General features: G+C 31.8%; 5 protein-coding genes and 3 long non-coding RNA genes across 10 annotated transcripts; 6 read left to right on the top strand and 2 right to left on the bottom strand.

Moving 5' to 3' along the window:
- The first annotated feature begins 920 nt into the window (after positions 1–920).
- On the top strand, positions 921–4,103 carry LOC11434575 (WAT1-related protein At5g07050). The gene is made up of 7 exons (XM_003627963.4): positions 921–1,242; positions 1,324–1,386; positions 1,634–1,750; positions 2,382–2,634; positions 2,777–2,938; positions 3,366–3,517; positions 3,660–4,103. The coding sequence occupies exons 1-7, from the start codon at positions 1,046–1,048 to the stop codon at positions 3,901–3,903; spliced, it is 1,188 nt and encodes a 395-aa protein (XP_003628011.1). The 5' UTR covers positions 921–1,045; the 3' UTR covers positions 3,904–4,103.
- Positions 4,104–4,782: 679 nt separating this feature from the next.
- LOC11429535 (65-kDa microtubule-associated protein 5) lies at positions 4,783–13,121 on the bottom strand. Of its 2 annotated transcripts, XM_039829693.1 has the most exons (12): positions 12,870–13,121; positions 11,796–12,002; positions 10,924–11,169; positions 10,609–10,824; positions 10,185–10,340; positions 9,940–10,099; positions 9,032–9,183; positions 7,794–7,881; positions 6,410–6,483; positions 6,259–6,333; positions 5,180–5,467; positions 4,783–5,021 (listed from the first exon to the last, which is right to left on the bottom strand). In XM_039829693.1, the coding sequence occupies exons 1-11, from the start codon at positions 12,936–12,938 to the stop codon at positions 5,204–5,206; spliced, it is 1,707 nt and encodes a 568-aa protein (XP_039685627.1). In that variant the 5' UTR covers positions 12,939–13,121; the 3' UTR covers positions 4,783–5,021; positions 5,180–5,203. The 2 variants fall into 2 exon arrangements, with proteins under 2 accessions (XP_039685627.1, XP_003628012.1); XM_003627964.4 differs by lacking the exon at positions 4,783–5,021 and having other exon boundaries at positions 5,120–5,467.
- Positions 13,122–14,110: 989 nt separating this feature from the next.
- On the top strand, positions 14,111–17,399 carry LOC11431251 (cysteine proteinase inhibitor 6). The gene is made up of 4 exons (XM_003627965.4): positions 14,111–14,378; positions 14,741–14,966; positions 15,730–15,875; positions 17,086–17,399. Exons 1-4 carry the CDS (start codon positions 14,163–14,165, stop codon positions 17,221–17,223), a joined length of 726 nt encoding a protein of 241 aa, XP_003628013.1. The 5' UTR covers positions 14,111–14,162; the 3' UTR covers positions 17,224–17,399.
- Positions 17,400–21,047: 3,648 nt separating this feature from the next.
- LOC11430503 (dr1-associated corepressor homolog) lies at positions 21,048–24,963 on the bottom strand. The gene is made up of 6 exons (XM_003627966.4): positions 24,638–24,963; positions 23,461–23,533; positions 23,278–23,371; positions 22,432–22,563; positions 22,288–22,345; positions 21,048–21,863 (listed from the first exon to the last, which is right to left on the bottom strand). The coding sequence occupies exons 1-6, from the start codon at positions 24,668–24,670 to the stop codon at positions 21,336–21,338; spliced, it is 918 nt and encodes a 305-aa protein (XP_003628014.1). The 5' UTR covers positions 24,671–24,963; the 3' UTR covers positions 21,048–21,335.
- An 11,138-nt stretch (positions 24,964–36,101) lies between these two features.
- On the top strand, positions 36,102–39,650 carry LOC112417045 (uncharacterized). Of its 2 annotated transcripts, none has more exons than XR_003007502.2 (6): positions 36,102–36,295; positions 36,408–36,534; positions 37,244–37,494; positions 37,830–38,059; positions 38,149–38,420; positions 39,327–39,650. XR_003007502.2 is itself a non-coding variant. In XM_024771755.2 (6 exons), the coding sequence occupies exons 2-5, from the start codon at positions 36,503–36,505 to the stop codon at positions 38,218–38,220; spliced, it is 420 nt and encodes a 139-aa protein (XP_024627523.1). In that variant the 5' UTR covers positions 36,102–36,295; positions 36,408–36,502; the 3' UTR covers positions 38,221–38,420; positions 39,327–39,650. The 2 variants fall into 2 exon arrangements, 1 of the variants encoding a protein (XP_024627523.1); XM_024771755.2 differs by having other exon boundaries at positions 37,244–37,329.
- A 5,119-nt stretch (positions 39,651–44,769) lies between these two features.
- On the top strand, positions 44,770–47,985 carry LOC112417086 (uncharacterized). The gene is made up of 5 exons (XR_003007566.2): positions 44,770–44,889; positions 45,589–45,839; positions 46,178–46,359; positions 46,670–46,934; positions 47,712–47,985. It is a non-coding gene; the product is annotated as an uncharacterized lncRNA (long non-coding RNA).
- Positions 47,986–57,484: 9,499 nt separating this feature from the next.
- Positions 57,485–59,546, top strand: LOC120577279 (uncharacterized). Its single transcript, XR_005643347.1, has 3 exons — positions 57,485–57,852; positions 58,190–58,413; positions 59,345–59,546. It is a non-coding gene; the product is annotated as an uncharacterized lncRNA (long non-coding RNA).
- An 8,570-nt stretch (positions 59,547–68,116) lies between these two features.
- LOC11424052 (uncharacterized) lies at positions 68,117–71,157 on the top strand. The gene is made up of 6 exons (XR_003007541.2): positions 68,117–68,237; positions 68,759–68,844; positions 68,917–69,008; positions 69,343–69,562; positions 69,857–70,121; positions 70,884–71,157. It is a non-coding gene; the product is annotated as an uncharacterized lncRNA (long non-coding RNA).
- The last annotated feature ends 483 nt before the right edge of the window (positions 71,158–71,640 follow it).

The following is a 71,640-nucleotide window of genomic DNA, read 5'->3' on the forward strand; positions in this document are numbered from 1 at the left end:
AAATTTCAAAGTTTATAAGTGTTTCAAATCACAAACAATTTGTACACTATGCTAAAAAAAGATTGAATTAGCAAAAAAAAAAAATAAGAAACCAAAAAATAAATCAATTTATCTATAACTCTCACTATATATGTGTTAGGAATGTGAATGAGCAGAACCATTTTTTTTTTTTTACGAAGTTTTCACCACAGTTTTAGAGTGATTAATCTCCATTGAAAAATATATGGACACAAAGTCGGTTCTCCTTTTTCAACCAGATTATTTCAGACACAAGAGCGTGAGAGATTGAAGTCATGACCATTTACTTAAAGGCTTGAATCCCTTAACAATTTCTTTTTTACAAGAATCCCTTAACAATTTAACAATCCATTGTTGGTATTTCTTCTTGGTTACATATTTGAATTTTACTTTAAAGTAGTTTAACTTTTTTCTAATAATTGATACATGTGTCATTATTTACTGCTATAATTGGGTTCCTGCTAGACTGTGAGATTTAGTTGAAGAAGTGGGATGCCTTAAAAAATGGATTAATTAATTCAAAGTTAGAACACAGCAATAAAATAATTTTTTGGATTCCATTGGAAATTATGAAAGGTAACAGTTCTCATAAAGAAGCTACATTCATGCAAATGAAGCATATTATTGTGCGTTCTTTTTAAAAAAATATTATTCTATAAAAAAAATCACTTTATGTCATAAATAAAAAACTAACTTTTTTTATGCAAAACAATCATTTTGCATTCCATTGTTGTTTCAATATTTTTACCTAAAGCATTAAAATATATGCATTGTCGAGTTGCCCCCTATTACAATAAATCCACCAATGCCAACCCCACTATATTAAATGCAAATTATACGTGTACAATTATATGACGTAACCAATTAAATTCCATGTTGGTATAAATAATAGAACCCTACCCATGCTACTCCTTAGGAAGAAACACAAACCTTCTTGCAAGTGTTCTTCCTCTTTTCTCTATACTACAATATTACTCTAATTTGCTCAACTCTCCTATCTAGTTTCTTCACAAATAAATAAAGAAAAATGGCTATGGAAAAATCAAATTCCTTTGAGAACATGAAACATTACACTGCTATGATATGTTTACAATTTGGCTATGCTGGTATGAACATTATCACTAAGGTTTCCCTCAACCAAGGAATGAGCCACTATGTCCTCGTCGTTTATCGCCACGCTTTTGCTACTGCTTCTATAGCTCCATTTGCATTCATGTTTGAGAGGTTTGTATAAACATGTTTTAACATAAAGTCACATTTTTATTGCAAATTAATATGCTAACTCTTAATGTTTCATTTTTGTAGGAAAGGTCAACCTAAGATAACATTCCGAATTTTCTTGCAAATTTTCGTCCTAGCTCTTCTTGGGTTAGTCTCCTCTAGCTACTTTAATTCGCGTTAAAAAAGTCGTATAAATTTTACATTTTATCTATTTTGTCTCTATATACAATTTTTAGTTCTTCCAAATCTAAAACCTACATGTTTTTTTATCTTTGAAGAGGGACTGAAAAGTTAATACATGGACCACAAATATAGCATGAATAATAAAAGTGTAAAGTTAAATTAAACTTGCATATACTAAATGTGATTATTGTATTTGATCAATAAATTACAGGCCAGTGATTGATCAAAATTTCTATTATGCTGGGTTGAAGCTCACATCCCCAACCTTCTCTTGTGCAATGAGCAACGTGCTTCCAGCCATGACTTTTGTGATGGCAGTTTTATGCAGGTAATAACCAAAATTTAGATTATTTTAAGGGTATGAATGTTTGGTGACAAGATTATGTAGAAAATGGAAGAAGGAATACATATCTTATTTTTATTGTAAATCAAGATTATATAATTTAATTAAGAAGTTTTAAGCATGAAACCAATTAATTAATAATCTCTTGTTTTATATACTATGTAAATCATAACTTAAAAATAGAAAACATAACCTCTCATATTTCCTTTAAGACCTCGTCGCTAGAAAAAACAATTAGTGGCATAAACTAATGAAAGAAAATATTAATTCACTGCTAAAAAAATTAGAATAGGGAAGAAAATGTAAAAAGGGAGAACGTGGTCATTGTGAGCTTAGCTCAGTTGGTAGGGATAAAACATAATATATGCAAGATCCGGCATTCAAACCCCGGCTACCATAAAAAAAAAAAAAGGAGAGCGTGAAATTCATTCTTAACCCGTAACTAAATTTAGCGACGAGACAATTTAAAAAGAATTATATTTTTTTCTCAACATCATTAATTTATTATTTTTAGTGTATTAAATTGTAACCATAAGTTCTTTTTACTAGTCAATTTACACTAAAGTTTATTTCTTCTATTTAAGAATTGCTCATTTTTGTTTTTAAATATGAAAAGGATGGAGAAGATAAACATAAAGCAAGTGAGATGCCAAGCAAAGATATTGGGAACAATTTTGACAGTGGCTGGTGCAATGCTAATGACATTATATAAAGGTCCTATTGTGGAAATGGTATGGGCCAAAAATAGACATCCTCAAAATGAAACACATGAAACATCAACCACAGGATCTTCTGAAAGAGATTGGATTTTAGGGTGCACTTTTCTTATCATTGCCACCTTTGCTTGGGCTTCACTCTTTGTCTTGCAAGTAAGACATTAGGTCAAAGATTTAAAGTATATAGTAAAAAAATATGCACTAACTTTAATTATCATACTTTTTTTTTATTGAAAAAGAGTGTGTTTGATTAATTATAACATATTTTTTTTGTGCAAATTATTAATTGGGTTAGGCAAAAGTTATAGAGACGTACAAGCATCATCAACTAAGTCTTACTTCACTTGTGGTATTCATTGGTACTCTTCAAGCTATTGCTGTTACTTTTGTGGCTGAGCATGATCCTTCTGTATGGAGGATTGGTTGGGATATGAGTTTACTTGCTTCTGCCTATGCTGTAAGAATCTTCCATGTTTTTAACTTACCTCTCAAAAAATGTTTTTATCTTTTACTATTACAATATTTTAATTTTTGATTCGCAATGTCAAAAGTTTTACATTGTCAACAAATCATAATCGTTCACATGCATGCATGAAGTTAAAAGTAATTATAATAAAAGTTAAACTATTTTTACAATTCGACAGTTAAAATTTATTGAATATGTAAAACAATGTTCCGTATGATTTAAGAGAAATAATATTTGTACCATTTTTTAACAATTTTTGGAACAACTCACGCATGCGCTTATTGTATACTTACTCTCTCTATTATTTTGATTTTCGTGTCAGTACTTATATTTGAAGGACTCAAAAGATATTTAATTAATTACTATTGTAATTCTTAGAAATTATTATTTTTCTAATAATTTAATTTATTTTTGTTAGGGAATTGTGACCTCAAGCTTGGCATACTATGTACAAGGGCTAGTGATTAGGAAGAAAGGACCTGTCTTTGCAACTGCCTTTAGCCCACTTATGATGATCATTGTTGCAATCATGGGATCCTTTATCCTTGCAGAACAAATTTACTCTGGAGGGTAAATTTTGCATTATATTATAAAATTGATTATGAATTTTTTCTTGAATATTATTCCAACTTGTAATAGATTTTGTCATCATTCAAATGAATAAAGCTATGTGACTAACTAAAGAATTTGATTTTGGACTATGTGGGTGCAGTGTGATGGGTGCCATCTTGATTGTTATAGGCTTATATTCTGTTCTATGGGGAAAGCACAAGGAAGAAATAGAGAGAAAAGTAGATGATATTCCTTTGCCAATAAAGGGTCCTCAAATGAGTGGAAATTCAGGTCTAGTGATTGATGACACAGATCAAGTAAAACATGGTCAAGTTGAAGATACTAACAACATGCTTTCTTCAGTTGCAATAAGCATTCCTACTAATAATGTTAACCAGCAATAAAAAGTTTTAAGAGAAATGGAATGTGATTAGGAATGTATGTCATTTACTTCATCTTCCATCATCCCCATTTTGTCCCTTTTTATTTTTAGCAAGTTTTCCTCACCCCATCACCCCTTGTGTTTGAGCAAATATATTATATATAATTTTGTAACAAAATTCCAACTAATCCATGTAGAAAAGGGAATCATAAAGTTTTTCCATCTTATCTCTTTTCTCTCTCTCTATCTTTTTATTGGTATAGATGTTGTGGTCAAAAAAATATGTGGGATTTCATTCATTCTATTTTATATTTTTAATGAAGCCTGATTCAGATTCCACTAGGTTGGTAGTGATTTGTGTTTTCTCATATAATTGTGTCACACACATCAGTATAGGAAAACAGTGTGTTAAACCATTTTACTTTGTTTGGGAATCTTGCACCAAGTGTGCTTCATCCTATTATTGATCATATTTTTAACAATTATAAAGTCAAGTGGAGGCATTGTTCTAAATTATAATTGCATTCTTTGTATTTGCAGTCACAGTCGTGCTTTATTACAATTGCATATCTTCAAATAATGCAACAAAAAATGTATAATCCTATGTTTTTTATTGATATCTTTTCATCATAAATTGGTGTGGAATATATTCTGCAATATGTTAAGAATTGTCTACAAATTAATTTGTGAAAAGATAACATCTTCAAAATGTATCTAACCATTTGTGTATACTTTTTCAAGATCAAAAGTTGTTTCAAAATAAAAGAAGCCCGACATAATATAATAACAAATATCTAATAAGATAGCACTAAAACAATATGCACCCCAATAGCTCATCAAATTACAATGATACATCATCCAAATAACCTGATAAAAAACTTATTAAATGGAAAATGTTTTACTAAAATAAGATTTATCAAATGAGTATCGTGGTTGTCAAGAACAAATCCTACTTTGAATTACTGAACAACTTTTCTGTTGTAGAAGATGCAAGTGATAGATACTTCTTTCATATGTTCCAACTCTAGTAAAGTTGAAACAACATGCCTTATTCCAACTACTGCCATGAATGAGTATGAATCACTTTTCTGTAATTTATTTTTATTAGCTCACAACTTATACAGTCTTTCTGTATTGATCCTACAAAAAAATTTGTCATCTGACATGTAAGAATTCACAATCAACACCCCAAGTTAACATCAATCTCTACTTTTAGAGAGCAAAGCTTTCGTATAAAGTTGCAAAAAGAAATACGATAACTAGAATAAGCATATTTACAGATAAAACTGATGATTTACATGAGTCAAATTTGAGGGGCAGCTTTAACTGCCCCTTGAAACAGAATCATCTTTCGCAAGAGCAACATAGTTCACTGGAATTATGTTATTCACTCTGCCACTTTCCCTACGATCCTTTGCACCCGATGTTCCATAACGGCCTGAAGGAGTATGCATCCGGCGCCCGTTTGGTGTCCCAGCTAAAGTGTTAACATGACTGCTCTGGTTCAGAGGCTTCTTTGTTGCAGATTTTGAACCAAACATTGCTTCTTGCTCTACAGCAAGTTGTTCATTAAGCCGCTTCTGCTCCTGTTAAAAAGACCAGAATGAATAGTTGCGCAATCAAAAGTTTGAAGCTGACAAAAACAATCAATTACCATCCAAATTAAATTATGTGACAAAAATAATGTAAAACTTGATTATTTGTGAAGTGGTATAGGACATTTTTCAATTTTTTCCATCATGTAAGAAGTTACAAAATATATTTTAAAATTTCATTTCATCCCTCCTAGTTTCTATTTCCATTTTAAAATAACAATCATTTATATATATATATATATCCTCTGTCAACTAAATTTAATTGACCGCATTGGCACTAATGACTTGTCTTTCTGTGAGATACATCATTATTTAACTGAGCGGTGTCAGGGTGAGGGACTATAAGTGGTGTACTTCAAAAACTAAGGATCAAAATTGTACTTTTTAAAAAGGGAGAATTAAAAGCAAATAATCATATTTATAAGGACTAAAACCAAATTCAACCTTCAAAACTTATTTGCTGTGTTTGTCATTTTTGTTCATTTCATAGTTTCAGCAACGCATAGCCATAACATAAAATGGCTGTAATAATCATTTACTCAACATTATTTTGTCCAATATTTGCATAAAATTAGTAATTAAAAAAATTCACATGATTATCGACAATGTTCAAATAAATTTTTGAATAAGTCAAAAATAAGATCACCAGGAATACAGATGTGCTTGATGGAAAATGCATATTAATTTTCATTCCGCACAGATTTTAATTTCAATGATATAGAAGTAAGATGTAAGAGAAGGACGATAGAGGAAGAAAAAAATATTATCACTATAAGTCATACCCGAGATTTCCGCTTCTCTTCTTCTCTCAGTTGTCGTTGTACGTTGTATTCATCCAAGCTATTCAACAACAGAACCTGAAATAATTTTGAGTCAGAACCTGACTAATCATTCTGCATATTATAGTCAATAACATAGTATAGTCATCATCACCTTTTCATATAAGAAAGGTATTCCTTTTTCCGTCTCCCATGCTTTCACTTTTGCAGTCAAATTCTCAACCACAGCTGCTCAGTAAAAAATTGGAAGGAAAGTTACTTTTAAACAAATGAGGAAACTAGCATCATGATAATACTACAAGTTACAACCTAGGACTAAGCACTTATATAGGTTTTTTTTTCTCAAAACATAACTATTTTAAGTTTGCCAGCTATTGAACGTAAAATAAAGGTTTTCACTTATTAACTTGACCAATTTCTATTCCAAATCCAATAATGGAAATTTGAAAAATAATTAAATTGTAACTTTGGCGCTGCTTCTTACTAAAATTCTACAAAGAAATCCATAGCCTAGTTGACCTTAATTTACTATTTTAATCCGGTGAGTGTAAACACTTTCTATCATCAAACAGAAAATCTTCAGATAAAATGAAATATCAAACTTCAAGCAGACACGAGCTTCAGAAAATCTTTTGAACAACATACATATATAAAATGATGATCATCTTGTATCGGATAAAGCTAATCTCATTCTCCCCACCTTTATTGAATTCACTTCTTTCAAAATTAGATAGTACTATATAATGCCATTAAAATTATATAGATTTTGATTGCCAACACACCCCATATGAAAAGCTCTTTGTCAGTCAAGCAAGGTTAGAAGTTTCTAATTGGCAAAGCAAGGTTAGAAGTTTCTAATTGACAGTTTGCAGATCGCATATTCAGTAGCTATAGCAAACGGAAAACCTTTGTGGCCTCACTAGTAAGATTTCTTAGATAAAGATAACAGCAGCTAAATCGTATATTTTGACAGTTGTCTAGCTTCCCAATTTTGACCTCTGACTATGTTTTGCTAGTTAACTACTTAACGTATGGTTTGCACTCAAAGAGCTTTCCATTTATATCTCACCATCTCAAATTAGTACAGGTCAGATATGAGTGGATATTCCAGTGGCTTCTTTCACTTAAAAATTAAGGTAGATAGTTACCAACTGCTTGAACTAGGAACCAGCCAGCTTGCCAGTTGGTTAAATCTCGTACTTTAATGCTATTTACTTTTTTATTTATTTATTAGTCATCCAGTTAAGCCATGGATGAACTAATTAAACCATGATCTGCAGGTCTCGCCAGTTTGATCACTGGTCAGATTTTTAAAATATTGATTATCAGTATCGCATAATCAAACTATATATGGCCATACTTGGAATCACTCGGTATGTTTCAAATAACACTAACATCTTAACAGCATTATGATTCAAGCATAAACAGCAACTAGTTCACAGGTTTCCCTTAACATGAAGACAAAAATATCTATCATAATAATCAAGATTCTCTAGATCAAATATAAATGTAAAAATTAAAATAAAATAATGACTCACATGGAATCTTGCTGACAAGAATCCGTGCTTTCTCCGCACGCTTCAAATTTTTGTGTGCTCCTTTTACTGCACTATATCGATTTTGATCCTGGTATAAGGGTGAAAACAGATTATATTTTGTTATTTTTCTCAAAATAGATCTACTAAGTAAAGAAAACAAGAGAAAGCTTATCAAAAAAAATTAATTCATCAATGGAATATAGTAATTTGGTTTTGCTTACAAAATTCATCAACCTGAGACTTAGCGAAAATCTTTCAAGCGTAACATGTTATGAGACTAAATCATATAGAACGAAACAACAAGAAATTTCATTGCATCCTACACAACAAGGTATTTTTGTGCCAACAAGAAATTCTCACAATGCATTTATCATGGTTTATATTTTTATATGTTCCCAAAATAAATTTCATTTTACTAGATAGAATTGATGAATTAACTTCGGATATCAAAGTCAAAGTTCACAAATGCCACGAATAACCATCACCGATAGCTTAGTATTGCTTTCAGTAACTTTTATGATTTCATTTTCAAGATGATGCAAAATAAACAAAGCAGAGAATGTTTATGACTTAAATCTAATATTTTTTTATGCACCATAGACATGGTGAGATAACATTACCACATTTACAAGGAACACAATCAAGATATTGAAGCAAATTCAACAACCAAATGTTCAGAATCATCAAATTCCTTATATAAAGAACCTATAAGATATTATACTATCTACAAACTGTCAACGATCAATTCTCCTGATAACTAAATTTACGAGTGAATGCTTGTAGATAAATGATTTTATATCACATGTAACGATAATTGAGGTTTTAAGTGAGGAATGCACAGGACCACCCTGCCTGGTGCTAAAAATAAACTTTATTTAGAAGAGGGACCCACAGCTTGTGAGTATCAAAGTTTAGATGTTGTAAAGGCTCAAAAATAGTAAATAGTTAAATATTAGAAAGGAATTTATTCAAAAAATATATATATTAAAGGGAAACCAAATAAACTCAAATTGAATTACCAATAAACGACAATAAACTATGGTAAATTATGTGCATATGACAATCATCAGTTTCCCTTTTGACAACAATAAGCTAAATATGTGGGTTGAAAACAATCATAAAAACATTTGCATATACAAATGATATAAAATAGCATTTGTTGTAATCTGATGATAAATTTCAACTGCATCAATTTATGGCTTATTTAAGAATGAAATAAACTGAAGAAAGTTATCTACCCTTTCATATTCATCTAACCACTTTTCCTCCTCAGCAGCAAATTTCCATTTCTCCACCCTGTCTAAGATATCTCTTCTGCTTAGAGCTTGCTCTTTGGCCTTCCTGATTTGCTCATCCATGCTTTGAAGCAATTCAGACATATCAACATTACCTGCAAAGCCGAAATGCTTATGTAATTAAAGGAAAATAGTAACTAAGAACGGACATTATGGATGCACACATAAATATGTAACCATGGTTGTCAGATTGAGATCTTGCATCAGATCAAAAGGAGATAGCAAGATCGTAAAACATAAGATTGCAACCAAGATCGAAGGATTATGTTTGTCGGATCAAAAGGGGATAGCAAGATCGTAAAACATAAAATCGCAACCAAGATTGAAGGTTCCTACCAAAACAAAAAAAAAATACTAAATATATATTCTATAGTGCATAAACTGCTCAAAATTTCAAATCTTAAACAAACATAATAGTAAAATAACCAAGTCTCAAATCTTAAACATATAAGACTCGAAGACACAAATCTTAAACATAAATGACTCGGTCTCAAATCTTAAACATAAAACAACCTAGTCAAAAAGCTTAAACATAGACGACTCAAAGCCAGGATTGTTAGAATCATATGGCATTGCACGATTTCATGCCAGTTTCATGTGTTCATGCAATTTTGCAGGAATTTTACTCAAATCAGGATTCTATTTACGATTCGGATTGGTAGGGGTGAGTTAAATCGCAAAATCGTTGGTTTTCACGATTCTGAATAGGATTCTGACAACAATATCTGTAACATCAGGTCCAGAGAGTATTTCAGAGGGAAGAAAATGGAATCTAAAGGTAAATTTATAAGTAGCCACATTGAAATTTCAAGAAAAAAATTCAATGACACTTTAGGCATAATTTTATGTACCAGATTCTGTGAGGCTGGTCAGAGTCTGTCTAGCAGCTTCACTATCCATATCCATGTGAACTCCTCTGTATATTTCTTCAAGTTCATTCTGTCTTTTAAACACTAATTCCTTCATCTTACTGGCTTTCAAAACATTTAACTGCTGAACTTCAACCTCAACCTACACAAATATAAATAACCAAGCAATGAAAATTCAGACTATACAAATAAATTGCAATGAGAGTACAAGTCGTTGAAGGTTTCACCTGCTCAATGACATCAGCAGAAAGGCCACCTTGGGTTGACACTTCATCAACTGATGCTGAAATTAATCTAGTAACATGGCTAAAGGCCTTTTGCTCATCAATGGGTATCTCCATAAGATCCCATAACTCTACCAAAAACTTAACAAGTTCTTGTACCTGCAAGAAAGTAAAATTATATTCATAAATCTTCAAGAACCTATTGGAAACAAGTGCTCCGTCAATAACAAAATTAGAAAAAATAAGCAAACTCATCTGATACACAATAAAGAAAAGAAAAAATATGACTTCTGTTTCATTCATTGCATCGAATGAGATGATCCAGATGTGTTACTTGTAATAGCAACAGTGAGACACATACATATACATGCAGCAAGACACATACATATTCATTTGCAGTAGTTCAATCCAGATCAGAAAAAGTCACCTTTTGTAGCCTTTGTTGCTTTTCCTGCTTTAATGAAAGAACAACCCCAGTTAATCTAGCAAGAGTGTCATTACTAATGCATTGTGGTGCACCATTTGATGAACCGCTCAGGCTTGGGTGGATGTCGTTTAAAGTCTTCCAAATATCAATTGACATTACAGCTGAAATCTCACTGATAGTACTGATGTGACTTTTCACTTTCTGCTGGCGTAAGATCTGAGAGAAAAAAGGAAGCAATATTGAGCTAACACTTAATAGGAACTAAAAAAATATGGATACTAATATTATGTGACTATATTTCGAATTTGGTAGCACCTTTTCATTTTGAAGTTCATGAAGATGCGATTTAAGTTCCCCCAATTTCTCCATGGTCAGATCACATTGATCAACATCTTGATCCGTGACACCTTTGGACTGTCCACAGCCTGCTATTTCAGCACATATCTGTGATATTTGGGACTTTATTTCTAAAATTTCCTCAACTCTCTCAGCCTTCCTTGACTTCAAGTCCTCTAATACAGGTCTAATGTTAGCTAATTGCTGCTTCAGAGTACCCTTTCCCTGTTAAAAACAGAACTGAATTGAATGAATATTTATCTAGAAGATTCAATTAGCCAAATTATAATTGTGAAGATGAGCAAACATGAGATTTGGGAATCATCAAGTGTAAAGAATACAGTCTTCTATCTAACTAAACAACGAGGAAAATAAAAGTAACTAATAAATGCTAAAATTATGTTTTGATTTGCATAAAAGATTCAAGAGAGCGCAAACAAAATCCAACTATGGAAAGTTTTAGGTTCCATTCCTAATGTTTTATTTTAAGGGAATCACCAACTTAGTTATTGAAATTGTAAGATAGGGTAATTTGGTTTCTGACATTAACCCAATTTCAGAATGATCACAATTTAAAATCGTCAAACACAGTATTAGTCTTATAAAGTTAGCCAAGTTAACTCTAGAAATGGTCACAAATGCCGAATATGATTGAAGATATTCAATTAATCTTTTCAAGTTTGTCAATTTGATCCTTGAAATTGTCACAGAATGACTTAATGATTGAAGATATACACCTAGATTAGGGGATTTACTCTTTCTGCAGAAATCTAATGCAAAATGGTACTTAAGGGTGTCGTGTTAATGGCAACAATAGCGGTAGTACAAAACAGGATGTCAATGGAACATACCCGTGAGATCGACACACAATCATCCCCAAGTGAAGAAACAATATCTGCGAGTTCAGATTCAGCATCATCCAACCACTTATTTAAGTCAGCTTTGTGCTTTCTGGTTTGCTCAACCTTTCTGTAATAAATGTCAAGGCACTCTTGCTCCAGTTGAAGAAGCATATTGTCTCTATCAGTGTCACTCTCCCCAATCTCATCCCATATCACCTAAAAATCCAAAACATTAGATCATTAATGCATTCACCAAAGGTTGCATTCATATATCCATCAAAACTTGAGCATATCACCCCATCAAGGCTGATTCTAATGTGTTCTTTTGTTGGATGGTTACACCAAATTATAATAAAAAATTAAAGTCGATTTAGATCAAAAACACTAGTAAGCTTAATCGCTACTACGATTCATTCTATTTCTATTTATGATAACAAATTAACCACCAATAAAAAGGAATTACCAGCATACCCTTTTTCAATTGTTCACACCACTTTTTTTTTTTTGGTAAACCAAGATTTTTCTAAGCGCACAATTAAAGAGACTAGTGGGATACACATACGATAAGATATTGACCGATGTTTCTTCATACGTAAAATGCTGAACATTACAAAAACCATTTTCGCCAAGAACGAATCAGTATTTAATTGGCTACCACACCCATGATTTTCGCCAAACACACGCTGAACCGTTTCAAGATTTACTGAAAAACTTCGACGTACTTATTCAAGATTAACTCTATTTCATACACACCAGCCAGAAATCACACAACCAAACATTTCATTAAGAAACCCTTAGATTAAGTAATCACAAAAACAACAAAATTTGACAATTTTTTATAATTATTAGCCAAAAAAAAAGAACTGAAAATGAAAACAAAACACAAGAAAAGAATTGTGATAAACCTTACACGAGGCAGCATCAAAATCTCTACTTTATTGGTTCAATTGAAACTGAAAATGACTAATTCGCATTTCTATCATTTCCGCCACTCAAAATTCATAATATCAAAAATTAAAAAAAAACAAAAACAAAAATTGAAAGAAAAAAAAACTTTGAAGTGGATGTGAATGAGTGAAGAACCTGCAATTGACGGAGGAGAGAAGCGCAGGTGGTGCGAGAAGGAGAGAAGGAAGGAGGTGTGGAAGCCATTGATGCGGAAGAAAGAGTGAGAAACGAAACCCTAGAAAGAGAGAAATTGGGAATCGAAAAGACGAAAACGGAAAGCGTTTGAAGCGTTGTTGAAATTGATTGTAATTGTAATAATAATGATGAGCGAAAGAAAATCCCTTGATTTGAGTTTTTCTTTCAAAACTGAGAACTTGTACTACTTCACTTGTGTTTTGCTTTTGGATTTTGGCGCCAAATTCACACTTTAATAAATAAATTAACCATAATTTATTTTGATTAATTAAGTAATAAGTTAATTTATTTGACCCATTCAAAAAAAAAAAAAAAGTTGACTAAATCTAATAATAATTCATTTATTTAATTTTTACTCATTTAAACATGGGTCTGATAACCGATATCCTGAAACATTGATTAAGAAACCCATAAATAAAAGTTTTGTTTCGGAAATATAAATCTTGGAAATATAATGTGTTGCTTTTGACCAAATAATAATTATATCACTTTTTTATCTTCAAAAATAATTATATCATTTTTTGTAAAAGCTTTATTGTTTTCGATGTTTAATCAATATTTTTGAGGACACTCTTTAACATTCCCTTTTAAACATTTTGTACTTATAATTTACGGTTTAACTATTTTAAATTGTTTTGGATAAAACGACAGTGTTGATGACTCCTCAAATAATCAAATTGTAGATAACCTATGTTCCTTTATGCTTCTAATTGATAATGTAATATAGAAGTTATTGATGTTAATTTTAAAAATTATACTCTCTTCATTTCATAATAAGTGTCTTCTTTCTCAAAAAAAATCTCAAATTATTTGTTCCTTTTACAATTCCATTATAATATTTACTTATTTTCATTATTAATCATTATCTTAATAACTATGTTAAACTCAAATAAGATACATATCGTGAGTCGTGAGTCGAAAGAAGCCAAAATTATCAATTTTTTAATATGGACAAAATCGCCTAAAAATATACTACTTCCCGCATATTTCGAGAAACCAAAATGGAATCCGTATCCCAAAAACGATCCAAAGGATTAAGCTGCTAAGCAACCAAAATGGGAATCTCCATGCTTTGAGAAGTGGACATAACGTGTAGAATACGTGGCTTCGAAATTAAGCAACACGTAAGCAAACCAATACATACGGCACTTACACACAAGCACTTTCCTTATACACACTGCTGCGTTAAACTAAAGCACATTTCCTTAGTGAGTAAAGTAAGAAACAAACCGAATGAGAGCAACCATTTATATTCTTCCCTTCTTAGTCTTCTTCTTCTTCTTCTTCGCTCTCTTCATTGTTCTAGAATCTTCCGGTGACTGCTCCGATTTCGATCACGCGCAAATGGCCACTCCACTCGGAGGTATTCAGGATTCCCCCAGCTCTGAAAATTCTCTCGAAATTGAATCTCTTGCTCGATTCGCTGTTGATCAACACAACGCCAAACAGGTTCCTTTCTTTTCTTTAATTTCGTTTTATCATAAGAATTGTGATTATAATAAGGTACTGTTTGGATGAACAACTAAAGGAAGGACTTATCATATAAGTGCTTATGAATAAGCTCTTTTTTTAAAAAAAAAAAAAACCGTATACGCTATTTCTATACAAAATTGATATTGCAACAAAACTATGATTTCTTACACCTGTGCATTAAATATCAACAAGTTAAGATTACACACTTTCAGTGTCTAAAGTGAATTGATGAATGAAGTGATCATTTCATCGAAGCTAAATGAAGTGGTATGTGGTTTGATTCTCTAAAGACCGTTTTTATGTGAGCTAAAACTGTTGACTTTTTTTGAATCATGAAGAATTCACTTCTGGAGTTCGCAAGGGTGGTGAAAGCACGGGAACAGGTTGTTGCTGGTACACTGCATCATCTTACTCTTGAGGCTATTGATGCGGGTGAGAAGAAGATCTATGAAGCCAAAGTCTGGGTAAAACCCTGGATGAACTTTAAAGAACTTACAGAGTTCAAGCATGCTGGTGATGGTCATGCACCATCATTTACCACTTCAGATCTTGGTGTGATAAAGGGTATGCCATTTTGTGTAAACCACTTATTTCTTGATATGATTAACATGCTAGCCATTAATAGGGGTGTTTGAAGGGGTGTAGTCAAGTACTCCCTTTGTCCCTTTCTAATTGTCAAATTTTATTTTTTAGCAAATATTTCTTTCTATTTATCATTTCTTTTCAAATTTCAAGGTTATATTACTATTTTTATTGTTTAATTATACTCTTACTTTATCAATTATTTTACAATTAAATTAATGAAAAGAGATTAAATTAGTGACTGGACCAATGAAAGGTAATATTATCTTTTAAATTTGTTTTTATCAAACATATTTCTTTATTTGTCACGTCAACCTTAAAATCCGTGCTTTTGAGTGATCAGAAGAAGGCCTGCATATTGCCAAAATTGCTGCGCATCATCATAAATCCTGCTTTAAAGTGAACTTGGAGATAAGCAGGGTAGTGAATTTATGATATCATATTTAGTGCAACATCAGGATGCGAGCATTGGTATTTATCCATGCGCCATTTCCATTGGAAATGTAGAAAAAGGCTTGTAGGAGTGAGGCCTAAATTTTATCTGGAATTTACCGTATGGTTCCTGTTATTTTATAAGTAAAAAAGACAATCTAACCATTATAATCATAGTTATTAACTGATAAGTGATGCATTGAGTTCCTGGACATAGGTTATGATTGCTTAATTTGTCTTGTATTTCTTGTTGAACATTTGAACTTCAGGTGTTTGCTAATACCATCTTCTGCTGTTCTGTTTTTGTTATTAGATGGCCACAAGCCAGGGTGGCAGTCTGTTCCAGCACATGATCCTCAAGTTCAGGATGCAGCAAATCATGCTATTAAGACCATCCAGCAGAGGTCCAATTCACTAGTGCCCTATGAGCTCCATGAGGTTACTGATGCAAAGGCTGAGGTCAGTGCCTTATTTCTAGTTTTGAAATGCCACATTGTTGAGTTTTTGGTTGTAATTTGATGTTTATATTTTCAGCTCTAGGAAAATGTCATATAGAAGGTCTCATTTTTTCCAAGTTTTGTAAAATGTTAATAATAAAAGTGAAAATTCGGAAAAACGAGAAACAATAAAGAGTTGTTTTCAACCATGTCATGATTTTGTCTTTAGTATTATTCTTCTATGTTTTTGCTCTTTCTGTAGGAGTTCTACTAGCCGTTTTTACTACGTGTTAGCACGTTGTCCCCTTTATTTTGTATATTATCATTGTTATTTGCATAGAGATAATGCAAGCGGATGAGGTTTTTTTGAACAAAGAAATGGCAAAATAGGGTAAGGAGAAACAGACTCGTGCATAGCTGGTTTTCTTAATCTAAGTTTATCGGTTAAAATTGTTTGGTTTGACAATGGAACTTAAAATAATAATCTATTGAAATGCTCATTTGTTACACTATACCTGTGCGTAAGTAATCAAGTAAAGAGTTATATATGATTCTTTTATGAAGTATGGGGAAACTGTAAAAGTGTCTACAGTCTAGACTCACAAAGATTGACAGACGGACAGGCATACATATACATTTCAAATCTGTAGAGAGTTATATTTGTGGTGTTTCATCTACTGCACACTGAATGAATAGATAGAAAAGGTGTAATGAAACAACAAATTAAAGAACAAGTTGCTTAAAATAAAATCATGGATTAAAGTAGTTAAAGCTAAAAAGCTCACATGTGAAAATTATGTGCATCTCTATCTGTGACCTCTTTCTTTGTTTATTATTACTTTTTATATACAGGGTTCCGTTCTGTTAAGGAAGAAAATATGTTACAACTTGCCAGATTCCGTTAAATGTGTCATTTCTCATCAAAATCCTCTATTTTAAACATTTGAGGTTAACGTAGATGATTTTGTCCAATATGTGGAAGAGGCCTATTGAATATTTAAATAGAGAAATTTTAACAACAGGCCTCTCCCATTATCATGTCTCCTTAGTATAGCATGAGACAACTGAATATATCAGTTAGTGTAGCTATATGTTCTTGCTGTTAGGACATTGTCCCCAACGATATAGTTTATTTAGTGAATAAAACCAAACATAAGAGAATCTGCATTTGGGCTGCTAGTTACAAGCTTCTCGGTTTTTCATCACTGATGGATGTCTAAATTGTTGTGCAGGTCATTGATGATACTGCCAAGTTTAACTTGCTTCTCAAGGTCAAGCGGGGACAGAAAGAAGAGAAGTTCAAGGTAGAGGTGCACAAGAATAGCGAAGGTAACTTCCATCTTAATCAGATGGAAGCAGATAATTCCTAGTCCTACTATTAAGCTTGGTCACAGTAGCATTATAGGCCTGCTTGGACCCTAAATTTGCACTTTTTATACATGGGATGTATCATATATGACTCATACATAACTAGTACGTTACGAATATTGCCCTTGTTATATATGTCTAAACAATTATATCAGTGCTTTCTTTATGCCTTGGCCTAGTTATTGTTTTGCAACTTTTGATGGTTTCATTTATAACAAAGAAACCCCTGATCTTAATTACATTAGTGTGTCTATGAAAATGTGTGTGTTGACTTGGGATTACAATGTATATAGCCTGTGTTAGGGAAAAATATTGGGAGGCTTGTACCGACCAAGTTCAAGTTCATGGGTGTAAAGGACACTTGCAAACAAGAGCATATATAGAATTCAGAGTTTTTTGAAGGAATATAGAATTCAGAGTTAAATATAATTTTAGGCCCAATAAGGGTGCGTTTGGCCCTACTTTTTTTAGGTCTAAAAGTCACTTTTAGAATAAAGTTGAAAATTAAAACTTTGAAGTTGAAGTTAAAGTTGTTTGGTATTTGTTGTTTTTTTTAACTTAATTAGTACTTTTAAGTTAAAATTTGTTTGGCAAAATACTTTTAAAAGAACTTTGAGATTTTATTACAATTATCATATATAAAATAAAAGACGTTTTTTTTTTATAAAAATTTAAATTTTGTAAAGACCTGGTTATTTTTTTACCAAATGAAAATTTATAAATTATTATGTAAAATATTATCATAAATTAAATTGAAAGAGTTTGGAAATAATCCAATATTAGAATATAAAGATGGTAAACAATGACATTACCAAATAAAATATGGTTTCTGCGGGAATCGATGCTGGGGCGTGTGAACAGTAGTTCCGAAAAGTTGTCTAGAAGTTTAATTTTACATCTTATTTTAAAAGTCATTTCTATTTGATTTCTTTCCTTTTAAAAAAGATACTTCTCTTATTAAGAACTTTATTAAAATTGTGTTTGACCCTACTTCTCCTTGAAAGTAGAAGAGAAGTGAAAAATAAGCAGGGTCAAACATGCTCTAAATATCTTTTACCCATTCTAGTCTTTACATTTTATAAAAATAAGTGCTTTTATTCACTGTATATGGACTAAAACCACCCATATTTATGTATAAAAGGTGAGACAAAACACTCGTTTTTGTAAAATATGAAGACAAAAAATTGATAAAGTTTTTGTAGGGACTAATTTTTTTTTCATAGAAACTAAAAATATTTAACCCTAAAATTTATATTAATTAAAATAAATACGAGCTCAATTAATATTTAGGACTTAAATAAAATAATTCAAAATTGAAGATCATGCCTCCATGATACATCCTCATCCTCACGTCCAGTTAATGCTGGGCACTCTTTTTGTTTAAAACAAAGAAAATGTTGGACACTTTTAGTTCGTTTACAATAAGAACATCGTCTCTTGAAAAAAATCTTCATAAAATACCCTATAGTCTTGACTATATAGGATCACCAACAATAGGTGACAAGGTCTTATATTTGCCATTGTCATTTCCATCACAACACCTCTATTTTCTCACCATAGTGCGAATATTAGAATCTTTATAGTAATCAACGTGTGTTTACAAGAAACATCAAATAGATGACTTAATGTAGCAAATTTTACCTCACGATAAAACATATTTGTGAAGAAGAGTGGAGAAAATGTTGTAATATTGTTTGATAAAGTGAAATATTTTTTAGAGTTTGTCACTTGATTTTTCTCTCATTAATAGAGGGTTTTTCAAAATAAATATTGATGTTCATTACGCCGTTAATTACGCATTAATATTCAATTCTTTTTAATTTTTTAGTTTTAATTTACACTTCTATTCCGTCCGTTTAACCCAACACATGTATTGTCAGTCATTCCAATTATTTTTATCACAACATCCAAGTCCTCTTCTCGTTCTCACTATGCACACCATTACCAACATTGATTTTTTTTTTTCCTTTTTCGGTAGATAGACGAGATGACAAATTCATCATAAACTCACACATAAAGTGGAGGTATAGGGGTTCGAATTCCGGTCATGACAACCGGCCTATCAATTTCGTCATTTTTACCAGTTGAATCGACTTATGGGACCGACCAATGTTGAATTCTACATCCTAGGTATCTCTATCATTATCTTCGTTTGCTTCACTAATTTTAAATATTTCGATAGTATCTAAGAAGAGGCACAATCTAACAATAATCTTAATTAAAAATTAATTATAACTTACATGGATTTCAAAAATACACTAAAAGACAAAAGAATGTCACATGATGTACAAAAAAACGTCATGTGAAGTCCTTATTATTTATGTTCAAATGTATTTTCTCCACATTATATTATAGGGTTAATTGCACTTTTTACCCCCTATCTTTTTAAAAGTTGCGATTTTGACTCCCTAACTAATTAAAATACAAAATAGCTCCCTATGTATTAAATCTTTGGCAGTTTTGGCCCCCAAAGCCACTTTTAACTTAGTCTTTGCTGACGTGGCACCCACATCCCTTACGTGAGGTGCCACGTGTCGACCATTGTAGGTGTCACGTCAGCGAAGACTAAGTCAAAATTGCCTTGGGGACCAAAACTGCCAAAGATCCAATACGTAGGGGGCTGTTTTGTATTTTAATTAATTAGGGAACCAAAATTACAACTTTTGAAAAGATAGAGACCAAAAGTGCAATTAAACCTATATTATATTGATTACTTCACGCAGAGCTTAAAACTCTAAAAAGCACAATGTGAATTAACTTATTGTGTAAAACAAATTTATTAATTAAACTGCTTTGATTTACATATTCTATGAGTATACGTCACCTTAGCACCTTTACAAAAAAATTTATAACCTTATCAAAAATCAACATGTTCCATAATTCATTGTCAAACTATTATAAGGAAGAGTTAACTTTTCATGCACCATCAATATAAAAAGTTTTATATTGTGGACACATCACAATTTTTTTAAAGCGATACAACACAATTAATCATGTGTGTAACTTTAAAAATAGTTATGAAAAAAGTTAATTGTTTCTAATGGTTTGACCGTTATAATTAATGATGGTGTAAAAACACTTCACTGATGATGTATATGAATTAAATCCTATAAATTAAAGTTGAGGTATTCAACATAACACATAACAAGATATCATCAAACAATAACTGAGATTTCTATTTTCAAACAGACTTTTAGCAAATGCGAAAGACCTTAGAGTACGACCGAAATGAGGTTAGAAAGAAGATAATCGAACTTTATGCATAGGAGAAAGGGGAAACGCAAAAAGTACATGTGAAGAGGGAACAAGATGTGTTTTTTTTTTTTTTTAATTGGTATTTAAGAATTTACCAAAACACTATAAAACTTAGTCACCACTCAATAAATTTAGTTGCACATTCATATACAAAATAACTTCTTTTTTTGATAAAATAGTTTATATAACTTAAAATCATTGAATTGAATTGGTTTCCAGATTTTGTTTTGTTATTCCACAAAGTAATAAATAAACCTTGAAATACATAATAAGTTTGATTAAAGGAGATACCACAGTTAAGTTTAACATGCCAAAAATTCCATATTAAAAGATGCATTGACTCTCCATCATGTCAAAAGATGCAACCAAGGAGCTCATTATCTACTCCACAAAAAATGAGGATGATTCATCAATGTCATGCTCTAAACATGTAAATTTTCTTCAAATAATTTGTCAAATTTGTTTACTACTTGAGGCTCAAAATATATGCAAACTAATATTGAACTTCCATCTTTGAAAAGGTTTAACAATCATGCAGAAATATTACAGTTAAGACTAGAAGTTCCAATGGTTTGGATGCATAAAATAAAATTTTACTACATATGGAACATTGATATACAATACACAGACCTAAGAGTACAACAAGCTAACATAACTGACAGATACAACAGCGAACATGTGCTAACATAGATAAACCATATTAAACAAATGGGACATTCAGAACCCTTTTTTTCCCAGTCAACATAAGACATGTTATGACGGCTAGTGAATACTTATAATCATAACACTAGTATATACTTCTTCTACACTTATAATGAGCTTTTAGCTAATCTAATCTCCCTCTCCTGAAGACTACAATTTACCCTTCCTCGTCATAATCTTCATCATCTTCATCCATTCGTGTACCAAGCTGGGCAAGCTGCATCGAATCAATGGCCATCTTGTCCACCTCAGAAAGGGACCAGCCCGGAATTTCTTCATGATGACTGCTGTCTGGTGGAGGAGGTTCAGACACAGGGGGATTGGCAGCTTCAGGATTAGCGGCTTCGGGAATAGTGACTGTGAGATTAGCAACTGTGCTAGCCTTTTTGTCATCATTTTCGTTCATATTGGCATTCAGATCAATATTAAGGAGTGAGTCAGAGTTATCAGCAGGAAGAACAACAACATTATTCTTTGGTAACTCGTTTGACTCTGTGCCATCAAGTATAGCCACATTTGTATCTGTAGTATTTTGGCTAACTTGCTGAACAGAAGGACAAGGCTCAGACTCAGTCTCCTGATGATGTCCCTCTCTTTGAATAGCTCGTCCTCGACCTCGACCTCGTCCTCTTCCTCTACCTCGGCCTCTTCCCCTGCCAGTAGGGCTAGTGTGGCCCAACTCAAGCTAAAATAGAAGGAAAAAAACACTAATCAAACAAGATATAGAATTGCTTTTTCCTAGAATAAGAAACGGCTAGAAATGCAGATATTCTTTAACTGGACATATTATACATTGCTACAAGATTTCAGGATTGTCTTCTGCTTGCACAAATGGAAAACAATGACGATAAACACTAGAGCATGTGAAAAGAGTACAAAATTATAAATCATCATTATTTTTAAATTCCAAGTATTCCTAAAAGTATTGTTGTAATTTGGGTGAAAACATCTGTTGAGAAAATAATATACAACCTTGTTATTTATGGAGAAAAAGGGACTTAGTCTAAGACATGTGATTGTGTGATTGATGCTGACCAAATGGTGCTGAGAAGTGGTTAAGAAATTAAAACACGGGGCTTTCATACTAATATAAGGAAAAGTACAATTACCATCTTGCCCCTCTTAGCTTCTTCATCACTGTCATTACCATCATCACCTGCAGCTTTCCTGCAAACATGGTTTAGGTGCATTAATAACTACATGTATATCAGAAAGGTAAAAACACATGAATTAGCAGATATAAGACTTCAAACCTTCTTTTAGGAATGGTCTGATCATCAGCACCACCAGCATCAGTATGGCCATGACCATGGCCGTAGTCAGGAACCTTGCTGACTACATCCTTCAGAAAGTCAAATACATTATAGCTTTGTACACAATGTTTTCTGCAGTTTACATTTGACACTCGTTAGGCTTGATTTTAGAGTTTGTTGTAGATAAAATGAGTTAGGTAGGAAGGAAGGCACGAGAAAAAAATAATAGAATACTCGAACAGTATCTGAATACTAGTTAAAATTAATCAGTTAAGGAAGATCCCAAGCCGTGCATTATTTGATCAAGCATTGCAGGACATATTGAGTAAAACTAATCATGTCTTAAGCCATACAAGAACAGATATTAGAATCACAGTGCAAACAATTCATAAGGATTTGGTTGGTTTTAAGTGAATCACGATTGCATGATAAAAGTGTCACATGAGACTACTCATTGGCTTCAGATATTGATTGTATTCCATTTTCACATGTTCAATAAAAGAAATCAAATCAAATTGTCTAAAAAGGAAAACATCTAAAAGGTAAGACAGAATAAGTTATTAACTTCCACTGTTGTAGATGATAATCTTGCAAAATAATCACACTGAATGTTAGTTTTTCTGAACATTCCAACAATGACCACGACGATTAATTGAGTTCATTAATTACTCTGGTTTACTTTCAATGAAACTACATATTCACACTTACACAAATGTGAGTTTTAAATCGAAGTTAACAACATTAAAATAAGTCCATTATAGAGACATCACTCTAATTTCTTGAGTTAGATCTGACTCACTAAAACGGAAAATCATAGAAAAGTAATACATAGCATGATATACTCACAAATGCAATGAATTCATGGTTTTCGCCCCTCTTTGAAGAGTTATTTCATAAGTGCGGTCACAAAGGTCTTGCAGAAATAGCTCCAGAGCTTTAGCTGTAATGAATTCAATAGTAATGTAAACAAAACCAACAAACAGCAGCTTAAACTTAACAACATAGTTAATCAAATTTAAAGCAACTCACAAACTAAAACAGGCACAGCCAATGCTATCTTTCCAACATCTTCATCAGCTTGCATTATTTTCTTTATCCGAGCCTGCAAATTTATGTTTCAGACACATCAAATAGTGTTTCTTTACAAAGCGCACACTACTTATGATTCTCAACAGATAAAGTTAGATGATTTGAACGTAGTTCAGATTACAAATCAATACTTCCGCAAACATAGTATAATTTCAACACAATTAGAATTTCATATAAGCATCCTATCTATGGAAGAAATCTAAACTGATGCATCCATCAAATAATTTAAATCATAGAAATCCAAACAAATCCAAAATTGGTCCTAAGGGTTGGAATCATAGACTATGTAGCACCATAGAATCCAACATGTGTCAGTGTTGGACACCTGGACACCAAACATGACACTGACACATGCAGTTATGTTGACTTTCTGTCTGGTATTGTGTTTGTGCTTCAAAGATCATATAACCTAAATTAAGCCAAACAGCTAAAAAAAAAAAAGGTAACATCACACAACTCCAATATGAAAGTTTTAGGTTCATAGACTATATAGCACTGAGGCATCCAACATGTGTCAGTGTTGGACACCAGACACAGACACGACACTAACACATGTTGTTACGATCAATGTGGTGTCTCAATGTTTGCATTTGTGTAAGTGCATCACAGATTCATAGAACCCAAACTAAGCTAACCAGCTAAAAAATGATAACATCACTCATAACCCATCAACTTCAATAATCAAGCATCATAAAACAAAACAAAAAAGTACAATCCCAAAAATTAGGTTAAAATTAAATTATGTAAACCAAAAATTTACCAAATAAAATGAAGCAAAAGTATATTTTCCATAATTAAGCTAAGCAGCTAAAAAAAATAACATCACACAACTACATAATACCCACATCACTCAAAACCCATCAAGTTCATTAATCAAGCTCAAGCATCATAAAACCCAAAAAAAAAAGTTAAATTTCCAAAAATTAGGTCAAATGAAATTATGTAAACCAAAAATTCTATCTTAATTGAGGTAAATTACCAAATACAATTAAGCAAAAAAACACAATTTTAGAAGAAAACCTACATAACAAAAATCATCAAAATACTCAATATAATTCCAAAACAGTACAAAATAACAAAAAGATCAAAACTTTAAATAGAAAAAAAAAATACTTACAGCAGGGAAACGGGTATCGAGCTTCTTCTTCATGGTAACGAAAAAGTTGAGAGAGATCAGAAGAAGTAGAAGAAAGAGAGTAAGAAGGTGAAATCGCAAGTTTTGAAGAGAAGAATTGCTCCCAAGGTCAACGCGATGAGATCAAAGGAACCCATTTTTCAGATCCAAAGGTACAAAACACACTTCATCGTTTCTGAGATTCGTTCAACGCAATGTGTGAGAAAGGTTTATGAGAGTAACACGTTGGTTACAGAAGTTTTGTGACGGACCAATGGTTTTAGAGCAGTGTGGAATGGGATCCAAGTTGTGAAATGAAATGAACTAATGAAGATATATAAAGAGGAATCGAAGACTTTATGTTTAAAAAAAGTTTATGTCTATGTTTATGTTTAAAAAGGTTAAACGTGTCCCTTTGAATACATCCGATAAAATTGAAATGATACGGAGAAAAAGTTAAACGTGTATTCAATCAAATCATTTTGTAAAAAAGTCAAATCAACGCGTCATATTAAAAAGTATTTTTTAGGATGCATGTGTAAAACCGTGTATTTTGTCAAATCAGTCACATTAAATACTTTTTTAAATGTATATAAAAAATGTTTTTTTATTAACAATGTTCATATATTAAATCATTTTTGAATTATTAACAATGTACATATATTAAATCATTTTTGAATAATTGCAATAACTTTTAGTCAACGCAATATATTTATAATAAGTATATACTCCCTTCGTCCCAAATTGTATGTCGTTTTAGGAAAAAAATTGTCTTAAATTATATATCGCTGTATAATACCACCAATGCAACTTTAATATTACTTTCCCTATTATAATCTTAACTATTTATAACTTTCTTTTCTTTCAATTCTTTCATTTATTTTTCTCATATTATTTATTAAGGATAATTTTGTAAAACAACTCATAATATCTCTCTCTTAAAAAAAAAAATTCATAATATCTCTCTCTTTTCCACACAATATTAATTGCATTTTTTAATATGTGTGAAATGTCCAAAACGTCATACAATTTGGGACAGAGGGAGTATGACATATGTTCGAACTTGCGATTCCTCCTTTTCCAAAATTTAATCTATAAGTTTTATTGTAAAACTCATTGCAATAATTATTTTAAATATATCATAAATAATATAAAACAAATTTTATTAATTTAAATGCATTTTTTATATTAAAATAAAGTCTATATTAAATATATTATTTTCATAAGATAGAACTTTATTCAAGAAATAAAAAGAAAAACAAAAAGCTGAAAAAATAATGTGAGAGTATCATGCTGGTTACCAAAATTCGCGTGACAAGCAAATAGTTTCAAAGCAATGAGGCATCAAAGTAGTGAACTTTTTTTTGATGTTCTAGAACATCGAAACTAGATCAACAAGACTGAAGAGCGGATTTTTAACCTAGTGATTCTAGGGTAACCGACATCAAAGTTGTGAATTGATCAAATGAAATGAGATACATAAAAATAATTGTGACATTATATTCGTGAAGATTTGGAATGTTATATTTTGGTGATTTTGTGACTAATGTGGATTGAACTGATATATATGTTTTTAAATTTTTTGATCTGTCACGGTTTCAATTTGATTTCTTTCGTGTCCTTCTCAATTACTCCCTCCGTTCCTTTTTAAGTGTCTCTTTTGGAGAATTTTTTTGTTTCTATTTAACTGTCACTTTCAAAGTTCAATGTAAAATTAAATGATGTTTTATCAATATTACCTTTAATTATTTATTGCGGAGAGAGAAATATATGAAATAAGATATTAAATGAATAAGGTTATTATAGTAAAAGTATAACTTATTGCATAAAAAGTAATAACAATTATTGATTATCTTGGTTTGTGTAAAATGTCAAAATGTGACAATTAAAAAGGAACGGAGGTAGTATTTTATATTGTAACATGTATTCAAAACTTACCCCTAGTTTTTTTTTTTTTGAGAGGAAACTTACCCCTAGTTGTTTGTGTTTGTTTGACTTTGCTCTATGCAATAAATACAAAGTTGATTGTCATGAAGTCCAAGTAGGGAGAATTCCACTTTGATTGTGAAAATTTAGGATGAGTTATACAGTCATGTATTTGATTACTCTATTATAGTTACAAAGTCAAAATTGTATTTTTAGAGAAGAAAAAAAAATAATGTTGACTTATTTTATCTTTATAACAAAGGTTTAATTTAATAGTATTTAATTCCGATATGAAAATGTAAATGAGATATATTTTTTTTTGACGAAAACAAAACGATATTCATTCATTCAAATTGATAGAGTATGTCATTCAACCCCGCAAAAAACGTAAACTTTAAATATGTGAACCAACTTACAACATCCGAGTTAATAGCATATATCGACATAATGCATACAAAAGTATATGAGAAAATTAAAGTGACCGAAATATCTATGACTATGGATCTACAACGTTGACGCTCAAATCTTCGATTGAATAACCGATCGTTTAATATGAATCAAATGAACACCGTAACAAAACGGAAAATCAACCAAGGCCTCACAAGACGACAAACAACACACCACTACACTCGGATGACGAAATCATGAAGAAAAAACCTAGATCTATGTGAAAATCACTTATTTAGATTGAAATGGACTAGAAAAAGATGAAGAGGGGTGATTTCAGGTCAAAAATTGACTGAAAACCACCCCTCAATAAAAATACTGGAAGAGAAAACCTATAGAGAAAAAACTAGGGTAAATCTGATACCTTGGGCCCTCTGTGATAATGACTTTAATAATTATTTTATATTTATAATTTTTTTGCTACAAAATGCAAAAAACTCCTCTAAGAGTAATTTTTTTGCAAAAGCATTTCAAATTTATTTATTTTTAGCTTTCAGTGTCACAGTGAGACCTAAGGATGATAGATGTAAGGAGGGCATCCTAGTTAAAATGTTTAATCAACTGTGGATGATAACGTAAGGAAGAAGGCTATTTTAAATTCAGCTAAATTGTCAATATTTATTAATTATAAACAAGAAGGTTATTTTGCTTGCTTAAGAGGTGTGAGACAAGAAGATCCACTGTCCCCTTTCCTTTTTTGTCTTGCTGAAGAAGTTCTTAGAGAGGGCTAAACTTACTTGTGGAAATGGATCAATTAAATCTCATAAGAGGAATAAGAACCACTTCAATTCCATCACATATCCTATATGCAAATGTTGTTATGTTGTTTTGTAAAGGAGCAGACTCAAATGTTGAAGTCCTATCAGATTTCTTTCAAAGGTATGCTCAAATCTCATACAAATTCTGAAGGTGAGAAAAACACAAGGGGGTTGTATTGTGTTAACTTTTTCTTCTTTTTAAATAAGTTAAAAGTTCAACTTCTAATAGAGTTCAGAACCTGAAGCAATGATCAGAGTTAAGTGCAGTGGATTATAAAGAGATAGATAGATAGATACATATACATACATACATACATACATACATACATACATACATATATATATATATATATATATATATATATATATATATAGAGAGAGAGAGAGAAGTAATTAGCTTGGTTGCTTCCATAATCCGGAAGTAGTACAGTTCCCTTGTCACTTACAAGAGATTTTTTTACTATAATCACACAAGATTACAATTGGTCAAGCACACAAGCAAGAGACTTATAACAAACAAGAATTACAAAGAAATAATTGTTTGGTTAAACACTTGATATACAATCAGAGGTGTTCACAATAGTTTATACTTCATTCTTAAGAATTTCTAAGATATGAAAGTTTATAAGAAATTCTAAGTGTTTGATGTGTAATGAATTTGACAGAGTTTTGACACTTGTAAAATATTGCAGAGTCTTGTATATTCTTCAAGTCTTCAATCCTTTATATAGAGGTAGAAAAGAGACGTTGGAGAGTGCCAGCGCATCAATTAGTCACCAGAGAAGCTTGATCATTCAACATTGATTTGTTGCTTGATTTTGTTAATGTCCTATGAAAAAATGAATTTGAATCCTTTCCCTGATAAGGAATTAACCGTTCTTTCGCAAAGAACACAGTTGTTGCTTCGTACACATTGTGCATGAGAATGTTGGAGGTAGTGGTCGTACAAATATTCCTTCTTGTACCTTGATTGAAAATGACATCCATTGACTTTCTTTTATCTTTAGAACCATTGTGCATGATCTTCAAAACAATTCAGGCCTGATCTTCAAGGCTTCGGCTCTTTTGTCCTTTAGCTAGTCCTGATCTTGTCTTTCAGAGTCTGGGAGATCTTCAGAGTCTGACTACCTTTAGAGCCTGGATGACCTTCAGAGTCTGGATGCAGCGTAGTTTCTCATGAAATTGCTTGCCAAAGGAGAAGGGGGGAAGATGGTGGGGAAGAAGAAATCAATGTTGTCTGATAGGACATAGCAGTAGCTTTGGTGTTGGAGGGGAGACAAAGGAGGTACATGGGCCTCTAGGGAACAAGAGACCATGATGGTCAATATGACACCCAGACAGACCAACCTCACACCCAGACCGATCCCTTCCCTATTGACCGATCATATGACCCCTGATGGATTTTCAAAGAGGCCTATTTCTATGAAATGCCAACGATGGAAACACATCATTGTAGAGGAGAAGATGAGAAAGAAGAAGGTGTGAAAATGTTTGAGAAAATGAACCATATTTATAGGGGAGGGGGGATAAAAAAGAAGGTGGGAAAGCCATCAATTCCGGTCAAAAAACGTGTAGAAACACGTTTTTCAACTTAACCACCGTCCAAAACGTTTGAAAAACGTTTTCTTTGTGGTACAAACCACCGACCAAAATCTTCTGGTGCAGTCCGGAATACGTAATCCAGATAAATGTGGATCTAAAACATGCTGCCAAACATACAAACAAACACACCAAAGATCCTTTCTGCTGTTGTTTTTGCAAATTTACATAAGTTCGTTCGATTACTAAATTTACATGGATCATGGTAGTTATTTATTGCATGCTCTCCTTTTCTGCTGTTGTTTTTGCAAATTTACCCAAGTACGTTCGATTACTAAATTTCCTGTTGTAACTAATATACAACTTACACATATAATTTTGAAAGATTGACCTAACAGTTAACATTACTCCAAGATTGACACAGCAACGGGTCAAAAATTATATTGATCTCTACTGCAATGGGTTTTCCATAATGTTCCTGTCTTTCATAGACCTAAAAAGATTTCTTCAGCTAATATTTAAGTCAAAATTCATCACAATATCACATTACATTCTAGCAGAACAGTCCTATAGATTCTTGTTATTTATACTTGTTTGCTTTTACATAATTTTTTTTTTTTAGATAAAAGCACAACGTAAATTGAATTCAATGTGTGTAAAACATAAAAGCACAACATCAGAACAATGAAATCAAGTAACAAGATGATGCAAACTAACACAACACCAAAGAAAAAAGTTAGTGCAAGTTGTTGCAATCTCAAATAAAGTCAAGAAATAAATGGTTATAACTTTTAAGCTTAAAATCAACAATAGAACAGTTACACTATATGAACAATTTATGACCACAAATAGATCAGTTTATAGATAGAAAGAACCATCAAAATATATGAAATTGATAAAGCAAAATTCATATGATCAAGCATTTTCTTAATTCAGCATGAGCATTTGACAAGCCACTTTAAGTACAAAGAAAAATCCTAAAAGCCATGTCATATATCTCTTGGGAGAAATCAATAAAAAGAAATTAACTATATCTTCATCCAATTGGAAGAATACTTTCTACATGGAATATGGAACAACTCTTTGCTCTAACACCAATCTCCTCAATCATCCTGGTACTTAAGTTAAACCAACATATTTCGCCGTCTTTTTTTCTAAATAGTATATTGCCATTCTTCCCCGCTAATAGGATACTCAAGGCAAGGGAATGATTCAAAAATAAAGAGTTTAGTCCATGATTCTATTACACCGGGTTCACCCAAAATTGAGATGTGATATGTAGATGTCTCTTCATAATTTGAGATGAAAGCAATAGACCCGTTCAACTTTCAAACCAAGAGGCATCCTCATCCAAGTCATATGGTGGGTCATCATTGTCCTCTTGAATAGGTTGTCTTTCATTCCCATCCACTTTCGGCCAATCTAATTTAACTCTACTCTCAAACCTTTCACTGGAAAGAAAATACAAAACATGTTCTTGGCCTCTGTCCGATTTAGGAGAAGAGACATATCGTGATAATAAGAATGGTCCTTTGATAAGAAATTATTGCGGTGCATAGTCATGAAATGATGGTTGTGAAATAAGAGAGACCATGACTTACGTGCGCATCCAAATCGTTTCAAAAATTTGATGGGAAGTTTTGACAGAACATAGAAGGCAATATCATCGAGTATATGTTTGCTAACCTCAACATTAGTCATCAGCGAAATCTCCATTATCTCCAACTGAAAACTTAAGTATAAGGAACAATAATCAATAATAAATTTGGATACAACATTCAATTACAGATCATCCACAAACCTAATTTATTCAATCATATCTGAGAAATCAAAGCCCTCTAATTGCCCAACCAAAAAATTAAAAATCCAAGTTTGTATACATCATCAATTTAACAACAATGTCTATCAGCTTCACCATAAAAGATAAATTTGAATACAACCATCAATTTCACAACATTAATCAATTTACCCCCTCCGTCAAATTCTTATGTTACATTTTGCAAATATTCCCCTAAAGTTTTGCCCTTATATGCAAAATAATCCCGAATAAATTTTTTCTTATCCTTGACAAATGTGGAAGAGGAGATGAAGAAATATCAATACTAGCTACTATAATCCATCCATGGATTTATATGCCTACCCAGAAATTAGATACCCATATATCAATAAAAATAGTTCTGTTTTTTTTTTTTTCTTTATGAATAAATTCAAAGTTTAGTCAATGCTAGTTGTAAGTTATCTTGAAGTTTACTTTTATTATCATGTAAATGTAAAATAAATCATGAAAGCAGATTGATTTACATATTTTATCCATTCTTTTTTAATAATATATCTTATCAAAAATGTAATTGATCATATAATATTAATAATATATCTTATTGAGTTTTCAAAAAAAATAAAATAATATATCTTATTAATAATATATATTATTGAAATAATTTTTTGTTTTGAAATTAATTGTTCGTAACTCAATTAGTTTGAAATAAAAAACAAAATAGCAATTCCCACTTCAACAGAAAGTATACAAATCTTACAAAACTGAAAATTCTAAGGTCCATATTTTAAGTCAAGGATAAGAAAGAAATATATATAAATTTTTAAGTTGGGGGGCATTTTGCACATAAGTGCAAAACTTCAGGTAGGGTATTTGCAAAACGTCATGTTGACTAACAGAAGAATTTGACGGAGGGGGTAAATTGATTAACGTTGTGCATTTTCAGGGGGTAATTGAAATTTTGTTAATTTCAGAGGGGTAATTGACGAAACTTACAATTTCAGGGGGTAATTGGCTATTTACTCCTCTTGAAATGGTAGTGGGACACGTTTTTTATATATGTCATTATATAAAACTTTAGAAAAAGGAGGAAAAAGCCATAGAAGGGAGAAGACCAAGAGAGAGCTGCGATTTTCTTCATACAAGGTAAGGGTGAGACTAATGATTCAATAGTGTTAATCTATACAATTATGATGATCAAATTAACAAGTTAGGATAGAATTAGAAAGTTTGTGAAATTAGGGTTAATAGGTGAAATTGATGATCCAATGATAATAAGCTGTTAGATTGATGCATAAAACGTCCTTTGACCTTAGATTATGTTTAGAATGAATTATGGAATTGAAATTAGGCTTAGAACCATAGCGAATGATGATCCTCGCCTCGCGAGTGATGAAGTTCATCCCTCGCCACGCGAGCCATTTCCCCTCGCCTCGCGAGTTACAAGTCGTAGCTCGCCACAACGAGCAACCTTACTCGCCATAGCGAGCATGACCAGAGAGCATGTTGAATTCTGTAATTTTGACTTTTGAGTTGAACCTTAGATGCTTTTGAGTGCCTTAAGATGTTTATTAAAGATTAGATGATGATTTAGAACAAGATTGAACCTGGTTTAGCTTAGAACAACTTAAGTTGGAATTCTGGCTTGTACTCGCCATGGCGAGCAGATGCTCTCGCCTCGCGAGCACTTCCAGAACTTAATGCAAGTTAGTATGTTGCGATCTGTTTCGCATAAGTTGATTAGGGTTGGACCCTTAAGTAGTAATGTGACCTATTTAAGATGTTAACTGAAATCTGTGAAGCTGTTTGAAACTGCTAAGTTGTCTGTAATGTGATTTAATGATTAAATGCATTACTTGAAATATTATTGAATGATCAAGATGTTGTTGAAATGAATCGATATTATGAAATTTTGCTGTTGATGTGATCTGATTATGCTGCTTTTGTTATTTAACCAAGTTGCATGAGTCTATACAAGATGATGTTGAACTCCAAATTATTGGATGTATATGAGATGATGATTAAGATGTCTTAGATGATTGAGTCCATGCATTAGCATACATTTGTTGGGGGCTCATGCCCTGGAGATTTCTACTCACCATGATGGAGCATTTGCTCAAAATAATGTTGGGGGCTTATGCCCTGAAAGTATATTAATACTATACATGCATATAAGAGGTTTAGGTTGCATTGTCGCATTGTCGAGTCAATTGATGTTATGATGTTATGTTATTTATGATAATTGAATGAAGTGATTACTTGATATTTTATTATCAATGATGCTATGATGTTTTAAGATGTTTATGTTGTTAATTATGATTGCTGTATTATATTGATTAATATTATTGTTTTGTGAAATCTCACCCCTTCTGCTTGGAAATGTTGCTCTTCGTATGAGTAACTTGCAGGTGATCGAGCTTAGTGTGCAGTGTTGCTGTCGTGAGTGGCCTTGCCTCACTGAGTCCTAGGTTGCTCTGATACGTAACGGGATGGGGTTTATGATATGCATGCTTCATTCTTTTACGTATTCATTTATGATGTTTAACTGAATTTTATGAACGTTTTAATGAGGCCTGCGTGCCAAGACTTATGATGATTTGAATTTAAATCCGCTGCAGTTTTGTCGATGAAGGATAAATTATTATTTATCTATGTTTTAAGGTTTTTAAGAATGTGATATCCCGTTATTTGTTGATTACTCTGATAATATGTTGAAATTTTTATGTTGGGAAAAACGGGGTGTTACAGCTGCCGGGGAGTTAATTAATATTGATTAACTTTTTAGTACCGGTTAGATTGAAATTTTTCTTTTTCTTTATTTTTCTACCTTCAATTGCTTTGATCGAGGACATGGCTCAAAACCACTATCAATGGATAAGTGAAAGAGCCATCAACGGTGTTGCTCCTTCACCCTCTAAAAAGAGGCAGGAATGTATGAAATTTCTGCCCTTGATCACTTGAATGCTAAGGTGGACGCACTTTTTCAAAAATTTGATAAGTTAACTATTAGTGCTGTCACACCTGCCCCTGTTTTACCACCTTGTGAAGTTTGTGGAATATTTGATCATACTGGTGTTGAATGACAACTAGATAGTGTTGTTGAACGATGCTTTGTATGTGTGGTGCAGCACCGTTGACAGCCATGGTTTATATGTGAAAGCTTTGGTTTTCTGTATGTAAAAAACGGGGAGAGCTTGTATTTCCCACAGACGGCGCCACTGATCGTACCTGACCAGAAGGTGGCTGTCGGCGCTGGGTTAAATGCAGTGGTTCACGGTGGTTGTGTATACTTCCATTGAGCGTAGGACCAAATGGAGTGTGTGCACCTGCATGCACTCTGACGCTCAAGTCAGTTGAGTTGAGAATGGGGGTTTGAAAGTATTAGAGATTCTACCTTGGAGGCTGCAAGGAGCCTCCTATTTATAGAGGTGGGTGAATGCAGAGCCGTTGTAAGGCACACGTGTGACCGGCAGTTATGAAATCGTAAGAAGTGTAACCGCCGGTGAGATATTCGCAGGAACTTGGGTAAAGAGACGTTGCCAAATGTTTGAGGAAGTTTGAACTGTTCTACTTTTCTCAGTGCACCCCCCCTCGCGGAGAAGGGTGTGTTGCGAGTAATTTGCCAAATGCAGCATTTGGGCTTGATTCGTTATTGGGCCTAAGTGACAAAGCCCAGGTCTTTGACCGGTCCAAAACAGGAAGGAAAGCTAGTTTGTGAACAGTGACAAATCGTCAAAGTTAAGAGAGCTCATGTTGTTTTTTACCTAATGGTGTTAAATAAAAAGAAGGTAGACATAGCAACAAGATACAAATAAAAAAAGAAAATCAAGTTATTCTACAATATGCAAATAAAAACTCGCTACGTTTTTTATGAGAGAAAGATGAAAATGTTGAAAAATTAATTGTCTATGTAAAGGGTAAAAAAGTCATGTATTAAATTTCAAATGAGTGTAACGAATTTTTTTTTCCAAATAAGTCATGATCCATTTTGATTGGCTCATAAAAAAAAATGAGTCATGATCTTTTTTTATTGGTTGATATAAAATAAGAGCAATGCTATGTAGTACGGGAATAAACAAACAGAAAACAACAAAATAGTGGTAGAGATGCATACCAACTTCTATTTAGCAGAAATCATGGGTATGCTATAGTATTATTCGTAGTTATTCGTAGTTTTTTCTCCGTACCATAACGTATTTCCAATAAAATAAATGTGTCAAAATCCATTTTGATTGGATGATAAGAAAACATTAAATGAGATGAGAAATATGAAGATGGCACATGTACTTTTAATTTGAAGGAAAGTAAATTTCAATCCATTTTGATTGGCTCATGAAAAACAAATGAGTCATGATGTTTTTTTTTATTGGTTGATATAAAATAAATGTGTCAAAATCCATTCCGATTGGATGATAAGAAAACATTAATTGAGATGAGAAATATGTAGATGTCACGTATGTACATTTAATTTGAAGGAAGGTAAATTTCAAATGAGTCATGATCCTTTTTTTATTGGTTGATATAAAATAAATGTGTCAAAATCCATTCTGATTGGATGATAAGAAAACATTAAATGAGATGAGAAATATGAAGATATCACGTGTACTTTTAATTTGAAGGAAGGTAAATTTCAAATGAGTCATGATCTATTATAATTGGCTCATAAAAAACAAATGGGTCATGATCTTTTTTTATTGGTTGATATAAAATAAATGTGTCAAAATCCATTCTGATTGGATGATAAAAAAACATTAAATGAGATGAGAAATATGAAGATGTCACGTGTACATTTAATTTGAAGGAAAGTAAATTTCAAATGAGTCATGATCCATTATGATTGGCTCATGAAAAACAAATGAGTCATGATCATTTTTTTATTGGTTGATATAAAATAAATGTGTCAAAATCCATTCTGATTGGATGATAAGAAAACATTAAATGAGATGAGAAATATGAAGATATCACATGTATTTTTAATTTGAAGGAAGTTAAATGTAATAAGAGTTTTCAAATTGTCAAAAAACAAATTAGGGTTTTCAAAGAAACCAATCTCACTTGCCGCTGCTACTTTCTCTCACACTATTATCTGCCACTGCTATCCCTAACTCTCTCTCACACTATTATCTGCCACCGCCGCTGCTACTTTCACCTTTTGTTCCTTCCATTCCACCAAAAAGCTGTCATGAGCGAACCTTTGTTATGTTTAACTACAAACAGGTATGCCTTAGATCTAATTCCACTTTCCTCTAGATTTTTTATTTTTTTTGTTGCTTGTAGTCAGTTTAATTTGTAACCTATTTTCCTCTAATTTCTGCTAAAATTGTTGCAGCTTCATTGTAGAGATCGGATGCTATTCCTTGATAATGATTTCGATTTCAACAACGAGTGTAATTTTTTTGATTAAACAAGTGAATGTGAGTCAACATGTCAGGAGCTCAAGAAGATGTCTGCATATGGTATGTTTCTCAAATCTGCTCTCTTTCTCTCACATCCACACACTGAATTAATGGCGTTTAGGTCAAAAATTGACCTAAGAGTGAAGACTGTTGTTGCCATATTGCCAATTGTCAAATTAGTTGTCTCAAACAAGAAAAAAGTTTTGCATTGTTGTTACTCATCAAAATGAGTGTGCTAGTGTGTTTTTGACCTCAAGCCAATGAGGTTAGGTCTAGTAGAAACTAGAAAGTACCAGTCTCATAACATGGTGAATCACAATTGTTGGAAGATACTTCGTATCTAGTATCCACCAAAAAAATATTAGTAGCCACCACCATCTTAATTTGTAGAATAGGCAAGAACTTTAACTTTTTGCAAAACTGTTAAGAATTGTGTGTTGTCTGAGTATGTTATGAGATATAATTTTTTTTAAAAAACATTTTTGAAAATTAGTTTTATCAACAAAAACTTATGCTAACGTAAAAAGAAAAAACTAATATTTACTAGTTAACCTTTGACTTTCTTTGAGTTATGCTTGAATAACATACACATATCATTTGTACTTTTCATATTTATTAGGTATTGACACTCATATTTATGTTTATCCTGAAAGAGATGAAACTCTTATCTACTATATAGTGTATCAAAAAGTAAATGTTAATAGTACCCTCTTTATTCACGAAATGTTGGCACTGAGGATTTTGGTACATGGTGATATGTGTGATGCAGGGATTACCAACAAGGTGGCAAAAACTCTCACCTCAAAGCTAAAAAACTCATTGACGAAATCCGTTATTGGTTCACTCAATCCAATGGTAAAAATCACTTAATTCCGGTTTATAACTCGAATTTTGTTTTATTCTGATTCTGTACATTGTTCCTTCCCAAAGCCACTTCATATCGATGACTTGAAAACCCTAATCTATGAAGGCATGGTTGCTGCTTTCGATCTAAAGATTTGTGATGAAAGCGATGGAGATGTATGTTGTTTTCATTTTAAACACTTATATGTGGCCTCGTATTATTGACTTATTAAATTATATGTTCATTAACCCTTCTAATCAAATATTTAAATCGATATCGAGTAAAAAAAATTCCTACATTTTTTAGTGTAGACTTAGAGAAAATTAGAATTTTCTGACATGAATCAAAAATAGTTTTTTTTCTTCATAATATTTAGGAATCAATATTTTTTCTTCATTTAGAGTTATACATTTATTGTGAGCCATAGTTGGATGCTATTCTCATTTTTGGATGTCATATTTACTGGTTTCCATTAGAGATCATACTCATGGGGTTGAGTTTTATATTTCAGGTGAAACAGTACATGATTACGCAATGTTGGAACGGAGGCAAATTAATGCCTCTAATAGGGATTTGAGCTATAGCCCTACACAGTCTAAGTTAGCAATGATAATGTCCCTGCCTGCACAAGAGGCAGCCACATTTAAAATTATCCTCTTGCAGCAGTTCCGGAGTGAAAATATTTGCAGCAACAATTCTACTTATAACTCTGACATAGAGAGAAAATTAGTTAGTATTCATGTAAAGAAATAATTATTTGAATACTCTCCACCATTGTATCTTTTTCTTTGAAATGTCTATCACTTGACTGTGTTGTATTTTGGTTGCAGTCTTATTATTGTCTAGATACTGAGCAACATATCTATACATATCCCATCATCATACACTGTGGAGTATGCTGAGAAAAACCGAGAAAACGGCCTAAGGTCTGACTACAGGAGAGGATAACGGAATCATACATGATTTCAAGTGAAATCAGACATTTGAAGTGTTCAAGAAGCTGTTCAGCCGCCATTGCTGTCTTTTTGGCTAAAAGAAATCTAAACCTAATCTTTGAGTTTGAATGCCACCATCGATCTCGTTTGTTGGTTCCATAAAAACGGTACTAAAAAATTATCATTTACATGGTTGCTGTTTCAGTTTAAATCATTTACGACTTCACATTTTGCTGCTGACTTTGTTTTGCTTTTCTGATTGGCAAGTAAATGTCTTTGTTATTTTTTTTACACTTACTAATTAAATGCTGAAAAATATGATCACCTAGTTTTAATTGAAAATACCTAATTGAATAGCGTGGCTTTGTTTCGATTGAAAATGCCTAACCTGCAACACTAGATATTGATACAGTTGCATTAAATTTTCCAGATCTTGTGTCCTCCTTATTCACAAATGAGTAGCGATATTTTTGAAACTATGTCCAATGATCAAAAAATTAATGCAAACTTACTTCATTTTGTTTTTGGATAAACATGATATTTTTGGATTCAATGTGTTTTCTCTGTCTATAATTAACTAATTGCATTGGATGAAAACACTTCTTGGTATGATGTTTTTTTTTGCTTTGACATTTTTTATGGGATATGGTTGTGTTAATTGTTTATCTTTGATGTTCGACTCTTGGTTAAACTTTACTATATTCAGATTTTAAGAAACTAAATAACTTTGTTGAATTTTTATCCATCATGGGTTTTTTTTTTTTTTTTTCTTCTCATTTTTCCTTTTTGTGTGATATTTATCATTCTTTCAAATAGTATTTGTAATTATTTATCAAAATAAAAACTATTCTCTTGTAGAATCAACAACTGAAATTATTGGCAGCAGCAATTCTATTTTATATCTTTGACAAGTTTATGAACATAAGTATTCATGTATCTTTTTTTTCTTTGAATGTTTCTCACTTTAATGTGTTGTATTTATCTGCCGTATTAGATACTCGGTTTTTTATTTTTCAACTCGTGTAGCTTATTGTCGTATAGTTTTTTCAATCTTATGTTTCTTTCTATTTCAGATGTTTAGAATGATCAAAAGGAAGAAGAAAGTCTTCCAGCTCAGGGAAAAGAAAGTCTACTTTGTGGGATGTTAAGTCAGAAGTTCAAAAGGGTGGCTCCATAAAAATGGAACTCAAAAATTTTATTTATTGATATTGATCATGTTTTAAATTATCTTTTACATAGCTTCTGATTCGGTTTATTTCATTTTATGAATTCAAATAATACTCTGATTAATGGATGTTTAAATACAATTGATGTTATAGGAAGTGATGTTATAGTTAGCTGATGTTATAGGAAGTGAGAGATAGAAATAAAATGGCATTTGAATGGATGTAAGAAAAGTTTTGGGATGTTTAAATACCATTGATGTTTGATCAAATTAGCCTTATTTTTTGCAATATGCAATTAGCAACATTAAAAAATGTGTGCAACACATACAAAAGGGTATTAAATTTCTTCTTATGTATCTTCTATATGTTGTTTTGTGAATGGCGTCATATATCATAGAATGAAGCTAGGTGATTGCCAACTGTTTTTATGGGTCTTTATTCTTCAAGAACATTTTTCTATTAAGAAGCTAAATTAGTTTAACCAATTTGACACCGGGTAGTATTGTTCAATACCAATGTTCAAAATTGATTGACCTCTTGTCTTTAAAGTTTGGTGTTATATTGATTAAAATAGAGAGCTTCTAATTAGATATTTGTCTTTCTGTTGACCTTTCATCATATTATATATCCTCCAAGTCTTCAGAAGTTTCCAATGTTTTTTTTAGTACCATAATGCTTTCATTGTGCTCATAATTTGATGTATCAGTACGAAAACTTGACCTTGAAGTCAGAATTTAATTAAATGGTCCTAAACATTTGAATACATATTAGAGTAACAAGTTGTTCTTACACACATTTTTATTATCAAAACCTTATAGACATTGTTCTAAAACCCACTTTGATTCAAGGGTTATATTTTAGTAGAACTTTTACCCGTGCTACCGCCCGGGTCATAAACAATGGAGAAGCTAGTATATTATATCCCAATATGATCCATTACATTAATAAAATGTAATGATATCTCTTATTTACGTACGGGTCATATCGACTATAATATATAGAAATCAAATATATCATTTTATTGATTTGAATAGAAAATAAGTTGTATGATACATACAGTTCAATTACCATTAACATAATTAATTATAAAATACGAAATACTTCTCTATAGACTACGATCAAACTTTGGAAAAAGGAGGAAAAAGCCATAGAAGGGAGAAGACCAAGAGAGAGCTGCGATTTTCTTGATACAAGGTAAGGGTGAGACTAATGATTCAATAGTGTTAATCTATACAATTCTGATGATCAAATTAACAAGTTAGGATAGAATTAGAAAGTTTGTGAAATTAGGGTTAATAGGTGAAATTGATGATCCAATGATAATAAGCTGTTAGATTGATGCATAAAACGTCCTTTGACCTTAGATTATGTTTAGAATGAATTCTGGAATTGAAATTAGGCTTAGAACCATGTGAGATCATGAATTTTTCGAAAAAATTGCATTCTGCCCGAGCTTGTATTCATCGCTCGCCATAGCGAACGATGATCCTCGCCTCGCGAGGGATGAAGTTCATCGCTCGCCACGCGAGCCATTTCCCCTCGCCTCGCGAGTTACAAGTCGTAGCTCGCCACAGCGAGCAACCTTACTCGCCATAGCGAGCATGACCAGAGAGCATGTTGAATTCTGTAATTTTGACTTTTGAGTTGAACCTTAGATGCTTTTGAGTGCCTTAAGATGTTTATTAAAGATTAGATGATGATTTAGAACAAGATTGAACCTGGTTTAGCTTAGAACAACTTAAGTTGGAATTCTGGCTTGTACTCGCCATGGCGAGCAGATGCTCTCGCCTCGCGAGCACTTCCAGAACTTAATGCAAGTTAGTATGTTGCGATCTGTTTCGCATAAGTTGATTAGGGTTGGACCCTTAAGTAGTAATGTGACCTATTTAAGATGTTAACTGAAATCTGTGAAGCTGTTTGAAACTACTAAGTTGTCTGTAATGTGATTTAATGATTAAATGCATTACTTGAAATATTATTGAATGATCAAGATGTTGTTGAAATGAATTGATATTATGAAATTTTGCTGTTGATGTGATCTGATTATGCTGGTTTTGTTATTTAACCAAGTTGCATGAGTCTATACAAGATGATGTTGAACTCCAAATTATTGGATGTATATGAGATGATGATTAAGATGTCTTAGATGATTGAGTCCATGCATTAGCATACATTTGTTGGGGGCTCATGCCCTGGAGCTTTGTACTCACCATGATGGAGCATTTGCTCAAAATAATGTTGGGGGCTTATGCCCTGAAAGTATATTAATACTATACATGCATATAAGAGGTTTAGGTTGCATTGTCGCATTGTCGAGTCAATTGATGTTAAGATGTTATGTTATTTATGATAATTGAATGAAGTGATTACTTGATATTTTATTATCAATGATGCTATGATGTTTTAAGATGTTTATGTTGTTAATTACGATTGTTGTATTATATTGATTAATATTCTTGTTTTGTGAAATCTCACCCCTACTGCTTGGAAATGTTGCTCTTCGTATGAGTAACTTGCAGGTGATCGAGCTTAGTGTGCAGTGTTGCTGTCGTGAGTGGCCTTGCCTCACTGAGTCCTAGGTTGCTCTGATACGTAACAGGATGGGGTTTATGATATGCATGCTTCATTCTTTTACGTATTCATTTATGATGTTTAACTGAATTTTATGAACGTTTTAATGAGGCCTGCATGCCAAGACTTATGATGATTTGAATTTAAATCCGCTGCAGTTTTGTCGATGAAGGATAAATTATTATTTATCTATGTTTTAAGGTTTTTAAGAATGTGATATCCCGTTAGACTGAAATTTTTCTTTTTCTTTTTCTTTATTTTTCTACCTTCAATTGCTTTGATCGAGGACATGGCTCAAAACCACTATCAATGGATAAGTGAAAGAGCCATCAACGGTGTTGCTCCTTCACCCTCTAAAGAGAGGCAGGAATGTATGAAATTTCTGCCCTTGATCACTTGAATGCTAAGGTGGACGCACTTTTTCAAAAATTTGATAAGTTAACTGTTAGTGCTGTCACACCTGCCCCTGTTTTACCACCTTGTGAAGTTTGTGGAATATTTGATCATACTGGTGTTGAATGCCAACTAGATATTGTTGTTGAGCGATGCTTTGTATGTGTGGTGTAGAACCGTTGACAGCCATGATTTATATGTGAAAGCTTTGGTTTTCTGTATGTAAAAAACGGGGAGAGCTTGTATTTCCCACAGACGGCGCCACTGATCGTACCTGACCAGAAGGTGGCTGTCGGCGCTGGGTTAAATGCAGTGGTTCACGGTGGTTGTGTATACTTCCATTGAGCGTAGGACCAAATGGAGTGTGTGCACCTGCATGCACTCTGACGCTCAAGTCAGTTGAGTTGAGAATGGGGGTTTGAAAGTATTAGAGATTCTACCTTGGAGGCTGCAAGGAGCCTCCTATTTATAGAGGTGGGTGAATGCAGAGCCGTTGTAAGGCACACGTGTGACCGGCAGTTACAAAATCCTAAGAAGTGTAACCGCCGGTGAGATATTCACAGGAACTTGGGTAAAGAGACGTTGCCAAACGTTTCAGGAAGTTTGAACTGTTCTACTTTTCTCAGTGCACCCCCCCTCGCGGAGAAGGGTGTGTTGCGAGTAATTTGCCAAATGCAGCATCTGGGCTTGATTCGTTATTGGGCCTAAGTGACAAAGCCCAGGTCTTTGACCGGTCCAGAACAGGAAGGAAAGCTAGTTTGTGAACATTGACAAATCGCCAAAGTTAAGAGAGCTCATGTTGTTTTTTACCTAATGGTGTTAAATAAAAAGAAGGTAGACATAGCAACAAGATACAAATAAAAAAAGAAAATCAAGTTATTCTACAATATGCAAATAAAAACTCGCTACGTTTTTTATGAGAGAAAGATGAAAATGTTGAAAAATTAATTGTCTATGTAAAGGGTAAAAAAGTCATGTATTAAATTTCAAATGAGTGTAACGAATTTTTTTTCTCCAAATAAGTCATGATCCATTTTGATTGGCTCATGAAAAAAAAATGAGTCATGATCTTTTTTTATTGGTTGATATAAAATAAGAGCAGTGCTATGTAGTACGGGAATAAACAAACAGAAAACAACAAAATAGTGGTAGAGATGCATACCAACTTCTATTTAGCGGAAATCATGGGTAAGCTATAGTATTATTCGTAGTTATTCGTAGTTTTTTCTCCGTACCATAACGTATTTCCAATAAAATAAATGTGTCAAAATCCGTTTTGATTGTATGATAAGAAAACATTAAATGAGATGAGAAATATGAAGATGGCACATGTACTTTTAATTTGAAGGAAAGTAAATTTCAATCCATTTTGATTGGCTCATGAAAAACAAATGAGTCATGATGCTTTTTTTTATTGGTTGATATAAAATAAATGTGTCAAAATCCATTCCGATTGGATGATAAGAAAACATTAAATGAGATGAGAAATATGTAGATGTCACGTATGTACATTTAATTTGAAGGAAGGTAAATTTCAAATGAGTCATGATCCTTTTTTATTGGTTGATATAAAATAAATGTGTCAAAATCCATTCTGATTGGATGATAAGAAAACATTAAATGAGATGAAAAAATATGAAGATATCACGTGTATTTTTAATTTGAAGGAAGGTAAATTTCAAATGAGTCATGATCTATTATGATTGGCTCATAAAAAACAAATGGGTCATGATCTTTTTTTATTGGTTGATATAAAATAAATGTGTCAAAATCCATTCTGATTGGATGATAAAAAAACATTAAATGAGATGAGAAATATGAAGATGTCACGTGTACATTTAATTTGAAGGAAAGTAAATTTCAAATGAGTCATGATCCATTATGATTGGCTCATGAAAAACAAATGAGTCATGATCATTTTTTTATTGGTTGATATAAAATAAATGTGTCAAAATCCATTCTGATTGGATGATAAGAAAACATTAAATGAGATGAGAAATATGAAGATATCACATGTATTTTTAATTTGAAGGAAGTTAAATGTAATAAGGGTTTTCAAATTGTCAAAAAACAAATTAGGGTTTTCAAAGAAACCAATCTCACTTGCCGCTGCTACTTTCTCTCACACTATTATCTGCCACTGCTATCCCTAACTCTCTCTCACACTATTATCTGTCACCGCCGCTGCTACTTTCACCTTTTGTTCCTTCCATTCCACCAAAAAGCTGTCATGAGCGAACCTTTGGTATGTTTAACTACAAACAGGTATGCCTTAGATCTAATTCCACTTTCCTCTAGATTTTTTATTTTTTTTGTTGCTTGTAGTCAGTTTAATTTGTAACCTATTTTCCTCTCTAATTTCTGTTAAAGTTGTTGCAGCTTCATTGTAGAGATCGGATGCCATTCCTTGATAATGATTTCGATTTCAACAACGAGTGTAATTTTTTTGATTAAACAAGTGAATGTGGGTCAACATGTCAGGAGCTCAAGAAGATGTCTGCATATGGTATGTTTCTCAAATCTGCTCTCTTTCTCTCACATCCACACACTGAATTATTGGCGTTTAGGTCAAAAATTGACCTAAGAGTGAAGACTGTTGTTGCCATATTGCCAATTGTCAAATTAGTTGTCTCAAACACGAAAAAAGTTTTGCATTGTTGTTACTCATCAAAATGAGTGTGCTAGTGTGTTTTTGACCTCAAGCCAATGAGGTTAGGTCTAGTAGAAACTAGAAAGTACCAGTCTCATAACATGGTGAATCACAATTGTTGGAAGATACTTCGTATCTAGTATCCACCAAAAAAATATTAGTAGCCACCACCATCTTAATTTGTAGAATAGGCAAGAACTTTAACTTTTTGCAAAACTGTTAAGAATTGTGTGTTGTCTGAGTATGTTATGAGATATAAGTTTTTTTAAAAAACATTTTTGAAAATTAGTTTTATCAACAAAAACTTATGCTAACGTAAAAAGAAAAAACTAATATTTACTAGTTAACCTTTGACTTTCTTTGAGGTATGCTTGAATAACATACACATATCATTTGTACTTTTCATATTTATTAGGTATTGACACTCATATTTATTAGGTATTGACACTCTTATCTACTATATAGAGTATCAAAAAGTAAATGTTAATAGTACCCTCTTTATTCACGAAATGTTTGCACTGAGGATTTTGGTACATGGTGATATGTGTGATGCAGGGATTACCAACAAGGTGGCAAAAACTCTCACCTCAAAGCTAAAAAACTCATTGACGAAATACGTTATTGGTTCACTCAATCCAATGGTAAAAATCACTTAATTCCGGTTTATAACTCGAATTTTGTTTTATTCTGATTCTGTACATTGTTCCTTCCCAAAGCCACTTCATATCGATGACTTGAAAACCCTAATCTATGAAGGCATGGTTGCTGCTTTCGATCTAAAGATTTGTGATGGAAGCGATGGAGATGTATGTTGTTTTCATTTTAAACACTTATATGTGGCCTCGCATTATTGAGTTATTAATTATATGTTCATTAACTCTTTTAATCAAATATTTAAATCGATATCGAGTCAAAAAATTTCGTACATTTTTTAGTGTAGACTTAGACAAAATTAGTATTTTCTGACATGAATCAAAAATAGTTTTTTTTCTTTCTTTATAATATTTAGGAATCAATATTTTTTCTTCATTTAGAGTTATACATTTATTGCGAGCCATAGTTGGATGCTATTCTCATTTTCGGATGTCATATTTACTGGTTTCCATTAGAGATCATACTCATGGGGTTGAGTTTAATATTTCAGGTGAAACAGTACATGATTACGCCTACCCATGTTGGAAGGGAGGCAAATTAATGCCTCTAATAGGGATTTGAGCTATAGCCCTACACAGTCTAAGTTAGCAATGATAATGTCCGTGCCTGCACAAGAGGCAGCCACATATTCTGCTCAAGCATTTTCTGAAGTGAAAGCCATCCTATACTATGGTAAAAGTTTGTGTGAATTTCGTTTAGAAACTAAATAATATTGTTGAATTTTCGTCCACCACTGTTTGATAATCTTTTCTTTTAGGAATCAATAGTATTTTTAATTCTTCTAAAAATAAAAAAATTATCCTCTTGCAGCAGTACCGAAACCGGAGTGAAAATATTTGCAGCAAAGATTCTACTTATATCTCTGACATAGAGAGAAAATTAATTAGTATTCATGTAAACAAATAATTATTTGAATACTCTCCACCATTGTATCTTTTTCTTTGAATGTCTATCACTTGACTGTGTTGTATTTTGGTTGCAGTCTTATTATTGTCTAGATATTGAGCAACATATCTATACATATCCCATCATCATACACTGTGCTAAGAGAAACCGAGATATTGGCCTAAGGTCTGACTAGAGGAGAGGATAACGGAATCATACATGATTTCAAGTGACATCAGACATTTGAAGTGTTCAAGAAGCTGTTCAGCCGCCATTGCTGTCTTTTTGGCTAAAAGATATCTAAACCTAATCTTTGAGTTTGAATGACACCATCGATCTCGTTTGTTGGTTCCATAAAAACGGTACTAAAAAATTATCATTTACATGGTTGCTGTTTCAGTTTAAATCATTTACGACTTCACATTTTGCTGCTGACTTTGTTTTGCTTTTCTGATTGGCAAGTAAATGTCTGTTTTTTTTTTTACACTTACTAGTAAATGTCAAGTAACGATATTCCCAAATGAGTAACGATTTTCTTGAAACTATGTCCAATGATAAAAAAATTAATGCAAACTTACTTTATTTTGTTTTGGGATAAACATGATATTTTTGGATTCAATATGTTTTCTCTGTCTATAAGTAACTAATTGCATTGGATGAAAACACTTCTTGGTATGATGTTTTTTTTTTGCATTGACATTTTTTATGGGATATTGGTGTGTTAATTGTTTATCTTTGATGTTCTACTCTTGGTTAAACTTTACTATATTTAGATTTTAAGAAACTAAATAACTTTGTTGAATTTTTATTCACCATGGCTTGTTTTTTTTTTTTTTTCTTTTCATTTTTCCTTTTTGTATGATATCTTATCATTCTTTCAAATAGTATTTGTAATTATCAAAATAAAAAACTATTCTCTTGTAGAATCAACAACTGAAATTATTGGCAGCAGCAATTCTATTTTATATCTTTGACAAGTTTATGAACATAAGTATTCATGTATCCTTTTTTCTTTGAATGCTTCTCACTTTAATGTGTTGTATTTATCTGTCGTATTAGATGCTCGGTTTTTTGTTTTTCAACTCTTGTAGCTAATTGTCGTATAGATTTTTCAATCGTAAGTTTCTTTCTATTTTCAGATGTTTCGAATGATCAAAAGGAAGAAGAAAGTCTTTCAGCGGAGGGAAAAGAAAGTCTACTTTGTGGGATGTTAAGTCAGAAGTTCAAAAGGGTGGCTCCATAAAAATGGAACTCAAAAATTTTATTTATTGATATTGATCATGTTTCAAATTATCTTTTACATAGCTTTTGATTCGGTTTATTTCATTTATGAATTCAAATTATACCGTTGATTTTGTTTTTCTTTTCAAATTGGCTAGTAATTGTAATGTCTACTAATTATATGGTCTAAACTCCGACCATCTCTTTTTTTCAATTGAAAATACCTTTCATAAGTATTAGGGTGGTAGGAGCGGGAAAAAAAAAATCCCATTTTGGTTTTTTTTTTTAAAATCCGAAGTGGTGTTAAATAATGTCTACAATATCTAAAAAAAAATAAAAAAATCTACCGTGGTAGCTGGATTTGAACATAGAAAATGTTATGTTTACACCTCATGTGGGTGTATACACCATTAAACTAAAAAAACAAAAAGAGAAAAGGAGTGATGTTATAGTTAGCTGATGTTATAAGAAGTGAGAGATAGAAATGAAATGGCATTTGAATGGATGTAAGAAAAGTTTTGGGATGTTTAAATACCATTGATGTTTGATCAAATTAGCCCTATTTTTCGTAATATGCAATTAGCAACACTAAAAAATGTGTGCAACACAGACAAAAGAGTATTAAATTTCTTCTTACGTATCTTCTATTGATGTTGTTTTGTGAATGGCATGATAGATCATAGAATGAAGCTAGGTGATTGCCAACTGTTTTTATGGGTCTTTATTCTTCAAGAACATTTTTTTATTAAGAAGTTAAATTAGTTTAACCAATTTGACACCGGGTAGTATTATTCAATACCAATGTTCAAAATTGATTCACCTCTTGTCTTTAAAGTTTGGTGTTATATTGATTAAAACAGACAGCTTCTAATTAGAGCTTTGTCTTACTGTTGACCTTTCATCATATTATATATCCTCCCAGTCTTCAGAAGTTTAGTTAATTACGAAATTAACCGATACATAATTAATTTAATTAATTATATTATATATCCTCTAAGTCATCATAAGTTTAATTAATTACGAAATTAACCGATACATAATTAATTTAATTAATTATATTATATATCCTCCAAGTCTTCAGAAGTTTCCAATGTTATAGAGAAGTTGTATGATACGTACAGTTCACTTAACATTAACATAATTAATTATAAAATACGAAATACTTCTCTATAGACTACGTTTCAAGTTACATTATTATCTTTACCATATCGTTTATCATAATATCAACATTAGTATCTTTAAAGGATCGGTTACATTAGTATCTTTACCGTATCAGTTATCATAAATTCCAATACGGAAAAAAAAAAGTACTGCTTAGGAGAACATTTTAATATCCCAACTTGGAGAATAGATTTATATTTGGAATTGATAATTATCTAATCTCAACAAAGTACACTATAATATTTTGGAAGAGCAAGATTAAACCTTTATATAGTGGAAGCCAAAGAACTATGAAGCTATACCAAAGCAGCTGAGAAAATCGGATACTAAATTTTAGTCTTCCAATTTATATTTCAATTATCAACTTAACGCAAATCACTTGATCCATCATATATTTCTACTGGAAAGTACAAAACACAACACAAGAAAAAACTAAAGAGATTACAAATAAAGATACATAATACAAACATCCCAAGTCTTTAGACTAATTACAGACCCTAGCTAACACTATATACACTGCTAGTTCCCACACAACATATGGATATCCATAACAACACCAGTAGGAGAAATTTTCACCAATGTGAGAAGCATATGACTTAGAATTATGGTTAGAAGCATAGGCTGCTTCAAAAAATAAGCTTGTAAAGAATGGCAAGAATCATATTTCTTCTCAGCACCAGTAGAAGAAAAGCAACAAAACTATGGACTTAATTTGAAGTGGGGACATGAACCTGACAAGAAAATTTATTTAATCTATAATTTTTGGGTTAAATTTTTTCTTCTATTTTTACCCTTCATGTACACCAGTTTATCATTTTTATATTATTATTGAAATCATCAATAATACCATTAAAATAGGTACAATCCAACACAATAGAGTGAATAATGCACAATCATAAGATCATATTAGACATTAAAAAAATCTTTATTTTAGTGTCTTGATGCTAGTTAATAGAAAGAAAAAGTAACTTTCTTTTCACATCAAACAATAAATCCAGAATTCCAGCATTGCAACTCTTTTTTCTTTTTTTTTGACGGAAGCAATGTAATTCTTTTCTATCATTCATCTATGGTAATTCCACTTAAATATATTCTTACGATAATTAAGATTATTATTATTATTATTATTATTATTATTATTAATATGGAATTTTTGCTTTTCATTGCTTTTCCATGCAAGCGTTCTATTTGCCAACTCAGTGGCGCGTGTGAAAGAAAATTTGACACTCAGGATTTTTATGTATGCATGTCTTGGTTTGATCAGGGTTTTGGGAGTTTTGAGTGTGCCCTTTACTAACATGATTTTTTATCAAGTTTAGATGATTATTTCTCTGTGTGAAAACCTCGTGCATTTGGAACCCTATTTGTGGGGATGGAGTTGAATCCTTGATACTTTGATGTTTTAAAAATGTTTGAGACGTCATGAATCTATCCTTAGCTTTGTTACCTTTAACATGCATCCAATTTTTGCTTAATTGAGGCCTAAAGAACAATTTTGTTTATACTTTTAATTTTTTTTTCTCCTTTAGAGTTTTGTAAGTTATAATTAAAAATTAAGTGCATAAAATAGTTGTTCTTCCTGGCTTACCTATGAATTTCACATTGTATCTTGGGTATAAACTAGTAGTTATATGGTGAAACTGATGAATTTTCATGCATGCCATAGTTTTTTTTTATGATCTGCATGCCATAGTGATGTTTGTTGAATGATGCTGAGTCCCTTGATTTACTAAATCAAATATCAATGTTGTTGTTTCACTTCAGAATAACATACAACTTATATGACATTTTGTTTGCTGAGCGTATTGCTAAATTGCATTGAAACTGTTATAGAGGATACTAGAGTTCAAAGTATAAGTGCTCTTCAAATTTATATTTTTCTCGCATTCTTTTTTACTTTTCAGGGACATTTTGTGTACTTCTCAAAGACGATGGATGCAAGAAGCATGCAAAACGGTAAGCAAGTAGCAAACATTGCGCCAGAGAGATGGAAAGCGGCTGATTATAGAAAAAAGATTCTGCAGAGCATCTAAGTTTAACTATGATTCAAATTGCTCACGTTATTTTAATTTATGAAAACCTATGTATGATGTTCATATTTCAAGCAGTGTAACAAAATGTGTTAAGCATAAGTTCAAACGTTAAAATCTTTTTGTTTTCTACTCGAGCATTTACAATTCTCAATATCTTTCTGTGTAATGATAAGCTTTTGTAATTGAGTTATAAGAATATGCATCAATTTTGTCAAAGAAAAAATAATATGCATCAATGCAATATGCGTTTGCAGTCCTTGATCACATGAATTTCACATCATTTCACTTCATAGTGCATGCCTTACATTTTTATCAGGAAATTAACTTTCTCTTTTACTTTGCAGCATGAACGAACTAATCGAGCATGTTGTTCCCTTTAAGAAACTTAGTTTATCTGAGCTTCTTCCGTCAGTGGACAAATAAGAGGAGAAATTTTATGCTTCTGCCCAAACTGAGGTATCCTTTTTATGTATTTTTCAGTTCAGGGATTTGCTTTGCTTGTTTCTGTAAGTATATATTCCAAGAATTAACTTTTGAGAATCACTTTTATTTTACTAAGGTCACGTTCTAAAAATATATAGTGTGTTTGTTTTAACCTTTTGAAAAGAATTAGATTTGTTATTATTTTTAGCTAGCTACTTTGAATAGTTTTCAAAACAAAACCGACGCTATAGTAATTTTACAATAGTAATATTCTTAACCTGAGTATGTTGTAATGTTTTGTTCTATACAGTATTAGGTTCTAACATGAACAAATAGTTTCAACAAAATTATGTATTTAACTTTCATGTGAAAAATATGTGTTGAAAACAATAGTAACGTACTTTCTAAATCTTTTTAAAGGATGAGTACCTTGGTTTGGTGAGAGAGAAGATGAACTCGATCCGTGAACTGTCACGGAAGGCTTTTGAAGCAAAAAATCTGCAGATAAACCCGTTGGAGTCAAGTGAGTTATTCTCTTCTCTAAATATTAAAATAGTTTAAGCATTCTTTCTAATTCTATAATGTATCCATGGAAACTTTTCTAACCATCAATATTAAGGATTGTGTATTTACTATAAACAAGCATTGTATATTTACTATAAACTTTTCTTAGGTTTTTAATTGTTTCATTAATCGGTTGATCCTGATATGTTTCACTAGTAACGCTAAGATACATTTAATCTAAAAAAGGATTCTACAATAGTGATAGAGATACATTTCGTAATCTTTATTTTAGTGTCTTTTTTTTTTTAGGTAAACCAGGAGAGAGGACGGCATCAAGGATAAGAAACGACATCCCAACTAGGTTGGCACCCGGATGAGCTCCCATCCTATACTGCCAATCTCAAATTTTATAAAAAAAAAGGGGGGGGGGGGGGGGGGAGGGAATTACAAGAGGGGGACTAGGCAAAAAAAAAAACAAACAAAAGAGAAAAGTAGCCAAAACAACTTCCTCCTGCGGAAATCTAAACCGAGGTAAACCACACTAAACCGCAAAAATATCCTGCTGAAATTCTGATGGACTTCAATAGCAATGCATTGATCAGACCAATAGCAATCACCCTCTATCATTCAGACAACTCTTGGTAACTCCAATACCATGAATCCAATGGGGGAGAGATGGAAGTTTCGTTGGCGTAGGGAGTTGTTTGTATGGGAATCAAATAGAGTTCTAGCGATGATGGAGAGGTTGGAAGGGGTGGTGGTTTCGGAGGGTGTGGACTATTGGTTTTGGAAGCCGGATGCGGATGGAAAGTTTACCGTCAAGTCTTGCTATTTATTATTACAAAATTTGTGGCTAGACGATGGGGTTTTGTCGTTGGAAGAAGCATTGGTTTTCCGTGAGCTTTGGAAAACTAGAGCACCGACAAAGGTGTTGGCTTTCTCATGGACATTGTTACTAGATAGGATTCCGACCAAGGTGAATCTCGATAAGAGACGGTTATTGGGAAATGAGGATTCAAGGCGGTGTGTGTTTTGTGATACCCATCATGAATCGACTTTGCATCTATTTCTTCATTGTGAAATAATTGATAAGGTTTGGAGGGAGGTCATGAGATGGTTAAATTTTAATTTAACTACTCCTCCAAATCTTTTTATTCATATTTGTTGTTGGACAAGGGAGGTGTGGTCTAAAAAGCTTAGACGAGGGGCGTGGTTAATTTGGCATGCGGTCATTTGGGTGGTTTGGCTTGCGAGAAATGATCGCATTTTTAATAACAAGATCATTGAGGTGGAAGAAATGGTGGATAAGATCAAAGTGCTAGTGTGGCAATGGAGTATGTGTAGGTTGAAAATTCCCACGTGTCTGTTTTATGAGTGGTGTTGGAACCCTCGCCTTTGTATAGGTAGTTAAGTTTGGTAGCTGTTTTGTTTCGGTTTGGGTGGTTTAGGTAGACTGTTGTCACTTTGTTTTGTGTTGCGGCTGTTATGTTGTATTTTTCTGCAGTTTCATGTTCTGCTAGGCACCTGGTAGCGGATTGTGCTGCCATTTTTTCTACTGGAACATGTTTCTGTTTTCCCTGTCGTGTTGCAGGACCAGGCCCTGTGTTTTGTTGCTCTGCGCCTCAGCCTTCTCTGCTTGAGAGGTGCTGTTTTGGCTTATATATTAATGCTGTTAAAAAAAAAAACTATTTTTGATGTAATAAGTTATACTTTTACTATAATGACATTATTCATTTAATATCTTATTTCATATATTTCTCTCTCCGCAATAAATAATTAAGGGTAATATTGATAAAACATCATTTAATATTGCATTGAACTTTGAAAGTGACGGTTAAAAAGGAATAGATGGAGGGAGTACTTTATTATATTGTAGCAAGTCACACACTCTCACTGATCATACTTTTTTCTCTCTACTTTTTTGCGTCACAAAGGTGTATTTGGGATGGTATTTTTTCACAATTTAAATTTGTTTAGCTTGTTTAGTCGTTTTTATTCATCATTTTCCTTTTTGGTGTGAATACTTGTTATTTTAAGTTCTTGATTGATTATTGAGCATGTTTATATGTGACTTGATGCATTGCATGTCTTGTGAGTTTTTTACTGGATGATAAGAAAACATTAAATGAGATGAGAAATATGAAGATGACTGATGTAGTTTTAATTTGATGGAAAGTAAATTTCAATCCATTTTAATTGGCTCATTAAAAACAAATGAGTCATGATCCTATTTTTATTGGTTGATATAAAATAAACGTGTCAAAATCCATTTTGATTGGATGATAAGAAAACATTAAATGAGAGGACAAATATGAAGATGCCACGTGTAATTTTAATTTGAAGGAAGGTAAATTTTAAATGAGTCATGATCCATTTTGATTGGCTGATGAAAAACAAATGAGTCATGATCCTTTTTCTATTGGTTGATATAAAATAAATGTGTCAAAATCTTTTTTGATTGGATGATAAGAAAACATTAAATGAGATGAGAAATATGAAGATGTCACGTGTAAATTTAATTTGAAAGAAGGTAAATTTTAAATGAGTCATGATCCATTATGATTGGCTCATAAAAAACAAATGAGTCATGATCCTTTTTTTATTGGTTGATATAAAATGAGATGAGAAATATGAAGATACCACGTCCACTCTTAATTTGAATGAAGTTAAATGTTTATTACATAGAGATATAGACATATAATAAGGTTTTCAAATTGTCAAAAGACAAATTAAGGTTTTCAAAGAAACCAATCTCACTTGCCTGCTGCTACTCTCTCTCACACTGTTATCTGCCACTGCTATCCCTAACCCTTACGCAACTTATTACTTTCACCTTTTGTTCCTTCGATTCCACCAAATGTAAACAAAAAGCTGTCATGAGCGAACCCTTGGTATGTTTAACTACGTATGCCTTAGATCTAATTCCACTTTCCTCTAGATTTTTGTATTTTTTTTTAACATGTAGTCAGTTTAATTTGTAATCTATTTTCCTCTAATTTCTGCTAATTAAAATTGTTGCAGCTTCATTGTAGAGATCGGATGCTATTCCTTGATAATGATTTCGATTTCATCAACGAGTGTAATTTCTTTGATTAAAAAAGTGACTGTGAGTCAACATGTCAGGAGCTCAAGAAGATGTCTCCATAAAAAAGGTACTCAATAATCTACTTCAGATTTTAAATTCATGTTTAGGGTTGAATCATTTGATTCTAGTCATGACATTCAAAATTTTCATATTTATTAGGTATTGACACTCATCCCATAATGAGCTGCAACCAATCAAGCCTGCCTGGGCCTGCCTGCAACCACATGGTATGTTTCTCAAATCTGCTCTCTTTTTCTCACATCCACACACTGAATTAATGGCATTTAGGTCAAAAATTGACCTAAGAATGAAGACTGTTATTGCCAATTTTAATTTGACTTGGAAGTTGCTTACGCGAGTTTGGTGTCGGTGCGGGTTTATCAGAGGTGGCAGATGGGGCTATTATTAATTACTTTTACAATGGCAGTTTCAAAGAAATAGTATTTTGGAGACATTATTTTAAATGATATTGTTGATTTTCGATTTGGATTTACTATATCATCAATTACATTTTGAGTTTATTTAAATAAAAATTTGAAACTTAATGATATCAACTTGTTTCATTTGGTCATTGTAAATGTTTTAAGCACAAATTAGTTGTCTCAAACAAAAAAAAAAGTTTTACATTGTTGTTACTCATCAAAATGAGTGTGCTAGTGTGTTTTCGACCTCAAGCCAATGAGGTTAGGTCTCATAAAATGGTGAATCACAATTGTTGGAAGATACTTCGTATCTAGTATCAACCAAAAAAATATTAGTAGCCACCACCATCTAAATTTGTAAAATAGGCAAGAACTTTAACTTTTTGCAAAATTGTTAAGAATTGTGTGTTGTATGAGTATGTTATGAGATATAAGTTTTGATAAAAAACATTTTTGAAAATTAGTTTTATCAACAAAAACTTATGCTAACGTAAAAAGAAAAAACTAATATTTACTAGTTAACCTTTGACTTTCTTTGAGGTATGCTTAAATAACATACACATATCATTTGTACTTTTCATATTTATTAGGTATTGACACTCATATTTATGTTTATCCTGAAAGAGATGAAACTCTTATCTACTATATAGTGTATCAAAAATTAAATGTTAATAGTAGTACCCTCTTTATTCACGAAATGTTTGCACTGAGGATTTTGGTACATGGTGATATGTGTGATGCAGGGATTGCTGTCAGCTTCCCGCCAAAGAAGCAGCTTCAGGACACCATGGCAGAATCATTGGAAGCATTCAATGAAGGGGTTGGTTATATTTTGAATAATTGGTTGGCTCTTCGAGGCGCTGTTGATTACCAACAAGGTGGCAAAAACTCTCACCTCAAAGCTAAAAAACTCATTAACGAAATCCGTTCTTGGTTCACTCAATCCAATGATTTCAAGTGACATCAGACATTTGAAGTGTTCAAGAAGCTGTTCAGCCGCCATTGCTGTCTTTTTGGCTAAAAGAAATCTAAACCTAATCTTTGAGTTTGAATGCCACCATCGATCTCGTTTGTTGGTTCCATAAAAATGGTACTAAAAAATTATCATTTACATGGTTGTTGTTTCAGTTTAAATCATTTACGACTTCAAATTTTGCTGCTGACTTTGTTTTGCTTTTCTGATTGGCAAGTAAATGTCTTTTTTTTTTTTTACACTTACTAGTAAATGTCAAGTAGACTAATTAAATGCTGAAAAATATGATCACCTAGTTTTAATTGAAAATACGTAATTGAATAGCGTGGCTTTGTTTCGATTGAAAATGCCTAACCTGTAACACTAGATATTGATAAGTTGCATTAAATTTTCCAGATCTTGTGTCCTCCTTATTCACAAATGAGTAACGGTATTTTTGAAACTATGTCCAATGATCAAAAAATTAATGCAAACTTACTTCATTTTGTTTTGGGATAAACATGATATTTTTGGATTCAATGTGTTTTCTCTGTCTATAATTAACTAATTCCATTGGATGAAAACACTTCTTGGTATGATGTTTTTTTTTGCTTTGACATTTTTTCTGGGATATCTTTGTGTTAATTGTTTATCTTTGACATTTTTTTTTTTTCATTTTTCCTTTTTGTATGATATCTTATCGTTCTTTCAAATAGTATTTGTAATTATTTATCAAAATAAAAAACTATTCTCTTGTAGAATCAACAACTGAAATTATTGGCAGCAGCAATTCTTTTTAATATCTTTGACAAGTTTATGAACATAAGTATTCATGTATCTTTTTCATTGAATGCTTCTCACTTTAATGTGTTGTATTTATCTGTCGTACTAGATACTCAGTTTTTTGTTTTTCAACTCTTGTAGCTTATTGTTGTATAGTTCATTAACTCTTCTAATCAAATATTTAAATCGATATCGAGTCAAAAAATTTCCAACATTTTTTAGTGTAGACTTAGTCAAAATTAGTATTTTCTGACATGAATCAAAAATAGTTTTTTTTCTTTATAATATTTTGGAATCAATATTTTTTCTTCATTTAGAGTTATACATTTATTGTGAGCCATAGTTGGATGCTATTCTCATTTTTGGATGTCATATTTACTGGTTTCCATTAGAGGTCATACTCATGGGGTTGAGTTTTATATTTCAGGTGAAACAGTACATGATTACGCCTACCCCAGCACATTCAGAGAGGAAGACCATCACCCATGTTGGAAGGGAGGCAGAATTAATGCCTCTATGAAGTTTGATAGGGATTTGAGCTATAGCCCTACACAGTCTAAGTTAGACTTAGAATTCGTGATGATAATGTCCTTGTCTGCACAAGAGGCAGCCACATTCTGCTCAAGCATTTTCTGAAGTGAAAGCCATCCTAGAGGAAGTTGAAGAAGCAACAGAGGAAGGCTTCACTATACTATGGTAAAAGTTTTTGTGAATTTCCATGAGTCTGCATATATGATGTTTAGAAACTAAATAATATTGTTGAATTTTCGTCCACTACTGTTTGATAGTCTTTTTTTTTTAGGAACCAATATTCTTTCAAATAGTTTTTTTAATTCTTCTTAAAATAAAAAAATTATCCTCTTGCAGCAGTACCGGAGTAAAAATATTTGCAGCAACAATTCTACTTATATCTCTGACATAGAGAGAAAATTAATTAGTATTCATGTAAAGAAATAATTATTTGAATACTCTCCATCAATGTATCTTTTTCTATGAATGTCTATCACTTGACTGTGTTGTATTTTGGTTGCAGTCTTATTATTGTCTAGATATTGAGCAACATATCTATACATATCCCATCATCATACACTGTGCTAAGAGAAACCGAGATATTGGCCTAAGGTCTGACTAGAGGAGAGGATAACGGAATCATACATGATTACAAGTGAAATCAGACATTTGAAGTGTTCAAGAAGCTGTTCAGCCGCCATTGCTGTCTTTTTGGCTAAAATCTCGTTTGTTGGTTCCATAAAAACGGTACTAAAAAATTATCATTTACGACTTCACATTTTGCTGTTTCAGTTTAAATCATTTACGACTTCACATTTTGCTGCTTACTTTGTTTTGCTTTTCTAATTGGCAAGTAAATGTCTTTTTCTTTTTTTTTCACACTTACTAGTAAATGTCAAGTAGACTAATTAAATGCTGAAAAATATGATCACCTAGTTTTAATTGAAAATACGTAATTGAATAGCGTGGCTTTGTTTCGATTGAAAATGCCTAACCTGTAACACTAGATATTGATAAGTTGCATTAAATTTTCCAGATCTTGTGTCCTCCTTATTCACAAATGAGTAACGGTATTTTTGAAACTATGTCCAATGATCAAAAAATTAATGCAAACTTACTTCATTTTGTTTTGGGATAAACATGATATTTTTGGATTCAATGTGTTTTCTCTGTCTATAATTAACTAATTGCATTGGATGAGAACACTTCTTGGTATGATGTTTTTATTTTGCTTTGACATTTTTTATGGGATATGGCTGTGTTAATTGTTTATCTTTGATGTTCTACTCTTGGTTAAACTTTACTATATTCAGATTTTAAGAAACTAAATAACTTTGTTGAATTTTTATCCACCATGGCTTGTTGTTTTTTTCTTCTCATTTTTCCTTTTTGTATGATATATTATCATTCTTTCAAATAGTAAGTGTAATTATTTATCAAAATAGAAAACTATTCTCTTGTAGAATCAACAACTGAAATTATTGGCAGCAACATTTCTATTTTATATCTTTGACAAGTTTATGAACATAAGTATTCATGTATCTTTTTTTCTTTGAATGCTTCTCACTTTAATGTGTTGTATTTATCTGTCGTATTAGATACTCGGTTTTTTGTTTTTCATCTCTTGTAGCTTATTGTCGTATAGTTTTTTCAATCTTATGTTTCTTTCTATTTTCAGATGTTTAGAATGATCAAAAGGAAGAAGAAAGTCTTCCAGCTGAGGGAAAAGAAAGTATACTTTGTGGGATGTTAAGTCAGAAGTTCAAAAGGGTGGCTCCATAAAAATGGAACTAAAAATTATTATTTATTGATATTGATCATGTTTCAAATTATCTTTTACATAGCTTCTGATTCGGTTTATTTCATTTTATAAATTCAAATTATACCGCTGATTTTATTTTTCTTTTCAAATTGGCTAGTAATTGTCATGTCTACTAATTAATTACATGGTGTAAACTCCGACCATCTCTTTTTTTCAATTGAAAATACCTTCCATAAGTATTAGGGTGGCAGGAGCGGGAAAAAAAAATCTCATTTTGGTTTTTTTTTTTTTTATAAATCCGAAGTGGTGTTAAATAATATCTACAATATCACATTACATTCTAGCAGAGCAGTCCTATAGATTCTTGTTATTTATACTTGTTTGCTTTTACATAAAAAAAAAAAAAAAAAATTAGATTGGGTATTTGTGGAAAAAAGTAAATTGAATTAATGTGTGTAAAACATAAAAGGACAACGTCAGAACAATGAAATCAAGTAACAAGATGATGCAAACTAATTAACACAACACCAAAGAAAAAAGTTAGTGCAAGTTGTTGCAATCTCAAATAAAGTCGAGAAATAATGGTTATAACTTTTAAGCTTAAAATCAACAATAGAACAGTTACACTATATGAACAATTTTTGACCACAAATAGATCAGTTTATAGATAGAAAGAACCATTAAAATATATGAAACTAGCATGGAAACCCGTGCCAAGCACGTGCTAGAATTCCGTCAAACTTAAAGGAGATAATATTGTGATGTAGCAAAAGTCACTTAAAGTCCAACATCAGATGAAAGAGTGCAAGTTGAACATCAAAAGAGTGAAAAAAACTCATACTTAAGCGTTAAAATTTTGGATGGAAATGTAGTCTCGTTTTCACATGTTGTTGCCCTTTCTCCAATGCGTCGATCCACATTAGTGTTCGCTCCTCCAGAAAGCTCAACGATGGTATGATATTTTGGTTCAAAGTTATGGGGGAGCGGGAGTGTTTTAGGTGGTGGATCACGAACACGGAGAGTATAACTTTAATGGAGAGATGTTAATGTGTTCGGTGTAAGTTAAAATTTCACATTGTAAGCAAGAGTAGCTGTGAGCGACATATAAATAATATGATCCATGTCGTAATGTCTTGAGACTTTGGATGAAGATGTGATATTAATCTCACTCGTGTGATTGCTCTTAGGCTAATGTGATCATACAACTCAATTTAGAATCTCACAAAAGTCCCAACATTATGATAATTTGATTTCTATATTTTTTAATGTCGTTTTGTTTAAAAAAAATTATCTTAAATTAATTTTAGTTTTCAAATGTCAAAAAATTATTCAACCACTGTTATATCTGATTCATTCACTTTTGATCTTTGGTGAGATCTTACAATAGAAAAATGTAGATGTGAGATAAAAAAAAATACATACATGGCATCCGGACCCCCGAACCTGAGCCGAGTAAAGAAAAGGTTTAGAGACCTACTGAAAAAGATATACTTTATTTTTAGCCAAAACAGATTGGAATCAACGTCAATCAATAGAAATGCCAAAATAAGGAAGAAAAAAATGTTTGTTAGAAATTTTAAATTGTCGTTACATTTTTTTTTAGGGAAAATTGTCGTTACATTTTTTTAATGAGTCTAATATTTTAGTAAAATAATTACCCATTAATTCTTAACTCCTTCAATAAATGTATAAAATTATCGGTAACTCGTTGTATACTTTATACTCTCAAATAAAAACAATCACTCCTTATTTGTTTCCTTTATCATTTCTCTCATGTTCAGATTCCTTTTTCGTCTTCTTTGTTTTTCTAATATACTTTCTCCAAAGAAAAAAGATGATGCAAACTAACAAGATGATGCAAACTAACACAACACCAAAGAAAAAGTTAGTGCAAGCTGTTGCAATCTCAAATAAAGTCGAGAAATAATGGTTATAACTTTTAAGCTTAAAATCAACAATAGAACAGTTACACTATATGAACAATTTATGACCACAAATAGATCAGTTTATAGATAGAAAGAACCATCAAAATATATGAAATTGATAAAGCAAAATTCATATGATCAAGCATTTTCTTAATTCAACATGAGCATTTGACAAGCCACTTTAAGTACAAAGAAAAATCCTAAAAGCCATGTCATATATCTCTTGGGAGAAATCAATGAAAAGAAATTAACTATATCTTCATCCAATTGGAAGAATACTTTCTACATGGAATATGGAACAACTCTCCGCTCTAACATCAATCTCCTCAATCATCCCGGTACTTAAGTTAAACCAACATATTTCGCCGTCTTTTTTTTCTTTCTAAATAGTATATATTGCCATTCTTCCCCGCTAATAGGATACTCAAGGCAAGGGAATGATTCAAAAATAAAGAGTTTAGTCCATGATTCTATTACACCGGGTTCACCCAAAATTGAAATGTGATATGTAGATGTCTCTTCGTAATTTGAGATGAAAGCAATAGACCCGTTCAACTTTCAAAACAAGAGGCATCCTCATCCAAGTCATATGGTGGGTCATCATTGTCCTCTTGAATAGGTTGTCTTTCATTCCCATCCACTTTCGGCCAATCTAATTTAACTCTACTCTCAAACCTTTCACCAGAAAGAAAATAAAAAACATGTTCTTGGCCTCTGCCCGATTTAGGAGAAGAGACATATCGTGATAATAAGAATGGTCCTTTGATAAGAAATTATTGCGGTGCATAGTCATGAAATGATGGTTGTCAAATAAGAGAGACCATGACTTACGTGTGCATCCAAATCGTTTCAAAGATTTGATGGGAAGTTTTGACTGAACATAGAAGGCAATATCATCGAGTATATGTTTGCTAACCTCAACATTGGTCATCGGCGAAATCTCCATCATCTCCAACTGAAAACTTAAGTTGAAGGAACAATAATCAATAATAAATTTGGATACAACATTCAATTTCAGATCATCCACAAACCTAATTTATTCAATCATATCTGAGAAATCAAAGCCCTCTAATTGGCCAACCAAAAAATTAAAAATCCAAGTTTATATACATCATTAATTTAACAACAACATATATCAGCTTCACCATAACAAATAAATTTGGATACAACCATCAATTTCATAACGTTAATCAATTTACTCCTTCCGTCAAATTCTTATGTTACGTTTTGCAAATATTCCCCTGATGTTTTGCCCTTATATGCAAAATAACCCCGAACTTAAAAATTTATATATATATTTTTCTTATCCTTGACAAATGTGGAAGAGGAGATGAAGAAATATCAATACTAGCTACTATAATCCATCCATGGATTTATATGCCTACCCAGAAATTGGATACCCATATATCAATAAAAATAGTTCTGTTTTTTTTTTTTCTTTTTCTTTATGAATAAATTCAAAGTTTATTCAATGCTAGTTGTAAGTTATCTTGAAGTTTACTTTTATTATCATGTAAATGTAAAATAAATCATGAAAGCAGATTGATTTATATATTTTATCCATTCTTTTTTAATAATATATCTGCTCAAAAATGTAATTGATCATATCAAACTTTGAATTCATTTGTTAATGTTATTTAATAATAATATATCTTATTAATAATATATCTTATTAATAATATATATTATTAAAATAATTTTTTGTTTTGAAATTAATTGTTCGCAACTCAGTTAGTTTGAAATAAAAAACAAAATAGCAATTCCCACTTCAACAGAAAGTATAAAAATCTTACAAAACTGAAAATTCTAAGGTCCATATTTTAAGTCAAGGATAAGAAAGAAATATATATAAATTTTTAAGTTGGGGGGCATTTTGCACATAAGTATAAAATTTCAGGGAGGGGTATTTACAAAACGTCATATTGACTAACAGAAGAATTTGACGGAGGGGGTAAATTGACGAAACTTACAATTTCAGTAGGGTAATTACCTATTTACTCCTCTTGAAATGGTAGTGGGACACGTTTTTTTATATGTCATTATATACCCTAGAAGAAAATAGTTCAATCATGAAGTCAAATGGTTTATTGTCTGTCAACCGAATCACCTTATAGTAATATTTAATTAATGCATTCATTGTTTGAATTTGAAGTAATTTATTCTAGAGGTCCAGAGGTTACTAGAGGTACCGACGATCATGTGCTACAAAGGTTCAACATAAAATGTTTGGTCAATCTAATTTAACTCTATTTTCAAAATTATCACCATAATGAGAATACAAAACATATTCTTGACCTCTTAAAAAAATTGATGATGATACATCTCTCTGTGATGTTCCTATATGTTGATCCTCAGTAGCACCTGATCTTTTGTACCTCTGGTAACCTCTAGATCCTTAGAATGAATTATTTCAAGTTCAAACAATGACCGGATTAAAGATTACTATGAGGTGAGTAAGTTCACAATCATTTAACCTTCATGAATCAATTATTTCTTTCTAAGAGATACATAGCCTAAACACAGTAACTTCATAAGTCGTATTTTATATGATTTTTAAGTGTTTATTTTAGTAGAATTTTATGTGTTTTAATTTTGTTTAGAACTTTGGTACGTCAAATTTGTTTGTTTTTAATTTCAGGATCTAAAATGATGGATGATCAAGTCTTTGAGCAAAAAGAATGGATAAAGATATGATTGAAGCATGTTTGAGAAGAAAGCTAAAAAAAGGGAAATTATGCCATATTTATGTGTTGATTGGGTGCATATTTATGTGCTGATTTGTTACAAATTTATGTTCCGATTTAGTGCAAATTTATGGTGTTCTTCTTGCTATAAATTGAGGAACCATCAAGCTTGTAAATCACCTTTTTTTCTTAGGAATTCTTTGTGACAATTATTTCTTTGAATCAAAGTTCTTATTTTTCTTGTTCTTTATAATTCTTGTTCTTTACTTTCAGCTATTTACTTTTATGTTCTTCTTCATCTTCTTAATCTCTTTGTCTACGATAAACATGAGTGAGTAGACTTCTTTGTCTTGGGATTATTTGATGAGTCTAATGACCTAATCCTATCAAACCAAGCCTAGAACCCTAATTTTATGTAAATCTATTTTTCTAATCTAATCTCACCGTTCTTAATTCTTATTTCAAATACTAATCGAAGTATCGAAAGAAGAAGGTTAATATTAGACAAGGGTTACGAAACATGATAATAGTCTAGTAGACCTAAAAAGTTTCTTTCTTAATGGGTATCAATAACGATCAACCATGAGAATAGGCGTGGTTGTTATTAAACCACACTCATTAATTCCAAGAGGAACCTTGATATGTGTAACGCCCTAGTTGTTATTTAATTATTTTTAGTTGATTTAAAGTCTTTTAAATGATTTATGTTGATTGTTTTGGTGTGGTGTATTTTATTAAATGGTTACTTTTATTATTTAATAGAATAAGTGAGAATTAGGTTTTAATTGGAGTTTTGGGGTTAAATGAGAATTAAGTAAATTAATTGGGAGTTAATTAAATATTGGAAGATTATATTTACTGAGAAAAAGGAGAAAATATGGTTAGAAGCAGTTTCACGTACAAACAGTTTTTGGGAGAAAAACCAAGAGAAAGCTAGGAGAAGAGCCAAGAGGGGAGAATATGTTTTTTGTAGAGCTTTGTTCATCAATTCAAGGTAAGGGTGATACTAACTCTCAATGATTTTAGATTATATAACTTCTGATGTTAATTTAGCAAGAGGGTGGTGGTTAAATTGGAATTTGGGGTTTAGGTTTTGATTATAGATTTTTGAATTGAAAGTGTAGAAACCATTACAATGATGAGAGATTGCGTACAGATCATAGGTGTAATCATATAGCAATGCTGTAATCAGTTTTGGGGATTGAATTTGGGAAAAATGAGACTTTTGGTGAAAAACTGCAGAATTCACGTAGTCTGGCCTGTCGCGATTCGCCATGGCGGAGAGATATTTCTCCTGACGGATCATTCCAGTAGCCACTCGCCATTAGTTCTCCATGGCGAAGTATCACAGTAGCTTTTCGCCATTCCCTCGCCAGTAGTTAGCCTGGCGAAATGTTCAGTGGCAGACTGCCCTGTTTCGTTTCTTGCGTCTTTTTCACTCGTTTATGTTTGAATTGGCCCTTGGTGTAAACATGAAAGTTGTAGATAATTTTGTTAGCTTTCCAATGGCTTTGGTTTGACTTGAAAATGATTTTTGGCTTTTGAGATATAATGAAGATACTCCAAGGAGGTCTTAGTGAAATTTTATGAAAATTCAGCATAACTGTTTCTAAGTTAATCCAAAACTTATGGGATAATTCCAATCCTCAAAACTAGAAGTACTATGAGTTCAATTAAGGTGTTTAAGAGTATTTAACCCATGTTGTGAGTTGATCTTGGGATAGGAATGGAAGTTGTTAATAAGTTATAGGCTTACAGAGAGCCTGAATCAAATGATTAATGATTGTTAGTTAGTTTAAGATATTTATATTATGAGGAAAATGTGTGATATAGAAAATATCGTTGTTTATATCATTCAAGTTGTTATTATTAATATTTTTATGTTCCGATTTAGTGCAAATTTATGGTGTTCTTCTTGCTATAAATTGAGGAACCATCAAGCTTGTAAATCATCTTTTGTTCTTAGGAATTCTTTGTGACAATTATTTCTTTGAATCAAAGTTCTTATTTTTCTTGTTCTTTATAATTCTTGTTCTTTACTTTCAGCTATTTACTTTTATGTTCTTCTTCATCTTCTTAATCTCTTTGTCTATGATAAACATGAGTGAGTAGACTTCTTTGTCTTGGGATTATTGGATGAGTCTAATGACCTAATCCTATCAAACCAAGCCTAGAACCCTAATTTTATGTAAATCTATTTTTCTAATCTAATCTCACCGTTCTTAATTCTTATTTCAAATACTAATCGAAGTATCGAAAGAAGAAGGTTAATATTGGACATGTGAGCTTAGACAAGGGTTACGAAACATGAGAATAGTCTAGTAGACCTAAAAAGTTTCTTTCTTAATGGGTATCAATAACGGTCAACCATGAGAATAGGCGTGGTTGTTATTAAAACACGCTCATTGATTCCGAGAGGAACCTTGATATGCCTTAGAAAAACTTGTCTTTGGAAATAGATCTAACATAAGATTTAGATATAGGTTTGGGTTGTGAAAGATTTGTCATTATGCTGAACCAATAATCCCAAGGTGTTTTTTTATTATTATTTTACATCAATTAACTGCTAAAAACTAAACTTGAAACCTTTCAGCTAATGATAAATTGAAAAGAGAATCATAATTACAACAACTCCTTGTGGAACGATGAGTTTACTACTTTGATAAAACCGTGCACTTGCGGATTTTACACGTGAAGTTTTTCTCCGTACCATAACGTATTTCCCATAAAATAAATGTGTCCAAATCCGTTTTGATTGGATGATAAAAATACATTAAATGAGATGAGAAATATGAAGATGGCACATGTACTTTTAATTTGAAGGAAAGTAAATTTCAATCCATTTTGATTGACTCATTAAAAACAAATGAGTCATGATCCTTTTTTTATTGGTTGATATAAAATAAATGTGTCAAAATCCATTCTGATTGGATGATAATAAAAATTAAATGAGATGAGAAATATGAAGATGTCACGTGTACATTTAATTTGAAGGAAGATAAATTTCAAATGAGTCATGATCTATTATGATTGGCTCATGAAAAACAAATGAGTCATGGTCATTTTTTTATTGGTTGATATAAAATAAATGTGTCAAAATCCATTCTGATTGAATGATAAGAAAACATTAAATGAGATGAGAAATATGAAGATGACACGTGTACATTTAATTTGAAGGAAGGTAACTTTCAAATGAGTCATGATCCATTATGATTGGCTCATGAAAAACAAATGAGTCATGATCCATTTTTTATTGGTTGATATAAAATAAATGTGTCAAAATCCATTGTCATTGGATGATAGGAAAACATTAAATGAGATGAGAAATATTAAGATGTCACATGTACATTTAATTTGAAGGAAAGTAAATTTCAAATGAGTCATGACTCCATTATGATTGGATCATGAAAAACAAATGAGTCATGATCCTCTTTTTATTGGTTGATATAAAATAAATGTGTCAAAATCCATTCTGATTGGATGATAGGAAAACATTAAATGAGATGAGAAATATTAAGATGTCACATGTAAATTTAATTTGAAGGAAAGTAAATTTCAAATGAGTCATGACTCCATTATGATTGGCTCATGAAAAACAAATGAGTCATGATCCTTTTTTTATTGGTTGATATAAAATAAATGTGTCAAAATTCATTCTGATTGGATGTTAAGAAAACATTAAATGAGATGAGAAATATGAAGATATCACGTGTTCTTTTAATTTGAAGGAAGTTAAATGTTTATTACATAGAGATATATAGACATATAGAGATAATAAGGGTTTTCAAATTGTCAAAAAACAAATTAGGGTTTTCAAAGAAACCAATCTCACTTGCCGCTGCTGCTCTCTCTCACACTATTATCTGCCACTGCTATCCCTAACCCTCTTCCGCAACTTATTACTTTTACCTTTTGTTCCTTCCATTCCACCAAATGTAAACAAAAAGCTGTCATGAGCGAACCCTTGGTATGTTTAACTACAAACAGGTATGCCTTAGATCTAATTCCACTTTTTTTGTAGTCAGATTAATTTGTAACCTATTTTCCTCTAATTTCTGCTAAAATTGTTGCAGCTTCATTGTAGAGATTGGATGTTGTTCCTTGATAATGATTTCGATTTCAACAACAAGTGTAATTTCTTTGATTAAAAAAGTGAATGTGAGTAAACATGTCAGGAGCTCAAGTAGATGTCTGCATATGGTATGTTTCTCAAATCTGCTCTCTTTCTCAAGCCAATGAGGTTAGGTCTCATAACATGGTGAATCACAATTGTTGGAAGATACTTCGTATCTAGTATCCACCAAAAAAAATTTAGTAGCCACCACCATCTTAATTTGTAGAATAGGCAAGAACTTTAACCTTTTGCAAAACTGTTAAGAATTGTGTGTTGTATGAGTATGTTATGAGATATAAGTTTTTTTAAAAAACATTTTTGAAAATTAGTTTTATCAACAAAAACTTATGCTAACTTAAAAAGCAAAATCTAATATTTACTAGTTAACCTTTGACTTTCTTTGAGGTATATGCTTGAATAACATACACATATCATTTGTACTTTTCATATTTATTAGGTATTGACACTCATATTTATGCTTATCCTGAAAGAGATGAAACTCTTATCTACTATATAGAGTATCAAAAAGTAAATGTTAATAGTACCCTCTTTATTCACGAAATGTTTGCACTGAGGATTTTGGTACATGGTGATATGTGTGATGCAGGGATTACCAACAAGGTGGCAAAAACTCTCACCTCAAAGCTAAAAAACTCATTGACGAAATCCGTTATTGGTTCACTCAATCCAATGGTAAAAATCACTTAATTCCAGTTTATAACTCGAATTTGTTTTATTCTGATTCTATACATTGTTCCTTCCCAGAGCCACTTCATATCGATGACTTGAAAACCCTAATCTATGAAGGCATGGTTGCTGCTTTCGATCTAAAGATTTGTGATGGAAGCATTGGAGATGTATGTTGTTTTCATTTTAAACACTTATATGTTTACTCGCATTATTGACTTATTAATTATATGTTCATTAACTCTTCTAATCAAATATTTAAATCGATATCGAGTCAAAAAATTTCCTACATTTTTTAGTGTAGACTTAGACAAAATTAGTATTTTCTGACATGAATCAAAAATAGTTTTTTTTCTTTATAATATTTAGGAATCAATATTTTTTCTTCATTTAGAGTTATACATTTATTGTGAGCCATAGTTGGATGCTATTCTCATTTTTGGATGTCATATTTACTGGTTTCCATTAGAGATCATACTCATGGGGTTGAGTTTTATATTTCAGGTGAAACAGTACATGATTACGCAATGTTGGAAGGGAGGCAAATTAATGCCTCTAATAGGGATTTGAGCTATAGCCCTACACAGTCTAAGTTAGCAATGATAATGTCCCTGCCTGCACAAGAGGCAGCCACATATTCTGCTCAAGCATTTTCTGAAGTGAAAGCCATCCTAGAGGAAGTTGAAGAAGCAACAGAGGAAGGCTGAGGCTTCACTATACTATGGTAAAAGTTTGTGTGAATTTCGTTTAGAAACTAAATAATATTGTTGAATTTTCGTCCACCACCGTTTGATAATCTTTTCTTTTAGGAATCAATATTCTTTAGAATAGTATTTTTAATTCTTCTAAAAATAAAAAAATTATCCTCTTGCAGCAGTACCGGAGTGAAAATATTTGCAGCAACAATTCTACTTATATCTCTGACATAGAGAGAAAATTAATTAGTATTCATGTAAACAATTAATTAGTATTTTTCTTTGAATGTCTATCACTTGACTGTGTTGTATTTTGGTTGCAGTCTTATTATTGTCTAGATATTGAGCAACATATCTATACATATCCCATCATCATACACTGTGCTAAGAGAAACCGAGATATTGGCCTAAGGTCTGACTAGAGGAGAGGATAACGGAATCATACATGATTTCAAGTGACATCAGACATTTGAAGTGTTCAAGAAGCTGTTCAGCCGCCATTGCTGTCTTTTTGGCTAAAAGATATCTAAACCTAATCTTTGAGTTTGAATGGCACCATCGATCTCGTTTGTTGGTTCCATAAAAACGGTACTAAAAAATTATCATTTACATGGTTGCTGTTTCAGTTTAAATCATTTACGACTTGACTTTGTTTTGCTTTTCTGATTGGCAAGTAAATGTCTGTTTTTTTTTTTACACTTACTAGTAAATGTCAAGTAACGATATTCCCAAATGAGTAACGATTTTCTTGAAACTATGTCCAATGATCAAAAAATTAATGCAAACTTACTTCATTTTGTTTTGGGATAAACATGATATTTTTGGATTCAATATGTTTTCTCTGTCTATAAGTAACTAATTGCATTGGATGAAAACACTTCTTGGTATGATGTTTTTTTTTTGCTTTGACATTTTTTATGGGATATGGTTGTGTTAATTGTTTATCTTTGATGTTCTACTCTTGGTTAAACTTTACTATATTCAGATTTTAAGAAACTAAATAACTTTGTTGAATTTTTATTCACCATGGCTTGTTTTTTTTTTTTTTCTTTTCATTTTTCCTTTTTGTATGATATCTTATCATTCTTTCAAATAGTATTTGTAATTATCAAAATAAAAAACTATTCTCTTGTAGAATCAACAACTGAAATTATTGGCAGCAGCAATTCTATTTTATATCTTTGACAAGTTTATGAACATAAGTATTCATGTATCCTTTTTTCTTTGAATGCTTCTCACTTTAATGTGTTGTATTTATCTGTTGTATTAGATGCTCGGTTTTTTGTTTTTCAACTCTTCTAGCTAATTGTCGTATAGATTTTTCAATCGTATGTTTCTTTCTATTTTCAGATGTTTCGAATGATCAAAAGGAAGAAGAAAGTCTTTCAGCGGAGGGAAAAGAAAGTCTACTTTGTGGGATGTTAAGTCAGAAGTTCAAAAGGGTGGCTCCATAAAAATGGAACTCAAAAATTTTATTTATTGATATTGATCATGTTTCAAATTATCTTTTACATAGCTTTTGATTCGGTTTATTTCATTTATGAATTCAAATTATACCGTTGATTTTGTTTTTCTTTTCAAATTGGCTAGTAATTGTAATGTCTACTAATTATATGGTCTAAACTCCGACCATCTCTTTTTTTCAATTGAAAATACCTTTCATAAGTATTAGGGTGGTAGGAGCGGGAAAAAAAAATCCCATTTTGGTTTTTTTTTTTTAAATCCGAAGTGGTGTTAAATAATGTCTACAATATCTAAAAAAAAATAAAAAAATCTACCGTGGTAGCTGGATTTGAACATAGAAAATGTTATATTTACACCTCATGTGGGTGTATACACCATTAAACAAAAAAAAAAAAAGAGAAAAGTAGTGATGTTATAAGAAGTGAGAGATAGAAATAAAATGGCATTTGAATGGATGTAAGAAAAGTTTTGGGTTGTTTAAATACCATTGATGTTTGATCAAAATTAGCCCTTTTCGTAATATGCAATTAGCAACACTAAAAAATGTGTGCAACACAGACAAAAGAGTATTAAATTTCTTCTTACGTATCTTCTATTGATGTTGTTTTTTGAATGGCATGATAGATCATAGAATGAAGCTAGG

This window comes from Medicago truncatula, chromosome 8, assembly GCF_003473485.1.
Source record: "Medicago truncatula cultivar Jemalong A17 chromosome 8, MtrunA17r5.0-ANR, whole genome shotgun sequence".
Classification (NCBI taxonomy): Eukaryota; Viridiplantae; Streptophyta; class Magnoliopsida; order Fabales; family Fabaceae; genus Medicago; species Medicago truncatula.

What these genes read in the sequence shown, in the direction of transcription:
- LOC11431251 (XM_003627965.4), top strand. Translation starts at nt 14,163, where the DNA reads ATGAGAGCAACCATTTATATTCTTCCCTTCTTAGTCTTCTTCTTCTTC. An exon ending in ATCAACACAACGCCAAACAG is followed by an intron (nt 14,379 to 14,740) that starts GTTCCTTTCTTT and finishes TGAATCATGAAG; the next exon opens with AATTCACTTCTGGAGTTCGC. An exon ending in AGATCTTGGTGTGATAAAGG is followed by an intron (nt 14,967 to 15,729) that starts GTATGCCATTTT and finishes TTTTGTTATTAG; the next exon opens with ATGGCCACAAGCCAGGGTGG.
- LOC11429535 (XM_039829693.1), bottom strand. Translation starts at nt 12,938, where the DNA reads ATGGCTTCCACACCTCCTTCCTTCTCTCCTTCTCGCACCACCTGCGCT. An exon ending in GGTTAGATGAATATGAAAGG is followed by an intron (nt 7,882 to 9,031) that starts GTAGATAACTTT and finishes CCCTTATACCAG; the next exon opens with GATCAAAATCGATATAGTGC. An exon ending in TCTTGTCAGCAAGATTCCAT is followed by an intron (nt 6,484 to 7,793) that starts GTGAGTCATTAT and finishes TTTACTGAGCAG; the next exon opens with CTGTGGTTGAGAATTTGACT.
- LOC11430503 (XM_003627966.4), bottom strand. Translation starts at nt 24,670, where the DNA reads ATGAAGAAGAAGCTCGATACCCGTTTCCCTGCT. An exon ending in GGCTGTGCCTGTTTTAGTTT is followed by an intron (nt 23,372 to 23,460) that starts GTGAGTTGCTTT and finishes AATTCATTACAG; the next exon opens with CTAAAGCTCTGGAGCTATTT. An exon ending in AAGCTAAGAGGGGCAAGATG is followed by an intron (nt 21,864 to 22,287) that starts GTAATTGTACTT and finishes CTTCTATTTTAG; the next exon opens with CTTGAGTTGGGCCACACTAG.
- LOC112417045 (XM_024771755.2), top strand. Translation starts at nt 36,503, where the DNA reads ATGTCAGGAGCTCAAGAAGATGTCTGCATATG. An exon ending in CAAGAAGATGTCTGCATATG is followed by an intron (nt 36,535 to 37,243) that starts GTATGTTTCTCA and finishes TGTGTGATGCAG; the next exon opens with GGATTACCAACAAGGTGGCA. An exon ending in GAAAATTAGTTAGTATTCAT is followed by an intron (nt 38,060 to 38,148) that starts GTAAAGAAATAA and finishes TTTTGGTTGCAG; the next exon opens with TCTTATTATTGTCTAGATAC.
- LOC11434575 (XM_003627963.4), top strand. Translation starts at nt 1,046, where the DNA reads ATGGCTATGGAAAAATCAAATTCCTTTGAGAACATGAAACATTACACT. An exon ending in TTCGTCCTAGCTCTTCTTGG is followed by an intron (nt 1,387 to 1,633) that starts GTTAGTCTCCTC and finishes AATAAATTACAG; the next exon opens with GCCAGTGATTGATCAAAATT. An exon ending in TACTTGCTTCTGCCTATGCT is followed by an intron (nt 2,939 to 3,365) that starts GTAAGAATCTTC and finishes TATTTTTGTTAG; the next exon opens with GGAATTGTGACCTCAAGCTT.